Source organism: Thunnus maccoyii, chromosome 8, assembly GCF_910596095.1.
Source record: "Thunnus maccoyii chromosome 8, fThuMac1.1, whole genome shotgun sequence".
Taxonomy (NCBI): Eukaryota; Metazoa; Chordata; class Actinopteri; order Scombriformes; family Scombridae; genus Thunnus; species Thunnus maccoyii.
The window spans coordinates 2,862,474-2,934,562 of NC_056540.1; the positions used below are offsets into that span (position 1 = coordinate 2,862,474).

The following is a 72,089-nucleotide window of genomic DNA, read 5'->3' on the forward strand; positions in this document are numbered from 1 at the left end:
ACTTTGTAATCCACTGCTTTAAAGAGACAAAATAAGTCTGAGGCTACATGTGGGGAAAGTGGCCCATTATTGTATTATTGCATAATACTCCCAAAGTTGCTTCCCTTTATAGGTTCCACCTCACACTATTGTCGCCCGAGGCCTTTACAATCACTATAACAGTTCTCATATAACTGCATTTATATTTAGCCTATATTACTATGATATTCCTTTGGGAATTTATAATATTTCTCTGCACTCACTGAAAAAATGGGGGAAGCATCTGTTGAATAAACTAAACTAAATCACATCTGCTCAATAATTAATTATTACAGCTTAGAACATTATGTTTCAAGATAAAGTGAAACAGGCCAAAAGTGCTTTGATTGTGTTGTGATCAAGCCCTGACTACCACAGCTTGAGGCTGAAGCCTGTGTGGAAGTACCTTAAAGTGCAATATAGTGGAAACCACTCATAGTGTTCACGGTTACAGTGATCAACTGCTTATATGGATCTAAAAGCTCAGGACAGAATCATTCCTGTACAAATGCTGTTTAGATAACTAAGTTATAGTAATCACGTAGTTTGCTTACAGTGTTCATTTTGGGTCTTTTCATAAATAACAACATATGGAAAAAAATGTACTTTACTCCCATGATACATGATACATGATACTATGACAAACTGCCAAAAATGAGCCAATGAGATGCAGCAGCAAAACAAGTGTTTTAAACAGCTGTTCTGTATTTTGAAACAGTCAATAAAATTCAGTAAATAGCAAAGTTGCCAATTTTATTACTTTATATTCATGTGATAAATATACAAATAGATGGTAATCTGCATGAGAGATAAAGAAAAAGAAAAAAATCATCTGCTTATAGTGATCAATTTGATCCAGACAGACGTGATCAATATAAGTGGTCTCCAGTGTACCACAGATGACCACGAGATGCTCCAACTGACTCCCATTCAAAAAGCCTCAACTTCTCTCTAGAAATACTAAATCAGTCATTATTTTCAATAAGTCATTATGGTCCCAATCTCTAAATTCAGGTCCTCTAATAAGTGTGCTGGTGGTAATTTTGGAAATTATTGCTCTAAGATGAAGCTGTGGTGATTACACTTCAACTTACTGTACCTTACCGTACTGTGACAAAATCATCTCAACTCAAAAGTCCACTGACTTCCTGACTCTTTCAGAAGAAAAATAACCTACCTGACCATCAGATGCAGTCAGTAATGTTATTCAATCTGTAATCTAGCTATAATAAAAATCCGATATATTATCTATGTATTAAGAAAAACAAAATTTAACATGGACCGATCTGTTCGTTTAAATATATTTATATGTGCTCATTTATATTTAAATGTGATGATATTTGTACATATAAGGAGCCCAAAGTCTACAGAGGGAGCGCTGTTGTTCTGTCCAATTAAAACATGAAGCTTCACTTTATCTTCAGACAAACTCATGTAGCAGCAACAAGTATTAGATTTAATCTCTGAGACCAAAATGTATCTTTCAAAGGAATTATATCATATATCAGTATGGAGACAACAGGGCCAAGCGATAAATTACCAAAGAGATCAGACTGTTCTCCACAGGATGTTGACAGAGGTTGACTGGCCAGTCATGCCAGGGGCGAGCGGCTCTTCCCATCTCTGGAAATGTCAGAGTGAATTTCCAAACAGGCATTATTTGGGTAAACTTACATAATGGAAATCTAAATGGTTACTTTCTCACCTCAAAAAATATCAAACTTAATAACGTGACATAATAACAGTCCTACGATGAACATTATAACAGCTTTGAGCCTGCATCAAAATCTCTGCCATTGCTGCCGGTTGGTGTGAAATGCATTCTGGGATACTTTGGATACTTAGAATGCATTTCTGTCAGCTCCCGATGTATCCTGGATGAAATGGGCGGAGCAAGAACACCTCCTGTCATTTGGACTGTACTTGGCTAGATGTGGACTTTGAATAGGAACAGTAGTTGGGCTGTGACTGATGATGTTTCACAAGAACACAAGTGCACACGAGAACACAGACTGAGAAAGACCTTCTTGCTCTTTAGCTGCTAAATGCTCCACTGTGTTCACCAGCTAGTCTCTAACTGTGTGTGTCTGCTGTTTGGTGCTGAGCAGGTAGTGTACAGTGGGTTTATCAGAGCATTTTCTCTGAAAACAGCTGCCTGCTGCTGCTGGAAACCAGGTTGATGAGAGCAGAGAGACTGAAAACCAAAACAATGAGCTGAAAGAGGCTAAAATGCTTGGTGGAGCTGATGGGAACTGCAGAGTTGGTGATGATTCTCTGTGAGTTTGTAACTATGAACACACTTTTTTTTTTTTTTTTACCATACACATACTGTATCCATATAATAGTAATGACTAACAAGTGTTGGTATATTAGATAATAAAAACAATCATAACTGACTTTATTACATTACAATACATTAATATAACACTCATCTATTGAATCAACACAACTGTATAAGTTGCTGTTAAAACATTAGGGAGTGACTAATGACCACAATTTTATTAACACAATATTATTTTAGAGACTTTCTAAAACGTTGCATCAAGTCTACAGATGTCTGTAGGCTGCATAATCTTTCTTTTCAGGAAATTTGAAGACACAAAAGCTCTTCTTCATGGAATTTTAAAAAGATGCATAAAGAACTCTGGTACAGTACTTTTCACTGCATCGCTTATCTGTAAGAGACCTCATTGATTTTTACTGGGAGTTGAAGCATTCTATAAAGTGTTCAAACCATTAAATATGTTATTTCAATAGACTGTAGCCGGGGTGGAAGTCATGCTTGAAGAGAATCAATTTAATCTTTGGGTAACTTATATTAAGTTACAACAAAATACAATTACTATCAATACAAATATTGGATTTAAAAAAAAAAAAAAAATAAACCTGTTGGCATAGGGTGCAGATTTCAAAAGGCTCTTGTAATGACTTCAAATGCTTCAAAGGCAGTGTCTTTTTGGGGTAACAGGAATGTGAATTAACTAAAAATTCAACTTACAATATCTACTCAGTTATAAAGACCTCAATACACAGTCTATTTTCTTCCCTTGGTATACTATCCCTAAAGGTGATGATGATGATGGTGATGATGATGATGATGATGATCTGAGAAGGAGGAGGAGGAAGAGTAGGAGGAGGGATATCACCAGTTAATAACCCCAGCCTCCTCTGCCTGTCAGCATCATGATCGCAGAATGTACCGGGACCCCTTCACCAGCGGAGCCGCGTCGAGATGAGTGTCCGCGGACAGAGCTGCAGCCGGTGACGCTTGACATTTCCTCCATCCAGTAGTTGATTTCTCCAAGCAGCGCGGTGTGAAGCTGGAGCCTTGGCACAAACACACACACACACACACTCTCACACACACTCACAGAGGTTGCCTCTCCGGCGCGTAATTTGCTCCGACACATTCCTCCGAGGCTTCTCCTTCCTTCCGTCTGGGGATTTGAAACTTGAGGGGGACTTTACCGTCGCAGACAGAGAACAAAAGACGGACGGACTGGACGGAGAGTGTCGGTGCGGTGAATGTAGCGGCAGGCTGGGTGTCAGTCTGCGGGGCGCACAGCGGTGCTGCTGGACCAGTCGAGAACGCACCAAGTCCCGTCCCACATCCCGGTTTCCCCCCTCTGTCCTGAACACGGCAAACATGATTTTCCTCTGGATTGTGCTTGTTCTTTTCTTCTCAGGTAGGTCCAATTATTTGATTTTTTAGAATAAAACTGAAAGGTTGAATCTTTTGTGAAACTGTTATACCACACTCTTTGTCTGGATGCTCTTTGGCTCGCAACTTAAATGGAGATGAGGATGGAGAGCGGGAGGTGCTTCATTTGTAGCCACACATTTCACCCCCAAAGTAAAGCGAGATATTTCTGCCTTCTTTTATTATTACCTCCATTACTCTGAGGTGCAGGTCTTTTGTTCGTTTGGTCAGTTTCACGGTCCTGGAGCCACAGGGATGTGAGGAGGTGTGCATTTTTTCTCTCAACTTTTCAGCAGAGTAAAAAAAAATGTCTCATAAAGCTGCCTTAATCCTCAAGTAGGATTTTTTTGTTTCACAATAATAACAGCTGTTGGTTGTGCTTTTAGTTAAAGCAAAACAATATATATCGTCTAAAACGCCACTAGGCTACGCCCTTCCAGCTCCAAGCCCTGGACTGAAACTTTAAATATGATGATTGAGCTGACGGATATGTGTCAAAAGCTCCATAAAGACACTGGTGCTATTCAGTGCTTTTTTATATATATATTTTTTATATATATATATAGGCTACATATTTTATTGTTTGAGTCCCAGCAGAACAGCAAGAATTCTTTATTTATTTGTGAGGTTGTGGCTCTATATGGAGTAATGAAGCTTAAAGAATCTAATGATTTGTTATAATAAAATACAGTTTCATACATAAGATGTTTTAAAGTAAGTCTGTTTTAAAATCAGTGTTCTTTTTTCATATTGTGATTTCTAAATGCCATATTTTGACACATTTGCACATAAAAAAATCAGAGAAAGAGAAAGAAAAACCAAAAAAAGTTCATTATTGAGGAGCAAATAAATCATAATAAATGACAAAATGAGTACACATGAATGACAGAATGTCTTCATTGTAAACCTTAAAACCTAAAAATGAAATGTTCCATGTAGATTAAGAGGAATGTGAATGCAGCATATCCTAAAAAAAAACTATCAAACAAAAAATGTGATCCGCCGTCATCCAAAATGAAACCCTGAATGTTGCTCCTCCATCTGCTCTGATAATGATTGTGCTGAACCACTTTATTTCAGGTGTATTTGTTCCCCTGTCTCTTGCAGACCAAGGGAAGATTCAGACATGAAATTCAGCGGACACATCAGGCATGATTTATTAAGAGACAATTAAAGCATTCATGTTTTTAGGGGATATTTGTCCCCTTCATATACCTTCACAGATCTCCAAAGAGACGCCTTTTCTTTTTTTCTGTCTTTACACAACTTTACAGCAGATGTTCTATATGCAGTAAAACCACTCTAGACCTTCTTTTATTTTAAAATGCCTTTTTTTCCTCATTGTATAGATTGTTTTCTAATGATTATCCACCCTGACAAGAGTCGTGACTATCTTTGGATGTTGGGAGAACCCTTAAAGTCCGTCTTTATTGATACAAACAACACTGAATATGATTCTTGATGGTTTGAAACTCCACCTCAATTCTACAAATTATTTCCTGAATTAGTGTGTGATTCACACATAAGACGCTTTGCTTGATTTGGTTGAAATCTTAAACCAAATGAAAAATTGAACCTTTCTTGTTGCATTTGCAGAGCTGTATTTGTGCGCTTGTATTCTCACCAAAGCGGCTTCTTGACGATCATTTTGCAATCAATGAACTTGCTGTTGGATGTATGTTGTCCTGAGGATTAACTTGTCATGTTTATTGTAGGACCTCTCTTTATCTCTTTGCGTGTGTTTTGTATCGAGTTCGGGAGTCTGTGTCTGGCCGCTAAAAGCTTGTAAATGAAAAAACTGAGAGAAAAAAGCCTTTTTTTTTTCCAGCACCATAGATGTACTGTTAGAGAACTTTTTTAAAGGGTTGTTTACAGTACCATTCAGCTATGGTCAAGCCTGCAACAACCATTTTGTGGTTAATAATTGAGGAGGTTAGTAGGCCAAGTTTTTATCACCTACAGTAAAGAGTTTATGCAATCTTCCAGGAATTTAAGATAAAAGCAGTAAATTGGTCAACACAAACTCATTGTAGGTATATACGGAAGTTTAGTAATGACAAAAGAATGTAACTAATTTTTATCTCTCACCAGATTCTGAGCACTTGAGAATGTGAGAGTGCACACACACCAACAATTTATGACTAACGGGACACGCCCATGTCTGGCTATTAGCATGTTTTTCTCAGTTCAAGTCTGATGTGATGCCAAAAAAAAAAAAGCCGAAAGCTCACAGCGCACCTGCAAGTCACCTGACGTTATTTAGGAGGTGGAGTCTAACAAGATGATGCTTCAGTTTTAGTTTTAGTTGATTTGTATGCAGAACCTGTCCTTTACCGCTCAGCTGTGGACTTGACTTAATTGGTTTTTTTTTTTGTAATTGACGTACATCCATAGATACTGTTAAATCATTAAGGTAGGATATGTAAAAAGCATTTGAATCTTTCATTTTCTTGCAATACATTTTTTGTATATGTGTGTTATTAAGAAAAAAAAGAATCACAGTTATTGTGTTGTAATAATTACGTTGGTGGTATCTACTGTAGATTATATCAGTGACTCCCAACCTTTTTGTTTGGTGAACCCTCAGCCCTATCAGATCCTTCTCACAGCTGCCCCCCCCTCCTGTTAAATGGGACAGCTTTATGGAATTGTGTGATAGTGTTACACTACAGTGGCTCAGGTTGATTCTTGGTTTACAGGACACGGTGATCCTGGAATTGCTCATGTTTATGCATGGTCTTTTTTAAAATTTTATTTTATTTTATTTTTTATTTTATTTTTTCCAGTAGATGCGGTCCAGTTTGCGTTAGTTCAGACACTGGACGTCAACCTTTTATCCAGCTTTTTGCTTTTCGTTGGCTTTTTCCTAGTTTTCATGAACTTTCAATGGCAACACTTGTTTTTAAAGTATTATTCAGGTTGGTAGAAGTTTGCGTTGTGCAGTCAGACAACCACAGCATACCATGAGAATAAATATATTTAAGATCAGCATCACCACAATTTGAAATCATATTTGTGTATTTATTTTCTTCCTAAACACACATATGTGGATATACTGTCTATAATAAAATCATTATTTCTATATTTCTTTTCAAGGTATTTGAGCTCTTCCACAGTCTTTCCAGGTACCCCCTGGAAACTGTAGAAGAACCCCCTGGGGTATAAGTACAGTACCCCTGGATAGGAATCATTGAATTATATCAGTGCTGCTGCAGGTCTAATGAAATTCCCCCACAGTGGCTTTATGTGAGCGTGGTCTGCACAGCAGCATGGCCCCGCTGTGTTCATTAGCCGTGTTAATGATTGTCCAGCTTGTAGTGACACTATAATGTTGAGTGACAGGCTCATATATCTCGCTGTCTCTCTGCCTCAGGTTTACCCGGTCCCCTCCCCTCCCCCTCTTTCTCTCCCACAAGGCTTTCAGGTCGTGTCTGATTTTCCTTTTTTTTCAATCTCAATCTAAATTCCCCCTCGGATTCAGCGGCGCGTCAGAATAAATTGTTCAAGTCGTTCAATGAGGAAGTGCAGTCAACCGACGCCGGTGTGCAAACACATTTGGAACGGCGATGGTTGACGTCTTATCGGTGCGGAGGCAGGTGTGCATGTTTGTGTGTATTTTTGGGGGTGGGAGGGTGCGTGACAGGGCTCATTTTGCATAGACGCCACTTGTGGGTTTTTGAAGACCTATACTGATACCGATACTTTGGGAGTGAAGCTGCCCACAGGGAATATTTACCTTCTCTTAGGAACATCTTGTTTCCCCTGAAGTAGCTTTATGGTTATTAAAAAGACCTTATCCCACACTGTCTGACCATATCATATAAATATATTGTATATCAGCTTGTCCAGCTCCTCACTGCAGCTATATGATGCCTATATTGAGTGAAATATTCAAACCATTCCACCAAATGGAAATATGGAAATATAACATTCTTGATGTCTTGTTCATCATGTTATACACATTTGCCCAAAATTCGGCCTGACATACTTGATGTTTCTGGAAACTTTGGGATGCTTCAACTTGACTAATTTCTTGGTGAGAAAAAAAAATGCTATCAGTATTTGTCACAGAATTCTTTGCTTGACAGGGAAGAAAGACCTCAAAAACATTTATACTACAGGACACTACATTTCTCTTTTGAAAACCAGGGAGCTGGTGCACCAAATCTGCAACATGTAAGCTGCAATTGTAACATGAGATATATTCTTGATGCCATATGCAACCCATGCAGGAGCATGCAGAGGCCCTGAAGCACTACAGCAAATTAATGGCAATTTGCAAACAACAATCATTTGTGATACATGTTGGTGTAACCATTTGTGACTTTGCATGTAAGCAGTGCTCTTAAATCACTTTGTGACAATAATAATCATAATATAATCACACTCATAATAGGATACCAGATCCATTTAAAGGTGCTCTCCAGCAATTTAGTGTTACACTTCCATAAAGTTGAGGGACTTGCCAATGGCAGATTAAAAAAGGAATAGTCAAAATTGAAGAAGCAGAAGCTGAGATATCCTGACTTTTAGATACTAGTATGGGCCAGGCTCCAAAAATACTGGATCCTAAATTTCCCACATCATCTTTTCATTAGACTCTCCCTGCCTGGTAAATGCTCACATCTTTCAAACACCGTATAGTACAGTTTATAACGCAAACTTTTTGTTAAAGCAATAATTCAACATTTTGGTCTGAATATGAAGCTTAGCTCAGCACAACAACTGAAAACAGGGAAACAGCTAATCTGGCTAAGTCTGAAGGTAAAAAAAACACACCTACCAACACCTCTAAAGCTAACTAACATGTTATATTTCATTTGTTTAATCTGTTCAAAAAAACAAAGTGAAGAAACAACAATTCACCATTTACCTGGGGTTATGTGCTGGACTATTTCTTGGCTGGGAGCAGTGTCCAGGCAACCAGCGGAGACTCCAGGAAGAAGGCCGTAGCCTTATATTTAATGGACAGACCAGAGCGTGGTGTTTATTCTCTCATCTCACTCTTGGTCAGACAGCGTGTTTCCCAAGATGTTAAACTATTTCTTTAAAAATACTATGTCTACAAATCCTTCATCTTCATCACTCTTGGCTACTTTCTTAGCCTAGACAAAATCTCCTCCAGAGCCACAGAGGACATTATACAACTGTTTTCACAGGTTGAGTTGCACTCCTCATGCTGAGTAAACTGACCTTTAGGTGTAAAATCTGTGGAGTGCCCCTTTAAATAAAATGGAAGCTATAGGCAGATTATATAGTGGTGTGATGCAATGGTCTATCCTTAGACATTACCTCATCTAAACACACAGCCTCCTCTTATAGCATATAAAACACACACACACACACACACACACACACACACACACACACACACACACACACAAACACAAACACACAGGTGTCAGGTGTTTCAAAGTATAGGATGGTTGTGTGCCTGTCTCACCGTGCTAACACACCCATTACTGCTGATTCAACGGCACTGCAGGGGTGTGTGCTTTGAACAACAGGAGTCCTTCCAGTAGGTAGGCAGAGAAAGAGAGAGAGAGAGAGAGAGAGAGAGAGAGAGAGAGAGAGAGAGAGTCTCATCTGTATTGATCTCCAGTGACAGACGATGACGTCTATGAAGAGCAATGAGGCCAGAGAAATGAGCATCATAAACCTGCTTTGATGATAAGTGTAAAAAAGCTGCTTGGAATAGGAGAGGCCATCATCCCGGGTCAGAGAGAGGGAGTGAGAGGGAGAGATGAAGAGGATTAGAAGTGTGTGAGGTGAATGAACTTGGTAAAAGAAGTGAGGAAATCCATCTTCCTTCTTCTGTCATATTTAATGAAAAATGAGAAACTCACCTGGCCTCCATCCACCTGGTTTCATCTGATCTGAATGCAGAGGTGTGTGTGTGTGGCGTGTGCATGCATGTGTTTGTGTGTGTGTGTGTGTGTGATAGCGTTCTTCTCAAAGGGAATGGTGTATCCAACGGGGTAGTTTGGAGGTCTTCTGTGTGTTTTGTTGATAACTGGGATTTGGAACTCAAACACAGGGGCGGCAGATGGTGTGTTGGCTTCTGCTTCCTTGGCTGTGTGTGAGTATGTGTGTTAATGTGTGAACAAGCCTTAGATTGAGTGCTGCGTGTGTGTGTGTATTGGTGTGTCCTCACCCAAACTCAGTGTCGGACACGATTCAGCGGTCCCTGAAGGTACCACTGCTCTCTGTGGTCAGAGCCTGGGTTGATCCCAGGCCTGACCTCAGGCCCATCTGCTATCATGATGACAGATGTGTCAGAAACTGGCTTCAGATCTGTGGCTGGACCCTCAATCCCCAGTTAGTCTTTCCGACAGACCGCCCTCCCTGTTGGCAGGAGGACCCCTGCCAGACATTTAGTTTACTTTAGGTTGGGACAAGACTCTTCAAACATTAAAACGTATAGAAACACATTCTTTACTCTTTATATGGAGAGTTTTGGCATAATCATGAAATTTAATTATAATTTTAAAAAACACATTGCAGCACAAGATCAGTGTCACTAAGTCAGGAAATTAGTGCTAAATAACAGAGCTGTTAATATAAAATAATGAAAAGCTGAGAAAACATAAGTAAAAAATATATATATGCGTCATGAAGATTGCTAAAACTTACAAAAACATTTTTTGAATTAACTAAAATAATTTTACAACACGCTGCGCTCTCTTTCTCTTTCTTTTCAAGAACAATATTTACACACATTTTCATTCTTTTCATGCCAGATGCACATTTTAGGGCTGGGGCCAAAGTGGGGAGTAAACACTTCCAACCCAAATAAAGCTAAAAACCAAATCTAGATTAAAGATGTATTTGTTGTTATGTGGAGAAGACTTAAGGTTTAAAGCTCTGCTTGGGGCTGCAATATTCATTACACCCCATAATTACTGTTAGATGGAATGAACAACACACTGGCATTTTTCTGTTCTTATAGCCATTATAGCGGGGCTATAAAGGTGGTGCAGAGTGAAGGCCATGGGGTCATTCAAATCAAATGCATTTATTCTCTTGATGATCAGCAAATTTCATGACAATCTCTGTCATTAGTTACTGAATATAAAACGTTTTTATTTTGACCTGTAGATGGCATATTTCATGGCAATCTGCTTTAGATGTTTCAGTTATACAAGAGTAAACTTGGGCCTGATAGTGGCATCAGAAGAAAGATCAGGGGGGTCACCAAATCTTTAGGATTCATCCTCTGGAGACTCTGAATATTTGAAGCAAGTATGATGGCACTCTGGCCAGCAGTGTTAGTCTAAGTAGTAGAAGATTAGAGTAGTATAGACTGTCCTCCCAAGATAAACGACACAGTAGATTGTAATGTTAGTTGCCCAAAAAACGACATATAATCATGTTTGAGTGACAGATGGGATCTAGTGGTCAGAGTAATTGTGACTGGGAGCAGATGACGTATGTAAATATATATATGTGCACAGATTTACTCATTCAGAGGAGGAGGGGTGGATGGAGGCATGAACTGATTTTATTCCTGTTTCCAACCGCAAGTCAGGACATATTAACAAATTAAAAAAACCTTAACCTTAACCCCATTGTTATTGTAGCCGTGACGACGAAGGTAACTTTAAGGAAATAGTAACTTTAAGCCACACCATGTTTCTCTAACCTTAATAAAGTGATCATTTTAACCCAAACCATGATCTTTCCCTGAACCTACCAGACCTAAACCACAGCGTTGTCACATCATAAAACATCATTATTGTTTAACAGTGATTTGTAAAACTTTTGGAAATCACAGACAAATGATGCGCACCAGCCAAGGGACATTGTTATAAACCAAACCGCAGGCAAAAATAGCTGCAGATTTCATGTGGAATGGTTCTCCCGGAAAAAATGGCTAACTGCTAGCTTGTCAAAGGAGGCGCTTTTTCGCTTCCCGTGTGTGTCTTCTGAGGAGACGGCACTTGGTCAAGAGCAGGTTTTAAGGATCTCAAGCATCTTTCCAAAAGGATTACCAAACATGAAAGCAGTGAGAGTCTTCTAGACAGTGCAGTAAAGTTGGGCTTGTTCAGCCAAGCAAACGTAGCTAACGTTTCTCAAAGTGACTGCGCATACAAACGCCAGCTACAGGATTTTAACACCAGAGTCATTGAAAAGTTTGTCCAGAGGAAGAACCGCCGTGCCCTCTGTCTCTTCAAGCGAGCTTTGAAGTGGTGAGTGAAAGAATTATAGTTTATCTTGCTGTTAAAGCATGGTATGTATTTGTAATGTGATTCTTACTTCTCTAATGGTCGTGGTTGGATTTTATGGTGAATCAAAGGCTTGGTGCAGAACTCACTGCTGCTGAACTGTTTAATCCTGTGAATAGTGAGATACTTATTTGCCTTTACTCATGTGGGTGTCTACCCCTGCTCCTCCCTTCCTACAGTCATCTTCTGCTCTCCTTCCTGCATTTAATTAAAACGTGTTCCCTAAAAAATGCCACTCCCTTCTCCTCCTATTGCTATCCTTCAGCCTGCAAACAGCTTTTGTATGAACAGTCACATTAGCATATTTTATCTAGTCCTGTAGTGCCCTGTAGTTATGCTGTAGAAGAGTCAAAATATCATTTCAGGGGGGATATGAAGCGATGATTATGTAATTTTTTGGTCATGCCTCTGTCCAAAGTAGTTGTTGCCCCACCATTTTTTTCCACCTAAAAATGCCACATTACAAGAGTACTGCTGCATATGTATTAAGCCTTTTGTGGCTCCAGAGGGAGCTGACATAAAACTCATTGGGTGTTGGGTGTCCCTGATCTTACTGTAGACAGGGCTCCCTTTGGCCAATGATGGGTCTCTACTGTCATCACTGTCAACCAGCTTCTCATTCGTGGTCTGTGTTGTGGATCCTGAAGATGCCAGGTTGTAAATTTCCAACATGCCCTGTCAGATGGTCTAATCTTGCGAGGCATGATATGCAACCAATGCAGCTTGGGAATTTTCATCTGTTTCTTTCGTTAGTGGAAGGCTTAACACTAGTGGCAGTGACTGTCTTAAAGAATGATATCATGACCCCCACCAACAGCTATCCTGCAGTTTGAACTTGCCTCAGCTGGCTGACTGACTGTGCAAGAGCCCTTTTCTTGTCATTATCAAATGTAATTTGTGAAAAACCACAGGCTGATGAGAGTCTTTGCCAAAACACAGGGAATGGAGGCAGAAGCTCCTTTACTGTAATACGCAACGACACAGCAGGAGTTCTTTTGCAAAATGTAAAGAAAAATGGGAGGCATTTATCACTGTCTGAGACCTTCGCAACCATTCAGACAGTATCCATTATTGTGCTCTTTGATCATAATTATACTAATTATGCCTCCACTATTACCTCGGTTTTTCATAAACAAGGAAGCAAGGGAAATGAGAATGTAGAGGCTTAGTGGTTCAGTCTCTGATTGTCTGTGAAATGTGATTAGAAATTTGCAGGTGACACACTGACTTTTGTGTGAATTATTCTGGTTAATTTAGGCGAGGGAAGAGCAGTGGGTTGCGGGCATAAAGTAACAGAGGGGGGAACCAAAGCTCAGCTCATATCGGTCATTTTCTGCAAACTGCTCCACATGCTCTTACTCCCACTGCTTTTTTAAAATGATTGGATTGGTTGACCTACCCTGGTACTGCAGAACTAATTTTACCAATATGAAGTTTTTGCTCTGTTAAAAGGTCAGACTCCCAATTATTGGCTCTCAACCTAAGCTTTTACTAAGGAAGCACAGAACATAGAGCCAAAGTCCATGCTGTGATCCTGAGATGTCCTCTAATCACAGGCTGGCAACACTCTGTTTCAGTTTCCACAAGCTCCAGCCATCAGCCATGATGGGAAACCATCTCTTCACATCAATGAAAGTTACTTTTCCAGATGCATTGCTCTGTCAAACTATCATGTCATTTGTTGAAATTAACAAGTTGCATTTTTAAGTGGCAGCAAAAACCTTTATCCAGGATTTTTGCATCTATGATGTTGAAACCAAAATGCTTTGCACATTCAACAAGATGGTGTCATGACTGTGGCTTGCTAGTTTCCTCCATTTTGCATTAGCAAAGATATAAACAAGACGCCTTAGCATGAAAGTTCATTCTTAAAATGGAGTTGTTACTTTTACTAAACAGTCGTTTAGTTTCAGATTTTGCTCATCATCAACTCCAACTCCTAATGAGGACAGTATGATATGGTCAAAAAATGGTTCATAGCCCCAGAAAATGCTTGTAGCAGCTGTAGGAGGAGGAACTTGAGTTGGGATTGTGTTGTTAAAAAAATGTTCAGTTTATTGATGGGGCAACTGGGCACACAATAGTGTATATGTGATAGTGTATAGTAATGGAGTAGTCTGTAGTTTGAATTGCTAAATATTTTTTAATACGACATTTCTAAAGAACAGAAAATTGTTGGTTTCTACACTAGTTTGTGGATGAATTGTATTTGTTTCAGTTAAGTTTTTCCCAACATTTGTGCACGCAGTGACTTCATAACATAGTAATGTCTAAGACAACTAGAATTGCTGTGCATTCTTGAAGCCATCTGAAGTTTTTTTTTATGAGAAGTGAAACGTCTTCAAGAAATATGCAAGTCCAGTTACATTTGACTTAGCATGTCTATTTCAGCTTCACAGTGAAGTGGAGATGAATAATCAAAGTGGCTTCCTGTTTACTTATTGTTTATCTTATTCCCCAAAATGTAGACCCACCCATCTGACACTGGCACTGAAGTTGAGAATTCTTGAGGTTATATCTTCGTTTTGTCTCTTTGATGCTAAACAGTCATTGCTGTCAGAGACACTGGTCACTCCTGTGGCATCTTTTCCCCGGGTTTTGTTATTGGATGCTCAATTGAAGTTTGTTTTTTTCTGGATGGCTGTCTTTGTCTGTTCATTCAACTGTGGTTGGCATCACTTCTCATTTTAACCAACCACTTATTCCTTTTTTTCTTCCAAACAAACCCGCAATGTGAAACGCATCACTTCCATTTCTCATCACAGTGCTGGGAATACTTTCACCCAGAGAAACACTTTTCACCTGATTCTTCACCACAGCTAGTTCCAAGTCTTTCTGTGCCAAGTATAAGAGGGAGATATTTGTACAGAGAGAGGGATAAGAGCTGATAACTGCACATGATAACAGCCAGTATACAGTATATTCTCACCAGGTATTAACAGAAATGGAATAACATTGTGGATTAGGTGCAGTCATGCTTTGTGCTGTAAATTAATCCTGCAGCTTTCACATTAAAACCAACCCTGTGGCACACAGTGTAAACACTCTGTAAAGGCCAGGAGGAGTTGGTGTGGTTTGTTTATGGTAATTATATTACCACCTCAGAATGAATGCGGTAATGATTTATTGATGTTGAAGTGCATCATTATTAGATGATGAGCTGGTGTTTCAACTGTTGCCTGAAGTGGCCTCAGGTGATGTTGTATTGACCTCCGTATCACACTGATTGATTTGTTTATATGTACAGTTATATTTGTTCAACTGTCCTTCACACACTATAGGCTGTGTCAGAGATCTAATAGAATTATAATGAAACATGGGGAAATTATATTAAACCCTATTTTCAGGATTACACTGACCAAAAGAGGGCACTACAGTTAAAAACAAGATGGTGTATGAATATTACCATGTATTTTAGTGACATTTAGTGACAGAGGTTGAGCTAACACAACCTCTGACTGGTCTTAAAACATGCCAAAAACTTTGCAATTTGCACAGATGTGTCCGAACAGTGTGACTTCATGTCAACTAGTTCCATTTTATTTCTGAACAGCCAACGTACCAACTGTACAGATGTTAGCTGTAAGCTAGCTAGCAAAGCACATACACATACTGTACATACACACGTGTTCATGTGACAGCTCAGCCTCTGATTTTGAAACTCAGCAGGAATGCCAGTTTTCTCTGATATTTTCCTCCAATTTATCTCCCTTCCCCTCTTGTCTCTGTATATGTATTAATTAGTCATAAGTCCCTGCATAAGCCCAGATTTTGATCCAAGCTCAAACATTTGCAACTCATGCCTTTGTTTTGATTGAATAAGGGTCACAGTACAGCTTTTTTACATTGACTTCATGCAGTGGTGCTGCCTCTAAAATGTGCCACAAGTTCAGTCTGAACACATACAGATTTCTGATATTAAAAGTATATTCAATGTTTTGGAAAATACGCTTATTTGCTTTCTAGGGGAGTGTTAGATGAGAAGATTGAGACCACTCTCATGTTTGTAGGGTAAATGTGAAGGTGCAGCCAGCAGACAGGTAGCTTATATTAGTTTAGACTGGAAACAGGGAAGCAGCTAGCCTGGTTCTGATCAAAGGTAACAAAATCCAGCTACCAGCAACTTTAAAGCTCACTAATTAACATGTTATACCTTGTTTGTTTAAGTATAAGAAAGACAAATTGTGGTTTTATAAGGGGTGGGGGGCGTGACTTCCTGGAGTCTTGTCACTGTAAGGGTTGTCAGGCACCTGGCCAAGAAATTGTCAGGCATACATGACGTTTTTGCTGGAACACTTGGCAAGAAACGTGACCCGTGATTGCTGGATTGAGTCACTGTTAAACAAACGTGCTCAGTCTGAATGGATGTCTTCCTCGAAGCAGCGCTCCAGACTCTTCTGTGTATACACCACAGTGCTGGTGTGCAGCAGATGGCATACTGTTCATTGTTTTCAATATAGGAAAACAATGATAAACTCCACCAGCACTGATGGAGAGTGCTGCCTGCCGCCTGCAGACACAGTGTGGCAACAAAAGTTTAATCTTCCCTTCTGCCATCTACTGTAGCTGTGATGACAAACGGGCTTTTTTGGAAATTCTACCTAAACGGAGGCACGTACATTTATTTATCAACATGTACTTCTTGTTCTTTTCTGTGAAGATAAATTAGTGAAAAGCTTTCTCTGAACATTTTGGAGTCTGGGAGGAAAATGGCTTACTGCCAAAGTTAGGTTTAGCTAAACAATTTCACTTTCATGCTTGGCCCTCTTTGTAGTCAGCCTGGCCCTCCTTACTTGGCAACTTGCACACTGTGGCTTGGACTTCCTTTGGGAACACCTCTTGAGAAATAGTCCTCAGGCTCACATCTACAATAGCAAGGCAGCAGAGAACAAGGGCCACCTAATTCATTTCAATGAGACTTATTTCGGTGCGGTGGAGGGGGGTGCCTGTTGAAAAGTGCTTCAGCCAAAAAGACAGAGTAGTGCATCAAAAAAATTGGTTCTGCCACATGTCGGCATAGTTCACTCTGTTGGCCAGTCAAGTACATACAACATTCATAGCAGCTATAATACAAGACAACAGCATTACTCTGTATTGAGATGGAGGAGAAGATTATAGAGTCAAGTGAAACCTGAACTCCTGGGTTCTGTTTCAGAAGAAAAGAAAACCTCATTCAAAATCACATTATGTGCATTTCCATCCACGTGTTTTTATTCACATTTTGTATGTAATGGAAATGGACTTAAGGAATAAATCATGAAGCATGTGACTTAAACATTTGCATCTACTGAAGAGATGAAAACATCAGTGTGACTGGAAAATTAGCTCCACAAGCTGTTTGTCTCAACAACCCAACTGATAATATTTGTGAAACGTCAGTGGGTGGAAAAGCACATTAATTTGAATTTTTATTGGCTGATTTTTACTATTTAGGTGAAAACCTAGCTACTGACTGAAATCCAGCTTTGGAACAAGACCATACTCAACAGTATGTTGTGTGGTTCACTCCATATGTCCAGATAAGGATGGTCATTCTTTTCAAACATTCTAATATTGTTCATTTAAAGTCCCAATCCACTCAAAAATGTGTTTTTCTTCTTGTTCCTTCAGTTGGATGTTTGCTGATGTTTGCATTCATCTGCTGAAGGAGGAAAGTTTCTCTGTGCTCATCTGAAATCTCAGTTGAAGGTGTGTACCTACATTCATGATTTGTGACATCATCACTAGTTTGGAACCAATCATTGGCAAATATGCAACTTACAGTGTGATGTGGAATCTTGAAACCTCCAGTGCACAAACACTGAGAATGACTTTATGACAGACTTTATGGTGAAGTAATGAAATGAATCGTATTTGCATATTTATAGATTCTGGAATTTTTAATGAGGGAAAAGAAGGAGATTTTAAGAATTTCAACATGATAATTGATTTTTTTTGTGGAAAAACTTCATGAGAAATTATTATTCAAAGAAATTTTATATACATCTTAAAAAATGTCTGGAGGGGATCTTTAATATTTCTGTTTCTGGTGGTCTTAAACAAACACCATATCCCACAAACCTGAGACCTTCTCAGATAAAAAAATCACCAGCTTGACATTGTTGCTCTGATGGATTTTCCATAGTTCATCTGGCCACAAATACAAGGACATGAAGTGTTATGTATTGACTTGGCATCGATAAACCTTCAAAGAAGCCTGGCTAAGATTTGATGTTCTTCACCTATACCCTGTAGCAACATGCCTCACACCAACAATGTCTTTACTGTTGTTTTCTATACGTAAGCAAATTAAAAACCAAATTGAAAACAAGATAGGTTTCTACCCTAAGCAGCAAATCTTTTGTAAACAAAAGTGACAATGTATATTGCTTGTAATGGCCTTCCAAAATGACCCATATATGCAATTTTACCTGATCTGACACTTAAAAATCACAATTATAAAAAGAATGTGTACGAATTGTGTACGAAAACAGTGAGAGCTGCATCCAACCAGATATTGTTTTTGCAAATTGTCACACTCATGAGCCAATGGGATTGTTTACAGCGTGACACACACAGCGTGGAATATCTAAACACAGAGCTCTGCTCACCTTTAGCTCATAGTACCGGGTGACAGATTCAACATCAGAATTCCACATGATGGAATAACAACGGTAAGATTCAAGACTATTGTTGTTGAAAGTTCAATCAGTGAAAATGAGTTAGTGATAGTGAAAACATAAACGATGGACGGATAAAAAACGACATCAATCAACACGACACAGTGAGCATCGGCGTTTGTTTCACAGTTTGTGTGACCCTTACAGGCGCTCACCAACACACCTGTAACTCAGTGTCGGTATAAAGTAAGAGGCTCTACCTGGTGGCACAACTGCATCCTACAGCAAATCTGATGAACATTTTCTGACAGTTACACTGCACATCCCTCGTCTTCTGCATTATTGGTTAATATATTTTTACTCAGTTGAATTATTGACAGCAATTAACCCATAAACATCCCTACTTTCTATCATCTGTTTTCTCTGTGCTAGAAGGCCCACTTTTCATAACCTAAACATGGGTGTAGGTGGATGTGTTTGAAGGCACCACAGTTGAATAGAGACAAAATACATTTTGTTCTTCTATCACAATTAAACTTATTAATATAAACCCACATATAATATATTTGTATTATAACCTTTATTTTTATCATGGAATTATGCAAATTAGGCAAACTCATGTAATCAGAACGTATGTACGCATGTAAGTCAGAACAAATATAACTATTTCAGGTGCGTTGTCTTCCCTTAATCTTTTGTGTATAATGATTATTAATTAATATGAAAAATAGAAACATATGTACTGAAAAGTTATGTAGATGGCTGATTATTTAAAAGTAAAAACTGAGAAAAGCTTTGCAAAAAAAAAAGATTGAAATGATAAAAAAGAAAACTGAAAAAAAAAAAAATAGAAAAGTTGCTCAAAAGCATCGACTTCCCTTAAAACACCTCTGCTCCAGAGTACTTGATGGCTGCAGCAATGAGCAGAGTGCTGCTGAAACCTCATAATTGTACATATTGTGTTATTTGTTTAGGATCAAGTAAAATGCCACTTGAAAAAATTTTCATTCAAAAGATTTTTTTTTTGCTTTAATCCCTGCAAACTACTCGGTAAAGATTATGGAAAGATCATGGTGTCATGATCATGTTTACTATTGTTATGAAGTCCAACACCTTCCTCCTCCTCTTCTGACAGACATGAGTCATACTTCACATGGTCTTTGTCAGTTAAATGTAAACATATTGGGGTTTTTTGGCATTTGGCTGTCTAATTTTGGTATATTTTGTTGATTGCAATCAAAGCTGAATTTGATGTGTTATCAGACTGGTGTTGAATAAGAAGCTGTGGACCAACACCAGAACTGTGAAGTGTTTGTTTAATGGCGTCTATGCCAAATAAAGTACTTAAAGACAGAGTTGTAACAAATCTAGTATTGAATGCAAAAATACATAAGCTGCAACTTACCCTGTGGCCTTGTTTATCAATTGTAGCTATGGTGTTTATATATTTATGTATTTATATAACTTTCTTTGGACAAGAGCATCTGCTACATCCTGAAAATGTAGTCACAGCTTCAAAATAATCTATGTGATCCACATTCAACTAATGATCCTCTTGACTGGGCAACACCTTTACTGGTAAGAGGTCACTACTGAGGGTTTTTTTTTTTTGCAGTTTTGCAGTGAAAGTGTAGATGTGTCCTCTTACATTTCTTCTACCTTCCTCTGTTTATTCCAACAGAGGCTCAGTAAAGGCCAGTGGACAGCACAGTGTTTGATGTGGTATTAGGCTGTCTGGAGCACTGACACAGTGCCCAAGTACTCTCCTCTTTTCCTGCTTCTGGTCTGAATTTGCTGGATCCGCTTGTCCGTGTAGCGTGGAATAAAGCTGTTTTGATAGTGTCACAATATAGGAAAATAAATATCAAAGTATTCACGATCTATTGAGGAAAAAGAAGTTTCTCATTTGAAAGCCATGAATGAATGGCAGTGTGATAGATTGCTCTGTAACCCAGTTTCTCTTGTCCTCTCTACTTGAAAACGTGTACTTTTATTTCTATTTTTATTGTTCCAGAAGTTTTCTCATTGAAACCACTGACTGCTGTGTGTTTGTGAGTTTATGAAAATGCTAAACACACCCAGTCAAAATACAACAATTCATTTGACTTGTACTGTGAGGTGAAACACATTTTTGCCAGCTATCTGAACGGTAAAACATCTTCAACCCCAAACAAAAAGTTTCAAAGGTTGAGATGATGATCTCTCACTGAGATGATGCTACACTATGGGTACAACACAAAACCTGTTTGTGTTATTAAATATGAAATGTATTCAGAGTTATAGCAGGAGTCAACTTGCTAAAGTTGGTTAGAGTGTCTAATTTTCAGTGTTAGATTGTATTCTAAAAAACAATTTATGCTCCATTTATATGTATGAGCTTATCTGCTCATTAAACACTAAATATCACATAACTATTTGTGAAAATGTGTGTGAAAATATTCAGAATAACTCAGTGGGTGATATTGTGTGATTTTTGTTTAAAGCGTGGACGTTCTAATGGAAGGAGGCCTAGATGGAAATATATTAAGTGCCTATGATAAAAAATGAGTTTGTGTATTTAATAGGAGAGGTCCTAGATGTAAATACATTTGGTTTGAAGTATTATATATATATATATATATATATATATATATAATCTTTTAGTCTGTATTTGTTTACATTTTGGCAAATCTGCACTAGATTTGACGAGACAGATATAAATAAGAATATATACCGCCTTGAGCTCGGCTCAGGAAATACTGAGGAAAGATACCCGAACTAATGTCTCTCTGCTGCTGCTGCTGTGTGCTGCAAATTTTCCTGGAAGACATTATACTGTATGTGTGACCTGAGCATGACATGACCCCATAGGGAGCCGCTAACATCAGAGGATAGTGGCTTTAAAGGGATATGTAGTGTTTTGTGTGCATTTGTTTTTGTAAGTGTTTGATAATGTGATAAATGGCATCAGAGAGGAGACCCTCTGGCCAGACAGGCGGTCAGAATCAGGCCAGTTTGGGTTGAGCGGTTAGTCTGATGTGCGGACAAAGTGAGTTGTGACGGAGTGTGGGGATGCAGCGCTCCACAAAGGCTGTTTGTTCAACCAACAATGTTTTATGTATGTGGTTAGTCTTTCATCAGCACACTCAGTATTCAATTTACATACTGTCTACTGATCCGGCACTGAATGTTAAGCTGTTTATGCTCTCTCAGCCACTTTATTCTGACACCGCGATGTGTGTGTGTGGAAGTCTATGCGCACGTGTGTGTGTGTGTGTGTATGTGTGTGTCTTAGACAGATTGCTTTGCCCCCTCCGCCCCCTCCCCTGTGGTTGTGCAGTATTGTGTTCTGGTAATAATGATGGGTTCTGTGCCTCCCAGTCTCCCTCCCAGCAGGACACACACATAAAAGGGTCCTTCTCAGGGCAGCCATGCGCGCGTGTCTATGTGTTGTTTTTCACTAGTGTGTGTGTGTGTGTGTGCGTGTGCATATGTGCGCATCTTGGTGTGATTCTAAGAACATCATTTTCAGCGGTGCATGCTGATTGTGCCTCATACTGTGCGCGTGTCCAACCCATCAAGGTTCACATTGGTACGCTCGCTCTCCGTCTCTGCCTCGATCTCTCTCGCTCTCCCACCTCTCCCTTTTTCCATCTATCTTTCTGTTCCCCTATTTCTCCTCAACGTATGACATTTCTGCTGTCCTCACACAACTTCTCTGCACTTCCCCTGTGCGTATCAGCTATTGGATTTTTTTACCAGGGGAGCCTCTCCTTTTGCTACTGCAAATTGAAGCAGCCACACTTCAGAAAACAACAGTTCCTCTTGAAGAAACTTTTGGGTTCCACCATCCAATCGTCCATCTGTAACACATAAATAAATAAATAAATAAAGGAGAACTAGCTCAGCTGGCTGTGTGTGTCTTTGGCTGAAGATCTACTGTAGGTTGCTACAAAAAGAAAAGAAAGGAGAGTGAGAGTAGGATGTTGCTCATTGAAAGTTAGAAGCAACTTGTCTTTGTGTTTGTTGGCGTGAAGTGTGGTCCCCAGTCATTTCTAACCTGTAGGGGTGCTTTCACACCTTAGTGCGGTTCAAATGAATTTTGGTACATTTGCCTGTTTAGTTCAGTTGGTTTAGGCTGGTGTGAAAGCTGTCACTCAAACTCTGGTGAAAAAAAAACAACAAAAAAAATGGCGGAGAATACTTGAAAAGCTGTCTGTCTGTCTGCTTTGATCAAAACTGTGTGGACGAAGTGTAAAACATGTATAAAACTAAATGTTAACACTCCATCTACTAATCATTTCATCTATGTAAAGCTATAATTCAGCTTTGTCCATCCTGCTTGTGTCTGTTCCTCCTCATTCATGACATATGAGGTCCAGCTGCTGGGCTTGACTTATAATACTCATTATCAATTATATCTTGGTGAGCTCTTTGTGACACCAGAGAATATAAATAAACACATTAGTTTCAGGAAATTGCAGCATGATTCGCTGTCAGTCGCTCAATTCAATTTCCCCCATGTGAGTCCATGCAGCGCCGATGATGCAGATCCTCATGATGTCACCAAAACCGTCCAATGAGCGAGTTACCTGTCAGTCCATATGACTTTATGCTTGTTTTATTTGTAATGAGTCAGTATGAAAACAAAATTTCTGAAATGCTGTTCCCAGTCTTTATGACTCATCATCACAATACAATAGTCACTGATACAGTGACGCTGTAGAAATGAGAGCCTTCCCTTTGAGCTTCAGTATATCAGCTTGAAAACAAGACTCCCTGCACATCAAACTTCTTGTGTGTATGTAAGTTTGGGTTTATTTTTGCACATGTCTCTCAGTGACAAGTGAGTCATTCAGAAGTGACGTCTGTTTTTAAATACTTCGCTTGTTTCTGGGGCAGAATGTTTGTCAGGTGCAAAAACCTTCGAAAATCAGGCCTTCAGTGAAGTTTCATGCATAATGAAACTTACCTGCTGTGTAATCTCACAATGTTCTAACCCTAATAAAATAATTATATTCATTATATAAAATAAAAAATGTAAGATGAAGATATGCTTATATTATCTGGAAAGCAGGGAATTGGAATAAATCATTTCATTAACCAAATACTTCAAGCAAAAATGTAAAAACTCTCTTCTATCAGCACCTGTCAAGAGCTTTTTCAACTACTTTAAGTGACCTTGTTTTCTTTCAGATGACCTCTGTGTGTGCCACACATTCTTTTGATACTAATTGCATAATTTGAATTTGCATTCAATCAGTTAGTGCTCATCACCTCAGAAATAGTAGATATTATGTTAAAGTGAGCGACATAATGAGATTGAACTGTGAATTCAGCTCAGTCAGACACTACATGTTCTTCTATAATTTCACTCTGAAGGTTAAAATGAGAAAATCTGTTTCATCAGCATCACATGCAAGCCTGGAGAGAAAAGTAAGAATAAAATATAAAGTCATGCTGCATAAGCTTATACACACGCACGCACGCGCGCACACACACACACACACACACACACACACACACACACACACACACACGCATACACACACACACACACACACACACACACACACACACGCACGCATACACACAGAAACACACTGGATTCAAAGAGACAAAAAACAGGAGAAAATGACAAATTCTGTATCTCATAATTATGATTTATATTCTCAGAATTTTGAGAAAAGATCTCATAGTTATGTGTCCTGTCCAGACCTGAGCTTCAGATATATTTACTCTGCAGATGTTTTCATCATACTTTATTGCATGCTTTATTTTGATAGCTGTTACCAAACATGGTGCCAGCTGAGATGTATTTCAGATGCATGACTTTGTATCGGTGAAGCATCCGTACTGTTAGCTACTCCTAAACGAACAGAGCACGTCAGAGTGTTTTCCACCTGAACAGACCCAAAGACTTTACATGCCTTCACAGTCTTGACGCACTACTAATAATAGCATCCGCATTACTCAGTAACATTAACAGTGTGTCAAGCAAGGAGGAAATAAAAGCAAACTAAATCACATAGTTCCATCACAGCCACCTGAGCCTTCATAACCATCATTATAACCGCTATCGTAAGCATCTTTCCTTTTCCTAATAATTACAACATCATCACGAGATACTTTTCTTGTAATATGAAATCGTTTGATTCATTTGTTTGGTGGATTCTCTGAAATATGAAGACACCATGATGGTTATTGAAGAAATCAAGTTACCATCCTGATATTTTAGAATAACTTTACCTGATTTATAGTGTCTGAAATCACTCATTCACTACTCTCTGTATATTAGCAGTTGCTCTATCATAAGCAGTAAATCGAGAATTCAGACACTTATGAATCGTTGTCCTGTGTGGAGTTGTGGAGTCACACATCTGTAATGTTTACAAAATGCAGAGTATTGTATTGTGCTATTGTACCATGGACACTACTACACATAAAATGGACAGCTCATACTGTAGACTGTATTGTAGGTAGGGAGTGGTTTCAGATTAGCCATGGTTAGAGTTAGTATATGAAACATGGTGTAAAAGATGGACATCAGCCTGCTCCAGTGTTCCACACCCAGTAACTGTGATTACAATCTGCAGCTGTGTAAAGCTGCTGTCTGCATTGTTTTATGAAATGATAATTGAAATATATTTTGATGAGTATTTTGGTGATATTAAGGTGCCTATAATGTTCCTCTCTTTGACTCAAAATATTACAATTCAATCAAGGCTGTCGTAAAGGAAGAAATAGCACGTTCATTATTTTGAGAATTAAGAAATAAAAAACAATCTTGCTGAATGTAATACTCTAGCCTGGTCCAGTATGACTATTTTTCCTAGAATGGTGAAGTCATGACCTGGCCAACTCTGCTTCTGATTGGCTAGTACTGGTTGCCTTTGTTGGTTGGGTTGGTTAGGTTTAGGCATGAGGAGCGGGATTGGTTAGGGTTAGGGTAAGAATATCAGGGTAAGCCAATCAGATGCGGAGTAGGATGGGTCATGACTTCACCATCCTAGGAAAATAAATATTGTAACCGGTTTATGGTGGCTAATGTTTGCTGATGTTAGCTAACTTTGGATGGATATTGCTGTGTAATAGTGAGTTTGCTTGACTGTGAAGTGAATATGTGCCTCACGGTACTTGCACAAATTTTACATGTTGTGTTTATTTGCTCCAAGTATCCAAACATTAGCTTTACCTAGCTAGCATGCTAGCAGCAACCGTATATGTGTGGAGTGTGTTTTTCCAGTTATTTCTGTTATTATTCGGTATCTCTTCGTCTTTTCTCATCTCTGGATGTTCATGAAGTAGATCCATAAAGCCCTGCCATACGTCACACAGTGGCTGATGTTCAGCAAGTTACGCTGGGTTGCTTAATGATTAAAAAAAGTGAAAAAAAGAAAGGAAGGAAAAAGAAAATGATTATTCCAGATACTGTCATACTATCATAATGAGAGGATTTTGTGTTGCACGTTCTTGACTGTTTGTCTGAAGTATTGCCTGGTTGGTGCCAGTGTTGATATTTATTTACAAGAAACTGTGAGTGAATATTATTATAAATGGGTCTTTTAATAGCATGCAGGTTCTATGTGTGAGCATGATGTTATGAAGAACTGCTGGGTTCCACCAACCTTTTGTTCATACCACAGTAATGTGATGTATCTGATCTTCACACCTCCTCCTGTCCTTCTCCATTCTTCTGTTTTCCCCTTCCAACACATCTCCCTCCTTCTCTTTTGTCCTCTCTTAGGTGCATTGCCATCCTCAGCAACCAACTTCCCCTACCCTCCCTCCCCCACTGACTGCGTTGAAGCTCATCGGGTGTGCTCTGCCGACCCCCAGTGCGAGGCGTTGTACCGGGGCTTGGAGCTATGTGCAGCCGATGCAGCGGTGTCACCGCTGGGGGAGCAGGCGGCGGCAGAGTGCCTGGAGAGACAGGATGCTCTGCTAGCCAAACACCCCTCTCTGTTGGCATGCAAGTGCCAGCGCGGCTTCCGCAAAGAGGAGCAGTGTCTACGCATATACTGGAGGGTTCGCCTGCTGCCAGGTCAGTCACAGCTCTGGGGTTGGTGAACGCAGGTGAATACAAAATGCAGCAGGGAGGCTTAATGTGAACAATGCAAAATAACTGATTTTCACATTGTGATTTAGGTTGATCACATTACTGGTTAGTAGGATACATTAATTGTTAGTTTGGGTCTTTTCATGGGATTTGATGTCAATAAAAATATAGAATGCTGCCAGTCTTGTCCTTTAAAGCTGTTGATGATATTAAAAGTTTGTGGTGCCGCGTTTGCACACCTGACGCACCTTACGGACAAAATAAATAGACAGAGTAGAGCAAATGTAATAAAATAGATGGAGCATTGACAAGACCCTATATGCAGGTGTTTTAAGACACATCTTACGTCGTCGGGGTGGTTGCCCTTTACACATACAGGCATTTACTCATAATCACAATATCTATTTATTTACCAACTTCATCACGTATCACACTGGTTTCAGATAGAAACATTGTGCTGAATCTTTCTTGCTTTCATGCTTAAATAATTCTGCCTTCATTCCCTAAATCCAAAAACATTTTTACCCAAACACCTGTTTCTAATTTCAATTTTAACTTTGAACTTGTTTCCTAACCCTAAACCTGCCTCGTGTAGAAGTGAAGTCCAGTCAAATAGACCTCACCCTGAGATTCACACACACACACACACACACACACACACACACACACACACACACACACACACACACACACACACAGTAACAGAAGCATATCCAGAGTGCTGGTGTGATGTGTGCATCAGTAAGTGAGCTAACACTAGCCAGCGGACTCCTCCTCCCCTGTGGCCTATTAGTCAGCGGAGCATTAGTGTAATTACACACTCTTCAGTTTCTAACGCTGCTAGGCTGCTCTAGCATGTCATTACCATAAATATATAGCCTGGAATAGGATTTACATACATAAACACTTTACATGCCATTACATTCTTGATTGAGTTTGTACTTTGGAGTGTGTTTAAATAATTTGCAGGAACAAACGGCTCGTCCTCTAGTCAATCAAGACTGTGCTAATGGGTTTCAAAACTGGACAAAAGCTGCCTCCAATAACATGAGCTCATGGTGACTCTGGGTGTATTGTAATAGCATTCTCATCCCTCATTTTGTCCATGTTGATGGGATTTACTGTAAATGACAGAGCAATTGTGTTTTTTTTTGTAAATGTGGTTATGTTGCACGGATATAAAAACCTCAGTGCAAATATGTGGGTTATTATATTTATTCAGGTTATAAAAAGGAAAAAAACAACAGAAAATTTTAAGAATAACAAAAATGAAATCAAAAATTGAAGCATCAGGACAGGAAATGACATCAGTCTGAAGGGCTTTCTTCATAACTTCAATAAAGGTGAAATGAATAGTTCAACATATTGTGAAACACACTTATTCACTTTCTCTTCTAGAGGTACATAAAAGACTGAAACCATTCTCATATCTGTGGGTCAAGCACAAAGCTAAAGGCAAGAGGTGATTAGGCAAGATCAGTGGTTCTCAAACCTTTACATGTCAAGGACCCCTAAACTGACACAAAGTAGACCACACACCCCCATTTGATAAGATTTTGTCCCAGGTTCTGTATCTGATAAGATTTTTGCTTTTAGATGTTTTATTACAGAAAGTGTTTGAAAGCCATGACTAAAATAGTCATACATTCTGTCACTATGTTACTTATGGATGGAATTATAGTGAAAATTGAAGAATTGAAGATTGTCCTTTTTGCTGGGGAACCCTCGGAACCCCCTCAAGGAAGCCTAACTTTGAGAACCACTGGCGTAGATTAGCAAAACATTGTTCTAGCACAGAAATGCTTGCTCTAAAGCCAAAAATTGTAGGTTTTACATATTTGTTTGTGTATGGATTAAGTAAACCAGATACAGCATGGTAATAGTCAGCTTCACTGGTGTTGGCAGGTGTATTTTTGAACTTTGGACAGAGCTAGTTAGTTTTTTTCCTGCTTCCAGTCTTGTGTAGTGCAAAATTCAGGGCCCTCTTCTAACCCTGTACTACAGTTATTTTAGACTTGCTGTTGTATGTTGGTGCTGAGCAAGGTTTGAATAATTACCATCCACACACACACATACCAAACAGGCTTCAAAGCTAAAATACAGTGCTTTACTATAATAAAACTGTCCACTATCACTAATGTTACACATATTTAAATTAGTCAGTTTTGGTTAATTCTGCTTTCGTAGGCCGACACCCATTGACTGGTAGCTAACCGGTTAATTTTAAAGAAAAGTTGCGATGTGACTTTTGTTTGTGAGAGCTGTCCAGCAATCAGGGGTCAGAGCTAGTCGTCTGCCCTGGTTAGCTTGACTTTTAGCTCATCCTTCTTCACCTCAAAATGTTTTCAATACATAGTCACAGTAGCTCTCAATGGCATAATGTAGTCGGGCTTGAGGTACCGAACTAGCTCTTTCAATCCCTCACCCTCTACCACACAGATTGGCAGCACATCGGTCATCATGTGGCACACTAACTGGGTGGTGGACTAATAACAAATTAATATCTCTGTTGTTATTACAGATAGACCATAGGATTAGCCTGCTAGGCTAACAGTCCGTCAGCTGTATGACTTTATAGCCACGCTGTGATGTCTTTCAGAGCACACAAGCACTGTAATCATACCTGTCACCTGCCCAGCACGGTGCTGTTAAACCAGAGACACCACAGCCACACCTTATTTTTATACGGTCTATGGGCTACAAACAGCACGGCACAGCTATGCTAATGATGCTAGACATGCTAGCTGCTAGTGTCGGAGCCTCTGTGTGAGACGCTTTGGTTGGTAAATGTGCGTTTCTAAAACTTATTTCGGGGCTGCACTCTCAGTCCTGGAAAGTACTGAAATTTGGCACCGAATGATCTAACGTGAATAACGTGAAGTAACAAGATCAGTACCCAACCCTAGTATGCAAGTTAACCTATAGACCAACATGCGTAACTGGTAAAAAAATATTCTCAGTGGTTAACCGATTAACTGATTAACTACATTAAGATTACTGCTATTAAGATGAATTACATAGCCTACCTGAGCAAGTAGAGTGGCTCTTATCAGATGTGAGGTGCTGCAGGGTGACTGATCTCAGAACTGCTGGAGACTTGGCATGCAGATTACTGGCTGAAAGAGGGAAAAAAAAACTGCACACCCTCTGCTTGCTGTGACTGGTGCTCTACCACAAAGAATGAAAGAACATAAATACGACGATTGCACAGCAGTAGTATTGTATTCGGTAATGAGACAAGATGAACCTTCCCACTGTCACTTGAGATCAGAAAGTGAATAAAAAAATGTAAACACAATTACCGTGGGGAATATAATTAAAGCACAATAAAACCTGATCATGTACGATACATCTGTCTGGTGTTGCTGTGGTGCAATCACAAGGTTAATCTGATGCTGAAGTATAAATCAAAACTTATGCAGAGGCAAGTATGGAAGCTGAAATATTTGAATGTGCAAAGGGGTGGTTTTACTTCAGGGACCTCTCTGCACTGCAGGGGATGCAGGCGGGAGGCCTTTGTTATCCTAATTAGCTTTGTGAAGTAAATATCAATTTGACACAGTGAACTGTCAGAAAATACATGGAACAACTTCATTTCGAGATAGAATAGACTATAACACAGAATCATTTGTTATGCACACAGAGCAACATGCTGGTGAGGATAGTTTAATGATGTTAGATCTGTTATCAAAGAGTTATGATTTGAACATACTGTACATGATAATGCAGATGACTCATGGTCACACTGATCTTCTTTTCACTGGAGTTTCCACCACTGTCATATCTCTTTTCTATATCACTGTCCCTGATTATTTTATTTACTCTCCTGTGTGTCATTGCTTCCTAAGAATTCTTCATCCCTCTGCACCTCTATAAAGTGTTATCTTAACTTGATGCTAGATGCTAGAACCCTTGCAGATTGTTTTACCGAGAATACTGCTTATCTTATATCCTCTTCCTCTGATGACCTAATTACCATCTTCCATAGAAACCCAACAACCCAACAACCAACCAGGATCACCTTGTCATTTTAAAGGAAAATGTTGCAAACTGGGATCAAACTTGGCAGGAATGCTGATCCAAAACAAAAAAAATCATTAAATGTTCTTTTCCTTTTTAAAATTGTATTTTAAATATAATCCATTAAACAGAGAAGACAAAACATTCAGCAGTGTTCACTGCCCATGCAGGTGAATGAGAAAGAAAGAAAGAAAGAAAGAAAGAAAGAAAGAATGTATGATTTAAAGGAAGAATGAAGGAAAAAAAAGAAGAAGCTATTTACATTTTGGTAAGTTTTCAGGGGGCACTGTTAAGATTAGATATTCTGTTTGCACTGCATATGAGTGTAGTAGTATGTTTGAGTGTGTGTGTCTTTGGACAATCATGATTCTGTACACGTTTCTGTGTGTGTATTTGTGTAAGGAAAGATGGAGAAGTTACAGATAAAGAAAAGGTTAAATAAGCCAAAGATATTAATAATAATAACAGTTGAAAATATGTAGAAAACTATTACAAGAATTGAAAGAAAGAAGGGAAACATGTTCTTTTGGGACTAAGGAGTTTTCTAGTAAGGGGTTAAGGTTAGGGGTTTAAGGGTGATGGGTTAGGGGGTTAGAGACCCTGAGCCTGGGGAACTCTGGATCTCCCACCCAGAGTCCTCCAGGGCTGCAAGGGCCCGGTCAAAGGTTACCTGTCCTTTAGAGGGTTATTCTGTAGGTTCTGTGGTTAAAAAAGGGAGGAAGGAATGAAGGTGAAATGGATAATAAAGAGAAAGTAGTAGAAAGAGTAGGAGATAAATACACAGCTGAGCAGATACATATTTAAATGAATAATAAGTAAATAAATTGATAAATAGAAAATATATAAATACACAAGTAGACGGGTTAATGGGTGAGGAGATCAGTTCTGTATAGTTCAGACTGTGCATGTTTAGTGACAAAATATGTACAAAATTATAACAATGGCAATTGCCATTATAATAATTACAATGATAATCTGCAAAGACATTTGTTTTAATGAATTTGGTTAATATTGGTGGAAAATGGTCCATTCTGGTACTTTGTGACCATTGATGTGTTCAATAAAGTTATTGTGGCTTTGGCTCTCTGGCACATTTCTCAACTGTTTTAAACTCTTTCACTGGGCCAAGACTTTGTTGTTTCCCTGAGGAAGTTCTGTACAGAGAAAGTAAATAGTTTTTGTGGTGTGCCCCAAGGTTCAATCCCAGGCCCCACTCTTTTCTATCTGGAGAAGAGATTTAGCTGTTTTGGATTATTTTGCCCAAAGAAATTCTCAAAAAAGACCTGGATGTAGAAGTTTGGACATGGTCTTAATAAACACTGCATCTTCAAATCATTTCTTTCAACTGTAAAAATCTTAATACTTTTAATTCATTTTTCAGATAATTTCACGGCCTCATTCCAGATTATATTGATGAATCCTTATACTGCATTTGAAGGAGGTCACATTTAGTTTCACTGGTATTTTCCAATTTTTGTTTGCTTTCTTTCCCTCATTGTTTGTTCCTTCCAACCCGTTGTTTGTGTGTTCCTTTTCTCTAGGGGAAGATGAGCTGGAAATATCTCCCTATGACGACTCACTAATGGATACTCGTATGGCCTCCTTAGTGGCAGGTAAAACACAATACACATATACCAACACACAGAGTCACTCAAACAGTCTTTGTTATGATTCAGTTGTTGAAATCAGTGTCTATCACCATGAACTATTTAATGGCAGACAGCTTCATAGCTCTGATATACCTGTCATACAAGTACATGCCGCTCAATAAATCACTAAGCCTCAGAAATTTTATGGTGTTTTCAGACCAGGGGTTAAAGTGGGATTTGGCCGGTAGGGGAATCCTAAGATCTGGTGTAGCGGTGCAGCAGGGAAAAACGACTCACCTCAAAATAACTCAAATTGATTTGTACTGTGAGCTCCAGTGGGCTTGTTTTCTTTGTGGACAGGCTAACTGATCAGCTGACCTTCTTTCAAGCACCCATGGCTCTGAGCTGTGCTGCATTTGAATTAACCAGATAACTGCAATAACACATCATGTATATCCACTGTCTGATTAAAAAAAATCTAAAATGAATGACATTACTTATGCAAGCTTTAAATTGTATTATTATCACACATTAACATTAATAAAGTACTTTCTAATTGGGAAGTGCTCATCCCAATTTAAGGGCACTTTATGCTCATCATACTAGCAGTGGGACCAGTATGGTGGAGCTAAAATCACAAGTTGAAACATTTTCCACTCATGCTGGCGCATATTTCTGTCTACTTGCATCTTTACATTGACTTTGTAGGTAATCGTGCCGTGCAAAAAATTTGCTTTGCATTTGGTCTGAACACACCATTAGTCAATATGTATCAGTCAATACAGATTTAGTTATTAGTGACAGAGGCTCTTTTCATTTGTCTTCTCCATAGTCTCTGTAGACCACAGAGCTGCCACGTTTTTGGCCTGCGGTCCTTTGGGGCCAAGGAATTGGGTTGTCAGTCTTTCAGTTGGTTTGTCCATCCATCCAACACTTTGGTTCAGAGTAAATATCGACAACTGCTAGCCAGATTGCAGTAATGTTAAGACCCCAAGGATGATTCCTAAATATTTGTACGACTCCTAGATTTTACCTCCAGAACCATAGCCACACCAATACTTCTATCATGAATAGTCATCTAGACAAACAATGGATTTTCGTTTTATGTATGTATACATATGTATGTATTCAGGGACACCAGAGAGAAATTCTATTTTTTTTTTTTTTGATTTCCTAACCTTTCGTGTAGCAGCCAGTTTTAGTTCTAGTTTTGAATTGACCAATTTTCAGCAACAGACTAAACGTTCTTCTTAACTGAAGAATCTGAATGGTGTGAATGTTGGGGTTGGAACAGTGATGCGTTCACTTACTGATTTACATATTGAGTGTATTTAAATGATCACATGATCGCCTAACAAACTAAAATGAATGCACTCTGTCTATGAACTATATAGTGTGTGCGAATCTTTGTACTGAATTAAACAAAACTGTTTGAATCAGTAAAGTGATTTGTTATTTCCACCTGTACTGTGCACATTCATGCACCCCAGAGGATGCTTTGAGATTTCCTTTACTACCACCCTCAGGACAAAGTGACCTTTTTTTAAACTAAAAGCTATAAGAGGCAATTTTTGAGCAATTATTATATGAAGCTTGGGACTTCCACGTCCCCCTTCACAACTTTCTGCTCACACAGGGGTTTTGCGTTTGTTAATTGAACTTCTCCTCACCCCCTCAGCCTCATCTTTCATGCAACTGGATGGTGAGAACCAATGCCTGAAAGCAGCTCAGGACTGTGGCTTGTATGAGAAGTGTGGCTCCCTGCGATCAGAGTATGTCCTGGCCTGCACCAAGCGGGTGCCTCTAACCAACCGATGCAACCAGCACAAGTGTCACCGAGCCCTGAGGCGCTTCCTGGAGCGGGTGCCTGAGGAGTACAGTTTGGGTGTCCTGTTCTGCCCCTGCACTAACACCCTGTGTGGTGAGAGGAGGAGGAAAACCATTGTGCCCTCCTGCTCCTACCAGGAAATGGACGGCCTGCAACCCAACTGCCTCCACCAGCAGAGCTTCTGCCGCCGGGATGACCTCTGCAGGTTAGACATGACACCCAGACAATATATGGGGCTGATACTGTCTGTTATCATAAAATTTTAAAATGCTACAAAATGGCACCATATATGGGGCCATTTTGTATTGTTTTATTATGGAATTGATAGCAGTATTATGTAACATTGCATTCATATGTGTCTGAAAATATATTTTATAAATAAAAAATTGAGGTACATTATATCAGTGCCCCAAATCAACCAATTTCCTCACAGCTCACCATTGATTTAAACTCAGTGTTTCAACATTTCTGTAAATAAATGAGAGAATTTTAAGATTTTGGTGCTACCAGGGGCTATAAAATGTATATAAGCAAAGATGTGTTAAAATTAGTTACTGTAAATGTAAAGGGTGGTGCTTTGTTTGCTAAATTTTTATTATGGTGAAGCTGTGGTCACATCATAAAGTGCCTCAACAAAATTCATCTGTGTGTCTTCACATAATAGGTGCTGTAAACTTTGTAACGTACTGGCTGTTTGTAGGGCTAGCTGACGTACTGTAGCTGGCAAGCTAACCAGTAACATGATAGTTAGCTGGGAAACTGCTTGCGCTAACTAGCCACAATAGTTCTCCAAGGGAGCTTGCTCACAAGCTAACTAGCTAGGTCACTAACTGTTGAAGCATTAAAGCGATGTAGGCTATTTGTATCATTGGCTCCTATCTCACAACTAGCAGTAAACCATGCTATTTATGAAGCTGTTTACACTCTGCCAGAGGAGAGTTAAATAGAATTGGATGGTGCAATATCTAATCTGATAACTTCTTCTACCTTGGACTCTGTGTCTCCCTGTTCCTTACTGTCGGAACGGTCTTTAAGATGGTGAAAATTATTATGATGAGGTAACAAAAAAGGTAATGATTATTCATTTTAATGTCCCACAATGTTTAACTTCAGGTGATTATACACTAATTAAAACATGCTTATGAATATTATATTCCATTTCTGCCAAGTCTGTTCTGCTAGATGCCACTAAATTCTACACACTGCACCTTTAATATATTAGGAGAGAGAAGCTGTAGGAACAGTGAATCGAAAGCAGATATAACAAAAAGTCATGAAAGGACATAGAAAAAGGCAAAATGTGAAAGTTCTAAAATGTGTCAGTACTTTAAAAAAAACATTGGTGCTCGACTAAAACCCCACATCCTTTGAGCTTAAATTTACAGGCACGCAAACACACCCCAACATACATTTCCACCCAAATTTCCTTCCCACTTCTTGTGTTTGATGTTGAGTTGTTGTTTCTGTTGTTGCCAGGTCCAGACTAGCTGATTTCCTTCAAAACTGCCAGCCATCTCCTCTGACGGCCAGCGGCTGTCTGAGAGACTCAGCAGGCCTCTGTCTCCGAGCCTACGCTGGACTCATAGGTACGAGGGTGGGGTAGTAACTCTAACTATAATATCTGCAGTTTGATAGACATACCTATACCCTACATGTACTTATACCCTACACTATACCCTACTTAAACTGACTTGTAGAAAACTAACTTGGTAGCTTAGTAGCTTATCTTATCAAATATGTTTTTATAATAGCAGATACTCATTCACATGATAGTATATTTGGAAGTGTTATGTAAATTAATTTAGAGCTATCTTTTCTCAGGTAAAAAATCAGGATAATACTTACACATACCAAATATATACTGTGTAAAATGTGGCTGATGGGTGATGCTGACAGTTGAGGTATGGTCCACTGTATACCTGACAGAAATAACTGATACAGATGAAAAGTTCCTATAGATTTCCAAAGGGAATGCATAAGGGTCTTATTTGACACACTTGTTCTAAGTTGAGGGTAATAATACAAAAACTTGATTTCTTAAAAAATAAAAGAGTTAAATAAAATTATTAACTTAGAAGTTATCAAAAACAGGATTTTAAATTGGGGTTTTTCAAAAACAACCTTTTTCATGAGAACTTTTACTTCAATTGTGAAAGAATTGAATACTGTTGGATGGAAAAGTGGTATCAAAATGTCCTGAAACTTTCCAGATGTACTTCTTCACTCTCCATCCATCTGCTCAACATTATAAAAAAATGTTGTTTTCTTAAAGAGGGCAATTGTTGTTGTTGTTTATTTAGATTGATTAATTATCAGATTAGACTGATTAAAGCTGGTTTTGGGCACTTTGTTTTTAATTCACTTTTGTCAGTAATATACTTCCATATATGAGCTGGTCTTCACCGTACTAATCAGCACATTCATGCTGGCTGGCATGAAGAGAGGGACTGATATGAAAAGGAAAGACAAAGAAGTTATGGTTATAGCTTAAATTGTCATCATGAGTAACAACTACATGATAGACCTGGCAGCATGTTAAATATATGTCTTACTCGAAGACTCTCTAAAACAGAACTATAATGTACAAATGTCAAAATAAAAGTGTGGAATACAGTGAATGGATGGGTTTAAGGATAGATGGCTGGAGTGGGAGAGTAATGGGTGGAGAAGTGTATGAACAGGGTGATCAGATGGAGGAGAAGAAGCAGCAAGATAGAAACTGAAGACGCATGACAGCTGACAAGAGATGTGGATCGAGACGCGTTGAGCGGCTATCTGCTCGCTCTGACAATGATAGATGACTTTTCTATAAGTCTTATAGCCTTCTTAAAGGCACAACCCGCATAATCCACATATTTATAACAGAGTAGTCTGCCAGAGATAACCAAACGATGTGAACGCAGTGCCTTGTTTTCCTGAAGAAAACATATTGATAGCAGTTTTTTGTGTTTTGCATTCTTCAGGAGTTCCTCCTCATCATCATTGATCATTAGGAGATGTTGACAGCTCATGTATCTGTATGAGATATAGGCTTTAAAACTGTATTGTATCCTAAACTCAGGGCTGGCCAAGGCTTCTGTAGCCCCTTGCTATTTCCTATTCCAAGAAAGTTCATCAACGTAATGAAGAAACATTGTTAATGAACATATCTGACAACTCTCAAAATGTTTTTGCTACATGTATCAGTAAAGTGTGCACTGACAATGTATTCAGTCAAATATCCAGCCATAGTAACTAAAGCATTATTCGACTTTTTTATGGTTCTGTTTAGACACTTAAAATTTTTTGGAAAGATTGTGTTTTTGGATTATTACAGATTTCCACAGTGATTGAGACATGATGTGTTTACTGTATTAACATGTAACCATAACGACAATCTTTCACTAATCTTAAACCTTAACTTCCTACACTAGAAAATCCTGCCTGTGAACATAATCCAGGCAGCAGTTATGTTTTAAGACACAACTTAATTGGGAAAACAGAATGATATTATATAAATGTAATTTCTAGGAAACTGGGATGGCCTGTAAGGTAGAAAAATACATCCATCAATCAAAAAAGCTATGGTATGCTGTGGTAAATGGACAGTTCTAAGTTAACAAAATCATCATATCTCATTAAAACAACATTTTATTGTTATAACATTATACATTGATATGTTGTTATGATTTTAATAAATTTGTTAAAAGGAGAAAAAGACACAAAGACAGGATGAAGCCCACATCAACTAGGAAGATAAAGTGATATGTTGCAGCGTATTGCTGCCACCATGACAAAAACTGGCGGCAGCAAGCCTCTGTAAACTATTTCCCATTTCTAGCTTCCAACTTAATGCAAAAACAATTTATTTTCTCATCTCACTCGAGGAAAAAAAAAGTGAATCAGTGCATTTCCCAAAATGAACTGTTTTATTTAAAGACTTTTTGGAGGAGAGTGTGTGTTGCACTCAATCATGGTGTTTGCTACCTCATCTTCATCCAGGCTTCAACTTATTGCCGCAATTTGGGCTCTCTGGCTTTAAAAATTGCAAAGATGACACTGAGCAGAAAAAGCTCAACTCCAGTCCCTTCAGCTCCCCTAAGAAGCTCCCCTACATCATTTTTTTCTACAGGCTATGTTTCAGCTTAGTTTGAAGTAAAAGAACAGTACCCTCTTTCTGTTTTGGGCCATAAAGCAATTTATCTGATTTCCTGCCAAACTGCTCAAAGTAAAATGCAGTGTAGAAGCCAGTAGAGAGTTTTGTTGGCCCATGACAGTGTTTGTTTCTGGCAATCATGTTTACGTCTCTGAAATATTGTGATAAATGAAATATGTGGCTCCTTAACTAAACTTTTTGTATATGAATTTTGACCCTCTTGACATGTAGGTACCATCATGACGCCCAACTACATCAGTAATAGCTCTGCAGACGTGTCGCTGTGGTGCAACTGTGAAGGCAGCGGCAACCAGTGGCAGGACTGTCTGAGACTGCAGCGCATGTTCACCCACAACACCTGTCTGCGTGAGTCTACACTCCATACTCATGTTTTATATACTGGTCTCTGCAGAAACACTGAACAAGTCACAAACATATTTATTGTCTATCAAAACTAAATCTGCCTTGATTGCAATATGACATTTTGATCAGATTCCATGCAGAAATGTATTTGTCATTTTTGCTGGTTGGTTTTGATGGAAAACTAACATTTTTCCTACAGTTCAGCTGGAATACAGTGAAATTATGATGGTAACCGTTCTTGCAGAGGCTAATCAAATCCTGATTTCAGTCAATTGTCAAGGCTGGATTACCAACTGGGTAAAGCAGGCAACTGCCCCCAGGACCCCAGACCTCCAGGAACCCCCAAAACCCTCGGTCCACAGTGTTTCAGTTTGATTGTGATCATTTTATTAACTGCACATTTGTTTGGGAATATGCGTCACTATAGCACATGATCAAAAAAAAAAAGGAAAAAAAAAAAGATGTATTTCCCAAATAAATCTGCTTTTAATCAAATTACCACAAAAACATACATGGAAAATCCAGGGCCACGTAGTATAGTAGAAAAGTTTAAATAATGTGCCATGTGTAAATGACTGCACTTGATGGATACTCATGGATACTAATCTACAGAGAAGAAAGACATATCACTGGGGGCTCTAATCTCATCTTTGCCTCAGGGCAACCTAGCAGGTTATTCTGATGCTGCTATTGTCAATGTTCTTTTTATAGTGAGGTTGTTAAAATGTCTGGTGAAAATCAGACAAAAAATCAGCCAAACTAAACTGAGGAGGTGAAACTTGTGTTGGTAGATGAATCTGCCCTTCAAAATGCGGTTAATGCAAAGTAAATAAATTGGAAAGTGTAATCCAGCTTTATACAACACATAGATGGGTTGCTATTGAATCTGCCTTTACAAAATACTTGAGTTCAATAATTTAGAAAATAATCAACTTGCTTTCTTTGAGAGAGTAAAATGAGAAGATCAATAACAATCTCATGCCTGTATGTTGAATAAGGAGCTGGAGTCAGGATGTGGTTAGCCTAGCTTAGCATGAAGACTGGAAGCAGGGGGAAACAGCTAGCCTGACTCTGTTCAATATTACACCTACCAACACCTCTAAAGCACACTGATGCTTTTTTAATCTCTTTTGTTTAATCACACAAACTGAAATGGAAAAAACATCCATTTGGAACTATTTGTTGGTGAACAGCTGGATGCACAACCTTGTTGTCACTGTGAGGTTGCCAGTTTTATAAATTTGACTTCATTTATCCTTTATTTAACCAGGAAGTCTCTTGAGGTATGTTATCTCTTTTGTGAGAGAGACCAGGCCAAAATGGCAGCGTACATGTGTCTGTACAGAGACCAAAACCAAAACCTGTGCTCACTGACTGTTACTACCAGAGACACTGCTGTGTTGGATGAGTAGATGGATAAATAATTATGTCTCAAAAAAAAAAATAGTTTATGCTAATCTAGGCTAACCACGTCTTGACTCCAGCTCAGTACTGAACACACAGACATGAGATTGTAACAAGCTACTTATCTCAGTTTAGAAGGAAAGCAAACAACTGTATTCCTAAAATGTTGAACTATACTTTTGAAATGTTTCCCCCATCTTTGCTGCTGAGGGCATGTGTGCAGTGCCAAGTAGAGTTTAAACGATTCCTTTGTTACCTCACTGCATGTAAGGATCTTATTTATTTAGAGAAATTTCCTAAGGACAAAGCTTAAGTTAATTTTGTGCTTCAAATATTTTGTATACTTATACATATATTTAAGTGTCTTTAATAAATAGTTCTTTGGCATTTTTATGAAACCCTGCACTGTTGTAATGGCATGTGTTACTATCCCACACATTCACATATATTATCATGAGAATTTAGAATTTTTGGGAATTTTGGGAATTATTTCGAAGTCATTCCACTCATTTAAAAGATACTGACTTGTTACAAAAATATTTCTATCCATATTGTTTTTAATAAACCTTGTTTTAAATAAAGCATCATAGGAGCAGAAGTATAAAAACAGAATTAATGTGTCACCATCAAAGGTACTGTGGGGAACAATTCAAAGGGAATAAATGAAAAAAAAATTACTTCGACAGAATGTCTGTTGAATCTGCCTGGGTGGCTGACTCCTGCAGTGATGTTCACAGCATGATCTGAACTCTATCTCTTTATACGTCAGCTACAGTACATCCTACAGCCTTAGCATTCATGAGAGTCTTACAGTTTGTATCTACAGCACGAGGCTTCGGCAGAGCGCGAAAGGTGTGAAGAGAAGAGCCGGAGGGTAAAACCTTTCAGCTGTCACTCAATCACAGCAGCTGTCAATAAGACTGTCGATACACACTGAGCCTGTATGTCCAAACACTAAAGCCTGGATCGACGCGTCAATGCACTTCCCATAAAGCTTGGTGATTTATCAAGCTGCCGACAGCTCAAACAATAAAGCTGCCAAATAGATATGTAGGTTCACACCCACTCAGATGCAGCGTCGCAGCACACAGGCCAGCTGAATGCACACAAACACACACACACACAGAGTCAGTGACGGGGTTGTGTCTTCATGCAGGTAACTCTATCAGTTGGATGGGGAGCCCTGCTTCCCTGCCTGCCGACATAACCCCCCCTCCTGCTCCTAGACCCTCCCCGCTGGTTCAGGAGGATGAGCTGCTGAGCAACAACCACCTGCCTGAACACAACAACATCGTAAGTACACTTCAGCTCATCACGCGTGTCGCCTGCACATTTTAGATTACCTTTCAGAATTTTATCCCAAGACCTTTCCTATGATCTTGGGTTGGAGCTCATCTCGTCACTGTCACTGTGTATTGTTTATTTATTGTATTTGTTTTATCTCTACTGCTGGGGCTTTTTATCTTTTTTACTTTTACTTTTTAAAAAAAAAATTATTTTACTCTTTCCCTTCAGTTTTATTTTTACAAACTCACATCATCTTTCTCTTTGGTTCCTGACAGCACTGAGTTAGTGATTTGATGTAGTCTTTAGATATTTGCCATGATGTCATACTTACCTTTGCCACCAGCACCACACCATCGTCTCTCTGACCAGTGCTTGACCAACTTCACAATGAAAAGGAAAATATTACCTTGTACATGAAGGAAAATGTTCAGAGGGGGGTTTATATGTTTATTCGCATATTAAATCTGATTTTTTTCAAGCCAAGTACAGTAGAAGAATCGTTTCAGATGGAATTATAGTTGAAAGATGAAAGTTTTAAATATTCTTAGAGTATACTTTATATTATAAAATAATATAATATTATATATGGTATTTTCTAATAACAGTGTTACTCTTATTATCCCTGCTGAGCAGCAAAGTATGTTATCATACAATATCTACCTAAAGTTTGCTAACATTAGCTAACATTACCCACAATAAGGTCATTCCAGACCAAGGAAGATTGGAGCAGAAGAAAATTAAAGGCTGTGTTATACTGCTTATGAATTAAACTTTTAATGTGTAAGAGGAAGAATGTGCTATCTGTTCTATGAAAAGTTACACAGTCTCACTGTAAAGCTGCACTAATCAATTTAAATGATATTGATCGTGTCACTGGTAATGACGTGTCAATAGAGAATTACCACCTGACTTCCCTCACTGTGAAGCCTTTTGGTGCCTTTCAGCTCATTGTTTTAGTTAGACAGCCAGTAACTTTACTGTTGAATTTACTGTTGACTTTATTGAACCTGTACTTGTCAGATGGCCAGAAAAATATCTCCAAATGAACACTAATGTTCAGAAGATAGTAACATGTAGATAAATATGAGTATGTTTACATTCACTCAAGAAATGAAGTCACTCAGAGAAACTAGGTTTTGCAGGTAGTCAGAGAACATGTCCACATGACCCGCAGTGACCTGGTTAAATCCACATATATTATTATGGAATCATTATAATCATTATTCAGGAAATTTAGCTTATTCTTTTAACTTTATTAGTACTAGAGGACGCTGCTTCCTGACTTTTATTCTTATTTGTGTGTGTGTGTGTCGGAGGAGACTGACGGCACAGTGACAGAGCACAGCTTTTCCTCACAGCATGAATGTGTCTGAATTTTATAGTCAAAGGTTCAGGGTCGAAACCAACATATTCAGACTTCACCCCTAAACAGAAAGTTGGGTTTACAATCCATTTAACTTGTATCATTTATGCATCCAGTTATGTTTTTGGTTCATCAGAAAGCCTATCAGTGATGGTTGTCATAGAAGGTCATACCTCTCAACAGCTGAACACAATAGAGTCAGCATTTGATTTGAAGATCAAAGGAGTTGCTCTTGGGCAAGAGTTCTCTGAGAACTTTGGCTAGCCCTCAAAAGATTAATAGTGTAATCCAACAAGTCCTGAAGTCACAATGATAGGAGAGACTTCATGAATACAGGTTGAGTTATCTACAACTCAACAACTTATATCTGATTTATTGATCTGATTGAAAAAAATAAAACATTATTTAAAGAGATGATTAGATTTTAATCTCAACGTGTAGCTAAATGGAGCAGAAAAAAGCAGTAAAACTGTTTGCAATGTGATTTATGATTTATATGGCAAGGTTGCCCAACTCCAAGCTGATGTTTCTTCATGGCTGTTTTTGTTCATTGATATGTTTGTTCACTGCTGGTGAAGAGATGTATAATTCAGGCTCACAGCCTAACAAATACTGGATTTTTTAGGCCGAAACAATAATGATATTCACAAATATCTGATAACAATATATTATATGGGATTCTTTCATTTATTTTATATAAACATGTAACGTACACTGACATTTTTGAAGAACTCTTTAAAGTTTGAATCCTTAAAGGGGACATATTATGCTTTTCCTGATTTTCAGTCATATATATAATGTTACAATGTCAGATGTTCATATTAAACGTTCATATTAAAGTGTCAAATAATGAGGTAAGTGTATGTAGAAGTAATCCTATGGGCAAAAAGCACCGGCTTCAGACTGCTCTCAATTTCCAACGGTTTTTTCTACTTTCAGCCCGAGTCGACAAGCGCTCGTGACAGAATTCTTTATATGGTCATCTACTCCACGCAGAGTGTATCAATTCACTGCTCCACTCCGCTAACATTATGGCATTTTTCTATTGTTTTGGGGGTAGTTATACCAAGCTATGACTGGAGTTGAGCTGGCACACTATGAGTGTTTTTCCATAACACAGCAGGGCAAAGTAAAATAAGTAGTTTACCTGGTGGAGGTGTGCTGGTCGTCTGCAGCTCCTCATCAAACATCATCATCACTGTGGCTGTTTCTGCTTGTACTATTCCTCCCTTCATTATTTCTAACGGATCCGTTGAACAAAGAGCTTCAAATATCTACATATGTTGTTGTGTTGACCGGTTTTTATTGTCGATAATTTAGTTCTGCTAATTTGGTGAGGAACAAATTTCATTTCCCGTAAATTCTTCACGGTAAAAGTCTTCAGTTATTCAGTCATTTAAAAGCTTTTAATATGAAGCAGCAGAGCAGGAAATGTTGGGTTTGCATCATAGACTGTAAAAAATATGGATGTAGCCATCGTGACATCACCCATTGGTTTCTGAAGAGCGGTTTTGAAGTTCAAAGTGGGCAGCTCCAGCTGTCGCCATCTTGGCAGTGCCTGACTCCGCCTAACTCCCAGCTAATCCACAATGGGCAAAGAGGTGGAGCTGAGGTGGGCCGAATGAATCCTGGTTGCTGAAACAAGCCACCTAGCGGCTAGCGACCTGTCACTCAAAAGTGGCCACATCCTTAATTATGTATAACTTTATGACTTAATAAAATTTAAATGGGTGAGTTATAAAAAAAATTACCTGCCCTGTACAGTTGTCAGGAAAGGAGAAATGAGCTATAGAGACAAGACTGTTTTTTGTACCAGTCTTATTTCTACTACAAATTTGGGTATTTTAACATGGGGATCTATGGGGATTGACTTGCTTTTGGAGCCAGCCTCAAGGGGCCATTTGGGGAACTGTAGTTTTTGGCACTTCTGCATTGGCTTCTTTTTTCAGCCCCAGAGGTTATTGCTTGGTTTGCATCGGTGGTAACTTGACACAATTCTGATATGGTTGCCCCTTAGCAGGCTTCTGGAAAGCTGGCCAATCAGAAGAGTGGGCGCATTGGGAGGGGGGTCTTAATTAGACAGGAGCTAAGATTGCCTGTTAGAGACAGAGGCTGAACTGAGGGCTGCATAAGGGCCAGTATAAGATAAACTGTGAATCATGCAGAGCTACTCTAGTGGAGTCCTAGAATAAAAATATGGAGCTGGAAATTAGCATAATAGGCCCCCTTTAAGATTTCAATCCTGGTTGATTTGGCAACACTTGTGGTCACTAGCGGTAACTGCAAGTGCAGTTTAATACTACAGCAAACACTCTGAGCAGCTGCTTTGTCAGAAATATAACAGTAGAGCAGCTGTTGTATCTGTTGTACAGTGCTGCCAAACAAATGTGGATGAGGAAAACAGAAATTTTGGAAAATAATCACCTAACTGTGTCTTCAGACAGAACATGAAGCAAATTTTCATGTTGTGTTACACACGCGAGTTTGATTGCTGGACTGTTTGCTTATTTGCCCCAAACAGCCAGAATACAAGTTGTACATTAGCTGTACGCTAGCTAGCAATGGACGGACTAACCGTGTCTGAGGGAGTGTGTCTGGGTGTTTGTGTTCATTTCAGCCTCTGACTGAACTCAGAACTCAGCAGAGACTCAAGTTCTTTCTGTTATGTCCCTTCAGTCTATCTCCTTTCCCCTCTAGTTTTAGTCTAGACAGTAACACACAGACATGCAGAAATGTGCTACAAACACATATGTTTTGAGAACGCCACAGCTCCTGGCTGCCCTTGTCCCACACTGACCATTAAATGTGGTCCAATCCAATCGTGGTCCTGGCTACTGTAACCTTGGCCAGACCACAATCTGCCATGGCTGCGGCTCTCTGGCTCCCAGCATGCCTCACTGCCAGAGATAATCTGGGCCGCCAGACAAGAGGGGATTCCAACTCTCTCTCTTCCTCGGTTGCCCTCCTCCGCCTGCTCGCTCTCTCTCCCTCTCTGTGTCCGTCTGTGTCTCTCTCCCAGTGAGCGGATTAGATGAGGTGTTGGTTGGAAGCAGTGCATCAGTCAGGCTTCATTAGTATGAATTTATTCATGCCCATATGTCTCCCCCCTCTTTCTCCTCTTTCCCCAAATCCCCTCTTTCCCCCCTTTTCTTCCTTCTGTCCTTTCCTTAGTCTCTCCATCCTCCCGTCTCTTCTTTTACTCATTCTTTCTTTCTGTTCTAAGTTCATCCAATCTTGGATCCTCAAGCCTTCACTGTATGCTTCCCCTCCCCCCTCCACCCATACCTTCTCCACATCCTCTCATCCGTCCGTCATTCAGCTGCTTGTCTTGTCTCTACGAGGAGCTTTCACTTGTTTCTCTAAAGTGATTTTTCCAGAATTTGAAAGGTTTCACTTCGAAAAGCTGAGTCTTCGCTCTGGCAACGGGAGAAAAAAAAAAGTCACCTGATGTTCACAGCTCAACATTTAGAAGCACAGATGACTGCTCTTTGTTTCAAATGTTACATTCCCACAAGGAATGCAATCAAATATGTAGTGACCTGAGGTTTTGATGTCATTATGGATACCCGCCTGTTCATTTTGTCATTAACAGGGATATGCATTTTTGTTTTTACATAACTAAAACTTTAAGTGACTTCAAAACAGCCAGCCAAAAAGCATAAGAAAATTACATTATTTTGAGTTTAAAAAAGTAATTAGGATCGTTCAAGTCAAACTGGAAACAACATAGGAACGTTTTGATAATTAATGGACATATGGTATTGTATGTCCTTGCTAGCACTAGTGCCAGCTCTGCTTCAACATGTTGAGTGGATTTCTTTTCTTAAGAATGGGTCATTCACACCTGGCCAGACCGCCTCCAGATGTGGTCTGGCTGATCCGATCACTGTCAGATGCAGTGCATTCTGCATGCAGTTACACCTGAAGTAATATGTGTTTTCTTATCCAGATAAGATATTCGGATACAGATGGCATGTTAATACCAGGTGGAAATTGGATCTAAAGAAGAATACAATACTAAACAACTTTATTTACTCATAAGAACAACAGCATTAAACATGAGTATAGAGTATGTATAACTTCCCTGGACATGTGCTGGTCCTAAAAAGAACCAAAGTCTGTCTGTTTCACTCCAATTATCTTCAAAGAAATATTAACAATGTTCTTCAGGCTCTTTCTGTCCCTCACCAATGAGTTATAAAACCAGCAGATCAAAGGAAAGGTCACAAGACTCTCAATAAAAGATAGTGACTAAGAATAGCTGTGCAGACTGGAGAAAAGTTTAAGCTGAGACAGAAGGTGTTCTCTCCGCTGGTCATGCTTAATATTTTGAATGTTCCACTTTAACTGTTTTTCAAACAAATCCGTAGAATCTGTTTTAACATAAATGACATAATTGTTATCACATCATTTCACAAAAGTGGGAAAAACACAACCATGATACAGTTCTGCACCCTGAAGGGGATACAACAATGCTTTTCTAGCTCAAATTTAACCAATGTAACTGTCTTGTTTACAACCTCTGTAACTGTCAGACTGGGTGATGGAAAGCTACAAATGAGTCAAAAAAACGCCAGTCAAAAAATTAAACTCCTTAAAACAAGCAGGCATCAGGAGCAGTATTTCAGTGAAATGATTGGTGGCATGTTATTATCAGTAGAGAAACAAGCTGCACACAATAACCTAGCATGGGCCTTGGGCTTCTCCAGATGTTGGTGCATATTACTGAGGATGGACAGCTGGGCATACCTAACACTTTTAACACCCATAACATAACATAAGTTTTTAATAGATTCCTCTAGATCAGAGTTTTCACAGATGAACTCAGAAATCATGTTTCATTGCAAAACAGAACACATCCAATTGACATATAAATAGAAAAGTATAATCACTCACTTGTATGTTATAACACACATGATTTGTTCAAGCGGGAACAATTAGTTTAGTTTAGCAATTAGTTTGCATGTCTCTGGCAGATGAAAGTCTGCTAAAAATGTTTATAAAATCTCAATTTGGTTCGAAATTTGCATTTTTAATTATTTAAAAAAATATTTCTTTCTACAGCATTTAAGCATGGCAACTTATGTATGGTTAAGATTAGGAAAAGATTGTGATTATGTTGTTTTTTTTTTGTTTTTTTTAAAAAAAAAAGCATTTATTGGTCTGCAAGGGTTCATGAACTTCATTCTCCCGCAACCCCCACATGCTTACTTATAGGACCTGCTAGAGCATCGTGTTGTTTCAGGCAGAGCGCTAAAGTCACGCTTGCATTAGTTAATGTCATGAGCTGCTTTATTCATGCGTTACCATCAGTGTCTCATTTGCTGAATGTTTGGCTACCAGCTGGTTAAGAATGTCCAATCATTATAACCTAACACCTCTCACTGTTTATCTTCTGATACTCTGCCTGTGCTGTTTGCTGCTGCAGCTCCTTCCACCACCCCAACCTCCTCCTCAGTAGCTGTATTTCTTACTGTTGTTGATTTAACTAAGATTCTAACTGATATTCATGTATATGACCAGTTCTCCCATAACAATCCTCATCACTGTTTGAGAGCTTCCACAAAGAGCAGAACATTATCCACCAAATCTAACTGTCTAACCATTTGCTATAATTGGATCCTTGGTGCTAGTGTCTGTGACTGACCGTCCTGCTCTGGCCATGAATGTTAACAATCAAACCATGTGCTACTCTGATATGGACATAATGCAATATGATAATTCCTCGGGATACTGGCCTGGATGCCTACATTCAGGGACTTGGGAAAAGCACAACTGAGATCATCATCTCATTTTCAGCCAGTCCTAGTCAACTGTAGGAAAATATCAGACCTGACTTGAAGTGCAAGATAACTAAATGTCTGCCCCCAAACAAACAGATTAAAAGTGTGAAGTCATTTGTTGTAATTTAGCCTCTTTAAAATCATTGTTCATGACGCAAGTGATTTTTTTTAATCAGGAGATGGGGCATGTCAGGGGGGCTAATAAATTTTTCTTAGGGCTGTACAAATACTTCTTCCGGCCCTGGAAATTGGCTGTACACCATCCACATCTCTTCTGTGTAGTGTGGATTGGTTGGGTTGAATCAGTTGAATCTGGACTTGTTTGTTTAGTCCCTCGATGCTGTGTCTTTGGAAGTTGAGGTTTAATTTAAAGAAGTGGATTTTAGATTGGTTGCTCCACCTGAGTTTTATTTGATTTCACATCTAAAAATTGAGGTGAGCGTTATCTCCTGCTTGTGTCTGCTCTTTTTTAGCATTGTAAAATGTGAAAATATCCTGAATTAAAAGCTGAGAAATGCCCCGGCTGATTTTGCTCACACTGTCTCCTCCCTGTCAGGTGGAGGAGACCGAGGAAGAGGAGGAAATTACACAAACCGAGGAGGAGGCTGATGAAGGTGGCCAGTTTGACGTCATCCCGCAGTACTCGGAGAGGGCCACCATCTCTAACCTGGGCTCCTCTGTGGCTGGAGGGGCTGCATCCCTCACCACTGGCCCTCCTAAACCCATACTTCTGCTGCTCCTGCTTCTATCTGCCTGCCTCAGCTGGGGGTAGAACAGAGGATACAGAGAAGACACACACACACAGAGATGCACACACACACTGGACCTGCCAACAATCCTGGACTGACTGCTGTAAAATTATAAGAAACATAGTGAAGAAACGGACTTCACCTTTTGTCAGTAGCAACCCCTTGATTACCCACTCCTGCCCTTGCTTCCGTCCTTCCCTCTTTATTTGAAAATGGCACTTTGTTCAACATCTGACTGCAGCTGCAGTGGTGCGTCTCTGTCAGGAGTACAGGAGCGCCAGTCGCATTAGTGTTCACATACTGCCATCGACCAATGAGCATAATGTAGTTGTTCCTGTCATAGGTCAGGAGAAATGTCTTGGTTTGAGTGGTTTGCACGGTTGTTAGCATATAAATATTAGCAGGCCAAGGTGTGTTAGCACAGTAACATACTGGCATGGATTGGAGAAACTGTTCATGTTAGCCTGCTAGTTGTAATTATGAGCAGAATCTTATCAATTTCTGACAGCTACAATATCTCCCTAGAGGCAAACATATGAGTAAAATACCATATAACACTATGAAATGATGATGGAACTATTTAAAAAGGAGTTACAGCTTACACAGTTTGTCTGGTTTATCTTGACAACTAGCTGCCACAAATATGTAGCATAACAATGGTAGCTAATTTAGGCTACATTTCAATTCATCTGGCGTCCTATAAGGCTAGCTGTGGAGGTCTTGGAGAAAGTGCTCGCAAGTCATAACAACAGGACGTTTTCCTGTTCTTCCCATTCTGAGCATGCTGTGAACTAATCACTTTACCATAGCATATGTTATCGTGCTAAAATATTAGCATGCAAACAAACACAAACTACTATGTTGTTTACTGCTGGAATCTTTTATTTCAATTTCAATATATTCATCACTTGACAATTGGCTGCTTTTATGTAACAAATATTTTTCACTTAGAATAATGAACATTCCCATGCTGACTAGCTACCTTTTTTCCCGCTATGCTAGCAATGTAATTAAATTGCTAGCCGTACAGCTTGGCTACATGCTCCAGGCTCTTCATTTGGCTCACTGAAATTTTACAACATAGAAGAAGAAAATCTGAAATGGTTGGTACATTTTATGTTGCCAAAGTGCAACAAATACTTTTAAAGGTAAAGGACCAGAGTGAAAACACTGAAGACATCCCCAAACAGCAAAAATATGTCTGTCCAAAAATGAACAGTACATTTTACCATATAGCTAGCCTACATGTTGTCAAAGCAGCTAATGAGTCAGGAGACACTCAAAGAAAGGATGTGAGTGGGAGTCCTGTGTGAACACCTTATACAGATGTGCTCCACCACCACAGCTGCAGTTGGACCTTCTTGTGTGTCCGTGTTTCTTTTAACTTATTGACGGATGATGATTTGTGCCACTGGTTACGACTTACCTGTCCATGGGTCATCCTAACAATGACTGAAGGGGGAAAGGGTGTTTGATGTATGATACATCAGTCAAACTTTATCACGGTGATGAATGGAGCGATCCGCCTGTCCCTGCCGCCGCCCCTATTCTATAGCCACGCTGAAATGACAAATTACACACTTGTCTCTCATTGTTTAATGAACATCAAGTGCCAAGTGTGTTATGTGTGTGTTTGTGTGCGCACATGCAGGGATCGGGCAGAGAGATTGCAAAGAAAATTGGGTAAAGCTTTTTGTTATAATTTGAGCCTTACATCGTTTCATCGTTCCCACCCGTGTCAGCACAGCCACACATACGGTGCAGATTTCCACACGCACACACATACATTTGCACACATACTGCCTGCCACGTATTGAGCCGATGCAGCTCTTTCTTGCTTTATTGCTCTATCCCTGTCCCTATCGCCCTCCCCGGTGACTCAGGGCCGAGACCCAAGCTGCCACAGGCACCGATATGAATAAAGCCGTCATAATAAAAACAACACACCAGAAACAATATGAGCTCTAAAACGGCAGAACAAATCAAATAGCTCCCCAGCAGGCGAAAAACACACGCTACTTCTGACACCGACACAGAGACAAAATGAAAAGAGTTAGAGAACGAGTGGGAGAGAGAGAGAGCGAGGAAGAGATGTATGGAGGACAAATTAAGAAAAAAAATAAGGCCAAGTCCCTGTGTGGTCTTTGTGCGTTTGATGTTTTACTTGTTTTTAGTTGGAGGCTGATAATCAGTCCCTGACAACATCTCTTTATCATCTGACAGGCTCCTGGGGGAAGGTGTGTGCATGTGTGTGAGTGAGTGTGTGTGTGTGTGTGTGTGTGTGTGTTTGGGGGGGGTATCAGGCAGTGATAGAAATAGTGTGCTATAGCGAGAACAGAAAGGACCCTGGAGCACAAACATAGCAGAGAAAATCGCCGGCTCTTGATTTTCTATGTCTTATAAATCTTTTGCTGACACTAATTTTTTTTTTCCTTGTTCCTTTCCTATTTCTGGAGAACATGTAAAATTAACTTCCATCTGCAGGGGCGCCAGTGATGGTGGAGGGCAAGGAGACAGAGGAGGGAAAGAAAGAAGGAATGAGAAACAGAGAAGGGAGAGAAAGAGACAGAGGGAATGGGAGGACATCAAGCGAGAAGAGACAAGCAGAGAGGAAGAAGGAGGTAAGGAGAGGAGAAAAGAGGAGTGGAGAGAAAGGAGGAGGTGAGAAGAGGAGGAAGGTAAGGAGAGGAGAAGAGAGGAGGAGAGAAGAAAGGGGGAATAGAGCGGGAATTAGATACAGAAAGACAGAAGTTGGGGAAGAAAGAAGGAAATAGACATTGAAAAAGCAGCAAGGATAAGAAGGAGAGGAGGAATGGGGAAGGGTGTAGGAGAGAAAGAAAGAGCAGAAAAAAAGAATAAGAGTAAACATGGAGAAAAAAGAGGAAAGAAAAAGATGGAAGGGAGCAAAGAGGAAGTGGGAAGAATTAAAGGAGCTAAGGAAAGAAAAGACAGCAAGGGTAGATGCAGAAAGAAAGAGGAAAGGAGAGAGGAGGAGGAGCAGAGGAAGGAGAGAAAAGAGGAATGAAAGAGAAAATGAAAAGCTGAGAAAGAGGAGAAAAAGGAGAAAAGGAAATGGAGAGCAAAAAGGAGAAGGAGAAGTAAAGGAGAAAGAGGATGTTTGCTTTGTGAAGCCACTAAGAACACAAACTACAAAGGGAATGAAGGAACGAAGAGAGAGATGGAGGGAGAGGTGACAGGTCTGCGGTGTACTTTAACCTCTCTTTCTTTTTCCTCAGGCACTGCTGTTGCGCACAACTGCTGAGAAATGCACACACACGCACACACACACACACAATCTCAAAGGCCTTTCTGTCTGAACACACCCCTCAGACAAAGCGTCTGTCAATCAGTGAAACAGCGATTAGAGACAGAATGAAGCTCTGTCAGCTCACCTCAGATACTTCTTTAAACATTCAGCAGACTGAACAGTAAACACTGCTGTTCTGTGAGCATGAGTTTGCCAAAGTATTAACTAAGAGCATAAACAGCAATCAAGCACTGTAATCTAACAGATGATACTGATTACAATGAAACATTCATTGAATGTAATAACTACAAATTTCTCCATGAAGTGTTTTCATTAAGTTTTACAGGGAACCAGTTCATGACAGATTTGTAGAGGGTAAATACACACCATGTGCACCTTAAAAACATCCTATTTCAGTAATTGGTGTCAGATTCAAGTTGGTGAAATGTTTAAATGATAAGGTGAAATTCTATATTTTTCATATGTCAACAAATTCCAGAAGAAGATCCACACCACAAATGAATTTATCCTATCAACACGTTTTGTGTGTGTATCAAACCCTGATATATCTTATTCTTCTGTGCCATACAGCTCCATTGTTGTCCAAAAACTATTAAAAACACATTAAAGAGCCACACTGTTGCGTTGGGTGACATGTTCCTTCATTACCATGAACACACACTGTAGTTTATTTTGACTCAATCACACACACACCATCCTGCTGCCAGAAATACTCACCAGAGCACCAAATGTGGATTCCCCGGCAAATCTTTTGTATTTATTTTTGTATTTATTTATTTATTTACTTGACAGGGACAGTGCACCTTAATGAACATTGCTGTAAATACGCCAGAATTAGCCAAAAGGCCTAGCCTAGCCAGATGTTACAATATGCTCCCTAAAAGTAAAAATTAAAAAAACAAACAAATGGAACAAAAAAAAGGTAAAGATAAAAACACAATTATTGAAACAGGGTGCAAGCAGCAACTCATGACAAAACATCAATAAAATTGACATGTTTCATTAGAGAATGTTAACATGGATGTTAATATAGCTAAAATGATGTGACAACATTGAAGCAAGCAGGCAGTAGCCAAAGAAGTACATAGTACATGAATCAAGCAACAGGACAACATTAAGCAGCGCTAAGCAAATATGAGTTGAAGCATGCAGGCAGTACAGAGGCATATAGGACATGAAGCAAGCAACACATACAGTACATGTGAAACAATGAGAGAGATACACAAGAAACACAAACCACAACAAACAACACATGCAAGTACAGTAGTTAGAGAAACAAGAGACAAGTTCACAGACAGACTGACATTAACAAGGTGGCAGCAGCAGAAAGGAAGTGGTTTTTAGTGCTGACAGATTTGACTATCAATGACCCAACATTTTAAATGAGAACAAAATGACCGGTATGTGTTGAGTTCTCTGATGTGTGTTGGAATAGAGTTTCACTCTCTGAGGCTCTGACAGAAAAGGCAGACTGACTAAAAGCACTTCTCCTAAGTGGAATAATGCAGTCCCCTCTTGTAACTCCTCTTGTGATCCAATATGAGTTTGCTCTTGTGCTTACAAAATCTCTGAGTGGAGTGGAGGGCCATACTATCTATGATTTTGTAGATGAGACATACGTTTACATGCTTATTCAGGTTTTCCCAGCTTTTTTTAGAATTGCACAACGGTGGAACTGATTTGTTTTTTTGTCTAGTGTCTGTTTATACAAAGACTGTAGTGGTTTCAATGTAGTGTGGTTAGCCTGTGACCAGCTCGTCAAACAGTAAGTCATTTGAGAGAAAATCACTGAGTGCATGTACATCTTGGCTGCCTCAGTGGACATGTAGTTTCTTATGAATCTGAAATTGGCTAGATTTTTTTACCTGGGGCCTGAACTTGAGGTTGGACTCTATCAGAATTCCAAGGTATTTAAATTATTTTACAACTTGGAACTTTTCTCGCAACACAAAAACATCTGGTTCTACAGTGGAGTAATTTGTCTTGGTGACAACAGCGATTGACCTGTGTTGTTATATTGACCATGGATTTTGTGAGGCAGTAACTTGTGTTTTTGTGCTACCATGTACATACAATACAGTGTCATCAGCATGCATTTGGATTTTTGGTCTTCTCATGGGATTTGTTGACTATGAGATAAATAATAGAATAACACCAGCCTTATCCTTTTACTAGAAAGAATTCTGTAAGGGTTTTTATTTATGATACAATGTGTTTCCAGTGTAGTTTCTCTTGCTTCCTTTTCAACCTTTTTTCAGTAATGTTAAAAGTTTTAAATCAGTGGATGAAAAGCTGTTAATTGTTTAATGAGATCATTAACAATCATAATTAGTAAATTGTTTTACAGAAATAAAAATTATTTTTAGTTTTAGTTTTAGTATAGAAGGTATGATTTGAAGGTAACTTTGAGCGGTTGGTATACTAGTCTCAGGTCAGATATTTAGCCAGATATTTGTGTAGATATTTAGCCAGTAAGTTGAATGAACAGTTTTGCCTCAGGCGGTGTGGCATAAACGGATAAGTTGATTTGAGATACATGGTTAAAGATGGCTCACTTGAGAAAAATTATTCAAAATCGTTTGCTGGGTTTGGAATTGGTGGAGCTTGTTGGAGGCTGTACAGAGCCTGAGTGTAAGCTCCGTCTGATCATTTTATTTGAAGTGGGCTCACACCAGTGAGTCTGAATAGGGTTATTTTAACTTGGAAAAGGCAGAGATTGGTACAAGTTGAAAATATTGCCCTAATTTAACCATTTTTGTGAACATACTGTATGGACAAAACTGCCAGGTCTGCATTGATGCATTTATGCATGAGTTACGTATCTATATCTATCTATAATATATACACAGATAGAATGAAAGCCTGAAGGGACATCAGTTCATTTCAAAAGAATAAAGTCCACCAAATAAATCTGTGCCAATCTTTTGCATCAAGTTAAACTTTGATGAATTTTGACATGGAGACTTGACAGTTCTGACCTTCAAGGGAATGGAGAATGAGACAGTCCAACATATAGGAGGCTAACATACTGTAGCCTATTAGCTGTGTAGCACCATACACTCAAATATAAACTTCTCAATATAGCTAGCTAGCTTGCTAACTTGACAATTTTCCAGTTAACAAGCTAGCTAGCTTGGACACTTACTGTGACTGACCTTGTGCTGGCATGTTCCAGCTAGCTAGCAATTAGCTTGCTAGCTATAGTAGTTCTAGCTGTGTGAGTAGTCACTATGTCAACAAGCTTCAAGTACCACTTATTTTGCATGAATGCCTGGATGAACTTTTCTGTGCCACTTTCTGGTGTGGCCAGGGCTTCAGACATGAAAAGATTCCAGAAAGTGATGGAAACAAGTTGGCTTGTATTTGACACAGTTGAAAAGATAACCAATGCCTGATTTTGTTGGCCTGCTTTTTAGGATTTTAAGACATAACTAGAATAGACAAAATGTGACGAGAAAGTTGCCACCTCAAGTTCCCATACTGGCTTTGAAATCAGGAGTTCACAAGGAGAATGATTAACGCTCCACCTTCCTGAAACAAATGAAGTGAAGCTAGTTCAGGCAGTCAACTTGAGTTTACCCTGACACTCACATGACATACTCCTCCGACTGCAGCATAAATCCAGTGCACCCTTTTGATCACGGTGCTGGACTTAAGCTGTCAGCGCTGTGCTCACTCTTCACTGCATGCCTTCTGCCACACCGTTCACCTGGAAGCTATGCCGCTGCTGTTGATAGCTTTTCAACCTCCCACCTCCACCCAGCCTCCACCTGTAGGGTCTGAGTCTATGTTACCATAGGGGCACTCCCTGCTGTGCTGAGCTTGGTCAGCAGTCAAAGGTTAAGCTGTATATTTTACATTTACATAATAATTCATTCCACATGAACTTCTAACTGAGCTGCTTTTCAGGTTGATATCAATGCCTTGCTAAAGGGCAGTAGCAGTCTGTGATTATACTGGAATGTGTTTACTGGTTACTGAGCTTTTCCAATAACAACACCCTTCTAAATTTTGACAAAAATGAGCATAGTGTTGAATAAATTATCTCAAAAGACGATGAGCAGTTTCCTCTGAACTCAGAATCCTTCCCTTCATTCTCCCCCGCATTACATAGAATTAGATAGCCAGGTCAGAAACCCCCACGCCCCCACCTCCTACCACCCAATAGTGAGGGTTAATTGAGATCAGCAGGGGAAGGCGGACGTCTGATTGACGTGGCCGACGGGGGCTGGAGCAGTGGCCTTTTACTGGGCCCTGTTGTTCATTTTAATTGTTGCCACGGCTATTTGTCGTTGGGGCCGACACCCGGTGGCAGGACGACAAGAGGGATGGACAGAGACAGAAAGAGAGAGAGAGGAGGGAGTGGACACCGGTGATTTACATTAATATGTACTGAAATAAACAAGCGGAGAAGCCATGCGTTAAATCAACTCAGAGAAAGAGAGAGATAGAGAAAGAAAGCCTCCAGGGTGAGAGAGGAAAAGAGAAAGAGGATGTGTGCTTGTGTGTGTGCTTGGAAAGAACCACTCTTTTTTTGTTCTATTACCGTGCAGTAGATTTAGACGCACGTAAGTGCACACACGCACACACTCACACACACCATGTCAGATTTGAGCATCTACTGTGTCTGCTTTCTCTCTCTCTCTCTAGTATTTTAGTATTCTAATCCATCATTGGCCTGACATGGGGATGCTGTCTCTCTCCTTTTCCTCTGCGTCTATGTCTCTCTCTCCATGCTTCTGCACATACACGGCATCCAAACGGAAGATAAAGGCAGAGCAGGGGGGAAAAACAAACTCCACAGCAGGGATAGCTTTATCCAGAGAGATAAAGCAGCGGAATAAAGCAGCGACGGAGAGATATAGAGGAAGTGGGAAAGATGGAAAGAGAGGGGAAAAGGGAGGGAAGAGCAGGAAGGGGATGAAAATGGAAGTGGGAAAAACAGGAAAGGAGAGGAAAATGAAGGTAGAGAGAAGCGAAGAGGAGTGGGGGGATGTGGGGGTGAGAGAGCAAGAGATAGAGACGGAGAGAGATGTGTGTGTGTGTATGTGTGTGTGTGTGTTTTGCAGTGTCGCGGCTGAAGCCTGAACCTCCCTGCTCCATTTCACACTCTGTAGGTCCTGACGCATCGGCGCTCAAAGACACACACATACACACACAGTCACACACATAGAGACACACAGGCTCTATCCTTCTTTTTCGATTTCTAATTCACAAACACACACACACACACACACACACACACACACACACTCTCATTCTGCACCATTTCTCAGTCATGCACGCAGATAAACAAAGATGCACAAACACACAGTCACAGTCACTAAACTGAAATCCCTGCAGCTCTTGCCCTTGACTCTCTCTGCTTCTTGGATCCCTGCTTTCAGTCTATTACACTGGGTTCAAGAAAAATTAAAGGAAAAGTCCCCTCTAAAAAATGTAGATGCTTTTTAGAAATAGTGTGGTGCACTTTCCTTTCAGGCTTCTTCCTGCCATTTTGCACTGATGAACACTTTCATTCAGTGAGAAATCTATCAGAGAAGCACAGAGGCGAGTCATGTCAGGAAGAGCTGATGCAACTAAAAAGTTAATTACAAGACATCACAAAATAACTGAATGTGCTGAACGTCACTGTACACACGATGAAGGAGGCTGTGAGGGGGGACTTCCTGTAAAGCACTTGGCTTCGACTGAGTTCACCTAAATTACAAAAAACCATGTTTTCTCACTTATCACTAGTGGTATCTAGGTTTTGGGATATCTGTCTCTGAGATCTCTGCCTCCACCCTAACCCAATAAATGGAATTTTGTTTGTATCATTGAAAAATGACATTTAACTATAATGCCCTTCTTCAATAGGACTTTTTTTTTTTTTTTTTTTTTACTAATCCCTATGAAAACTGTTACCCTATCTCAAAACCTATGCCAAAATGTCAGCTTTTTCATTATATTATAACTTTTTTCTCAAAATTTTACGACTTTATTCTCCAAATGTCAAATATTTTTTGCTAACAATGGCCCTAACACAATGGTACCATGGTAAGTGAGAAAATGTGTTTTTTTATTTGGGTGAACTGACCCTTTTAAAGAGTTTATCTCTATATTTCTGAGTTAAAGTTGTTTTTATAGTTTAAAATTTGTACTTATACTTGCTTGCCATCTTATCCTGAGACAAATGGCAGGATATCGATATCATGTTTGTGCATCCGTTGTTGTGTGTAGCCTAGCTTAGCACAGAGACACAGAGAGGAAATACTGTACTATATGGGTAAATAGAACAGCTAGCTTGACTATCAAAAGCAGAGGAAAACAACACATTCATACAACTCTGAAATTGTCTAATTTACAGATATCTTGTTGTTTGAAAAACCCACACGCTAGTTTAATGTTCTAAACAATAAAATGCTAAGCTACTAATGCTGTTCTATGCTCACCTAGAATGTAACACCATTGGAGGTGTTGGACCAATTAAAAAGTTGTCACATGAACAAAATATCACACATTAATAAAACAGCTGTGGAGTTTAATGAAGGCTTGAAGTTTCCAGCTCCTTTCAGTGTTTGTGCTAAGCTAGGCTAAACACTCCTGGACATAGACTATCTCTGTTCTCTCCACACAAATTAAACTGATAACAAACTTCTTACATGACAGTGGGTAAGATGTCAGACGAAGGGTTCGCGAATCTGTAAGTGTTTGCTTATATGGGCTTGAATTTGACAATTTTTATGATAAAATTGCAAAGTCATCACACCACATTATAACAATCATTCATTGTTTTTCCCGCTGTGTTTTCTTGTCAAGACATCTCTGAAACAGAATTTACACTATGATAGGGCATCCAAAGACTCCAGAATACAATAGTCAAGACTATGCCACTGTGGCCACAAGAGATATTTATGGGATAATGATAAATGCCAACACATAGTGTAACAGGAAAACAAGTAGAAACATGTCACAAAGTCAGCCAACTGACAATCTAACATTAGTCACAATCAGCTGCTGGTCATACCAGAAAAAACTCTATCGTGTGTTGAATCCAGTAAGGGTGCGTTATACTTCTTCTGAATTCAAGCTTTCATTTTTAAGTGGAAGAATGTTTTAAATCTTCTCTCAAATGTGACGCAGTCTCGCTTGAAATGGTTATCAGCTCATTTAGGCAGGATGAGGCAGGTTTTTGTGGTTCTATTTGGTCAGACATATGGCTTGAAAAGATGAAAACATGCTAAGTAGTTGTGTCAGAGTGGACCTCTAACCAGCGAGTGTACCTCTGATATGATAATGTCCACTTGATACAAGCACAAATCCTCTCATTTCCATTCAAATGCAGTAGTGTTGAGTTTGATGCTGCAGTCTTTTCATGTGTTGAACTGTGTCATAATGTGTGTAGTAAGGGGACTTTGTTAAATGTCTTCTCATTTGACAGTTAATTAGCTTTGTTTTGTATAATTTTACTCAATTCCCAGACCTGTGTGAGGATATTTATGCTGTTGCTTTATGATTCAGTTGTATAACCATTTCGTTCTTGTACATTCTCTGACTGGGATGCATTTCTGTCAAATGTGTAGTGAATGAATTGGTTGGGACCTCCCGGAGTTTCCTTGAGGACCCCCAGCTATCCTCTCACGGACTTTCTGGACTCTCTTTGAGAACCACTTCCCCGCATTGAACATGAATTGATTTTTCTTTAGACAAGCGCTTCTGCAAAGTGTTTTTGTCTTTAGCTGAATGTTTTTCCAGCAGACACACAGATGCACAAGCCCATCACAATCGTTGCCATGGTTACCCAGGTCTCACCCAGGTTTCTGCACCCTGGGTGATCTCAAAAGGTAAATGGAGCTGAATGATCTTTCGGATGTCTGATTCTTTTCAATACACCAACACCTGGCGAGGGCGCGGCGGCCATTTTGATGCTTTTCTTACCTGCTTGACTGACTGACAGACTGAACAAGCCCCCCTCCCCACTTCACCCCCACCCCCAGCTCCTACCCTCCCGCCCTGCTCCTATCCTGGCAGGTGCCTGGCTGAATGGGACATCATCGCCATGGAGATCGAGGCGATGTGACTCGAACATGCGCACACACACACAAACACACACACACACACACACAGTCACGGACTCGAAAATGAGACTGACTTTCATGAGCGAGCGGCTGCACAGTCTGACTCGATGAAAAGTTGTCTCTCCAAAGGGAAGACAGCCGCGCGGATTGAGCTGTCACTTGAAGGGAACTCTGCTCTGCTCTTTCATCCCTCTGTGTGAAAATGGACGCATCTCACCTTCTCTTTCATTCTGTCAAATGTAAACCTTTCCTTTGGGTAATTCCAAACTAAAGCTTGGGGCTGAGAGACAAGCAGGTGGAGATAAATGTACTCCTCCATTTAAAGAACACTGACCGAGGCTGAACCCCCCCCCACCCCCTCCTCCTCCCTACCCCCCACCCCCCTGCTTCCTGTCTAAAGCATGTCAAGTGTACAGTGCGTGCAGAGTGAGGGAGGCACATCACCGCAGGGCTTTCCCTGCTCTCTTCCATTTTAGTGTGTGATCCATCCTAACGCTCCTCCAGTCTCCAGGTTCTGTCCTGTGCTTTTTGCCTGTTGGACTTGGTGAAACTTTGTAACTCCAACCGGGCTTTTCCTGCACACACAAGTGAAAAAATAAATAAATAGAGGTAAGCATTGACTCCAGTCGATAGAGATCGGTCGTTGATTGGTTTTAAACTGTGTTGGTGAAAAACTATGTATCTCCGGGGGGCATATATGTGGCCCCGCATGAAATATTTCTATTTCTGATCATTCGTTGACATTTTGCCCTGCTGAATGTGCCCCCCGAGGGGATATGAAACACTCCATGCCTCTGCTGTGTTCACCTGTGAATAATAAAATAAATGTACAAGCTGACATTTCCTTACCTTGACTTCCAGTGTGTCTGTTCTCTAATGACTTATTATAGATTCAACAGTGCATATTTACTTTTCTGTCTGGCCAAAGAGGTTTTATGGTGAAACAGTGAAATGTTCTTGATGGGCAGTCACCATCAGAAGACCAGACTGAAGGTAAAATAGTGCCTGAGGCAAGTCATGATGACTGCAGTCTGGGAGTGTCCCACCATCTGTGGATCATAGTCATCATTCACTGACTGCAACAATTTCACACCAAAGAAACCCAAAATGATTAACTAAAGTTTATCTTAATTTGTCCAACTACATTATATCAACTAAATTTGGAGGGCTATGTATAAAATGGGCTATAATTCCTACATTTTAAAGTGATGTGGTTGTAAACACCCTCAATTTAAAACTGAGAATCACTACATTAACTTCATGTGCTGGAGTACAGAGCTGAAACAACAGTTTTAGTTTAGTTTGATTTCACTTTAGTTTAGTTTTTCTTTTTTTTTGTATAATAAGTACTTCTTGAATGTTTGGGTGTATGTCTGCTGTAACTGTAGCCATATGTAGCAGTTTCTAAGGCTCATTCTGTTTGTTTATTCAGCTGTAACAATCACACAGGTGCACATAATACAAGATTGTGTCCGGGATTTGTTCATTTGTTGTAAAGGTTTAATTGACCAAACGGAGTCTGGTCACTGATCTTGCATGTAGTTGTCTGGGTAGACAACTTTTTCATACATGGTGTCCACTGTAGTGAATTATTCTTCATAATTCTTATCTTTATATCTCATTTAATGATATATATTTAATTACAGAGGGAGCTGGAGATGCAACCATATCAGGAATATGGGTAATCTTTGTATTACAGATAAAACAGACTTTAAGAAACTTTATTTCTTCAAGTTGTAATCTTTAAGATTTCAGTCCTGTTTGATTTGGCTACACCTGTGGTTACCATGATAACTGCAAATGCAGAATATCGCTATTGTACAGCAAAGACACCTTGAGCAGCTTCTTTATCTGTTCAAGCAAATAAACTCATGTTGTTTTAATTAAGAAGTCAATCAATAATAATTGCAACGGTGATCTGATTTCCCGCTGTGCACAGTGTAAGTAGTTTTTTAAACAAATGCAAGACACATTAACAGTAATTTCTGCTGTTCCCCTCAGCTTTACGGAGTGTTTTAGTGTCTTTCAGCTCAATGTTTTGGCTTTAGGGCAACCTTGTTTTTTGAGAAGCAGCAGCAGCAGGCAGCTGTTTTCAGTGAAAAAGCTCTGAGAAACTCACTGTACACTACCTGGCCAGCACCAACCAGCAGACAGACACAGTTAGAGACTAGCTGGTGAACATAGTGGAGCATTTACCAGCTAAAGGGACAGATATTTCCCTTAAGGAGTTGGTGGAGAGCAAAAACAAAGGTAGGAGAGAGCGAATACTGGAATCCAAAATGAGTACTGATGTTCTGTGTTTGCTGAATGTGTAAATTGCCACCTTACATATTTCAATATATCAAATTTATAAAGTGATAATATGTCAATTTTCTGTTTACAGCTTGTTACTGTGTAGCCAATAAATAAATGAATGCAGGTTTAACTGAACTTTTAGTGAACTCTGGTTTTCATTTTGATTGAGTGTTTTTCACTAATAGTTATTATTCCATATTCACTTTTGTTTACAACAGCATATGTAACACAATGTACTTAATCACTAGTTTCCATGTGAAAAGCTAGTATCTCCAAATTGTGGTGATTTTAATGAGCTGAAGAGTGAGATGTTGGAGAAACCGCTCTGACCTCTCAGTCTCATAAATCAGATAGCACGAACACATAATATGGCTGTTTTTTTTGTTTCCTCAAAAAGCCAACAATTTGGAGATACAAGGTATTCAGAAAAAAAGAGCAATATATAACACCTGTGGGATAATGAGATTGACAGCCACACTGACTGTTGCTTTGAACATGTTAGGCTCCACGTGGTGCATACAGATGGACAACGACTAGTAAATATTTCTATGCATCTGCAAAAGTCTGCATTGATCAAGTCTCCAAACGGCAGAGTGATATTCAGACTCGCAGGGGAGGGCGTTTGCACGAACATATGGCCACAGTAATAAGCATGCACATACATAATGATGCACACGTACTACATGCAGGGATCGCTGTAATTTGAATCGACTTTACAGGCAGATTGATTTTCCTTCAGGCAGTAGTTTTAGGCACTGGACAGATTGCAGCCCACACAAATGGCCTGATACAGCAAGATCCAAGCCTCAGTAACAATACCCTCATTCCTGCATTCAACTCAAAAAAGTCTGCTCCAGACTAAACTAACTAAACTTCTTAGCTGTTCTTGCAGGTTAGATCAAATTCTTTGAATTACTTCTCCTATAGCTCCAATTTACTGGCTAAAAACCTGCATGTTAAAATTGGATTGAAGTAGTAAATATAACAAGCTCAAAGAATATACATTGAAATAGATATGTGTTAACTCCTGTCTGCTCGCCATCTCACCATCCTCCTTGCCATGGGAATTACTCCTGTCAAACTGTGATGAGAATGAGTCCAAGGGTGTTTTTAATGGAGCCTGTCAGTGTGGGACTGATGAAAACACACTGATATCTGAAAACTCATTTGATGTTGGCATAAAGGAAAACAAGCGCACAACCACATGCAAACACTGGCAGAAATGTGGAAATCTCTTGCTGTACTTGCAAGGACCATATTCAGCTGTTTATCCCTAAACTACCTTCAGTCTTTAAAGGGGATACAAAGTTGAAAAAACTCCTCATTTAACTCATACTGACCCTTTACGCAGCCCCTCTGTCTGAAACAGGCCATTTACCTCCTATCTCTTTAAGGACCCCCTTCCCAGTGAGCCCACTCTCTTCTGATTGATTAGCCCCTGGAAGCTCACTTTTGGCAGGTACATAAACAAGCGGTGGTAGTAAGATTTCACTTATTTTTCTCGTTCTTTACTCAAAATGACAACTTCTCAAATACATCTGTATATGTTCAAGCCAAAATGTGATCCAAAATATGAGAGTGGACAACACAAACACCACGTGGAAAAACCTCAGCAACAAAGGCTATGGAATAGATGGCCGTTTATGGGCATGTGTGACAGTAAGGTAGAAAGTTGATATAGCAGGTTGAAGCCCTGGCTTATTACTTGCAGGGAGCATTTTCTACGTACAATAACCTCAAGTTTTGGAACTCTGACCATGTTTAGCATAGATATCCCACATCATAACAGTACATAAATTACAGAAAGCATAATATGTCCCCTTTGAAGCCAGACTATATAACTTTTGAAGGAAGAAATGGTCTTCTGTGTAAAAATGAAAAGCTGAATTTGCATGTGATAAAACACCTTTACACTGATGGGTTTTGTTGCTGCAGCATTACTTGGTCTGGTATGACCACTCTCTACTTATACCACTGTTCTACTCAGCTTTAACACCTACCATTATCCAGTAATTGCCTCTCTCCACAGCAAATGTTACACAGGCTCCCTTAAATCTGATTCTAATTCAAATTTAGAAATTTAGAAGTATCAGTTTGTGTATATGTAACCCAGGTATATACAGCCTCTCATTTAGTTTCTTTTGGTTTTTAAATTATGTTTTTTCCATTGTATTGTATTGTTTGGTTGCTGAACTTGTAATTAATCTCAAATGGCAATTTGTACATATCCACCTTTGTTCTTTTTTGCAGCTGAAACTCATTTTAAAGTGATGTAAAATGTATTGTTGATATTTTTTCAGTAAGTCTTTGGCAACACATCAAAAGAGCTCCTTTGGGCTTCAGGGCTCTTAGTAGGAGCGCACAGGTTTGATCGTTAGTTGAGCAACGAGACAGAAAGTAACTTGCACTTTTAATTGTAGCTTGTAAGCCAAGGACAGACAGCAATTTGCTACCAGTGGTGTTGAGGTATAAGGACCACAACATTCAGCATTGAGACTGACAGATCTTAACATTAGCAGGTACGTTTTAGGCTGTTCAGTGTGCTGCAGCATACTAACACATTAGCTATTTAGCCCTCAAACTTTTAGCCTCACTTTTCCTAGGTGGATGAAGTGGATAGCTTCTCAGCAAGCCGATGCAACACATGAAATTTCTCCATGCTTGCTGATAAAAAAAGGGCACTAGCGAGAACGCTAACACGATTGCTCATAGTTCAAGGCCTCTTTTTGTGTCTCAGGCTGCTGTCTGGCCGTTGGTTAGTGTCACTGTCACCCAGTGGCAGTAGCCTACAGCAGTGCATTTACTCAAGTGCTGCACTATGAAGTATTATTTATTTATCTTATTATATATGAAGCATTGTTATACATTAAACTACCCATGAGTCACAATTAGCACCACCATGACCACTTATAACATGCATCAATTCAATTCAATTCAATTTTATTTATATAGCGCCAAATAACAGAAGTTATCACAGGGCACTTTTCACATAGAGCAGGTCTAGACTGTACTCTTTATTTGACAGAGACACAACATTCCCCCCATGAGCAAGCACTTGGTGACGGCGGAAAGAGGAAACTCCCCTTTAACGAGAAGAAACCCTGAGCAGAACTGGGCTCTAGGTGGGCGGCCATCTGCCTCGACAGGTTGGGTTGAGAGAGAAATAAGAAGGGGGAGAGGGGGAAGAGAGACAAAGAGATGCACAGCAACAACACTAAAAACAATAATAATGATAAATATGACTAATAATAATAATAGCAAGCGTGGGTGTCAAGCAGGACCATGGCAGCACGGGGCCTGTAACCATGACCCACAGAAATTCGCAATCCATAACCAGTTGGTCCATGACCATGATCCATAGGAACCTGTGAGAAGAGAAAGCACAAAATCTCAGTAACATAGTAACATAAATTAGTAACATACATTAATGGTACATGAATGTGTACAGATGGAGAGGAGGAGGAGGAGAGAGGGGCTCAATGCATTATGGGCAGTCCCCCGGCAGTCTAGGCCTATAGCAGTATCACTAGGGGCTGGTCCAAGGCGAGCCTGGTCAGCCCTAACCATAAGCTTTATCAAAAAGGAAAGTTTTAAGCCTACTCTTAAACGTAGAGAGGGTGTCTGCCTCCTGGACTCAAAGTGGAAGATGGATCCACTGGAGAGGAGCCTGATAGCTGAAGGCTCTGCCTCCCATTCTACTTTTGGAGACTCTATGAACCACAAGTAAGCTTAAGGATAATACTTCCTTAAGCAGCCTAGTTGGGATTGGGTCCAAGAGACAGGTTGATGGTTTAGATGAAGCAATTGTTCAGTTCAGGAAGGTTGATTAGAGATAAACTGTCTAAATATATGTATATATATATATATATATATATATATACACACACACACACACACACACACACACACACACACACACACACACACACATATATATATATATATATATACACACACACACATATATATATATATATATATATATACACACATACATATATATATACACACACACACACACACACACACACACACACACACACACACACATATATATATATATATATATATATATATATATATATATACACACATTGAAACACACTCTGCTTGTATATTGAGTACTTTTACTTTTTGATACTTTAAGCACATTTTGCTGATGTGCTTTTACTTTGGTATAATTTTGAATGGAGAACTTTTACTTGTAATGGAGAATTTTCACATTGTGGTATACTTCTATTTGATTAATTATAGCAAAACATTTTTCTATCTACATTACGAACCAATGTAAACTGAACTGGTTAATGCAAACATAAAATATAAACTTCTCTCTTTTGTGTGCTGATTATTTCTCAAAGGAGAGCACAGAATATTTAGTTATAGAGCAAATCTATATATTGTGGTGGAAAAGGTAAAAGAATATGTAATTTAATTTCAGTTGGACTGAGGATCATTCATCGACGTGTGTCAATAGTGTGAATAGTGTTTCATGCACAGAACACCATCATTATATGCCACAATGCATGGAGTCTAGAGATAGTGACCCCATCCTCTATTAATTCTCTTTTGCTACATTTAGAAACAGTTCTCCTACGACTAGAGCAACACAGTAACTAAATGTTCTAACTCATCAAAGGATAATTAATTTAAAGTGCCGTGGCAATTCTGCACATCCTTTTGTACAAGGACACTGGTTTCGAACTTTGTCAGATGGCTCCACTCTGCTCTGATAGGGTTCTGCTTTTAAAGGGAAGGAAGAGAGGTGATATGGTTGGTCATCACTACACCAGCTGTTAATGTATTCTGACTAATCCCATGCTGTTTGCTTACGCTGTGCACCTCAGGCCACAAAAATTACCACAAATCACTTGCCACACCCTGTGCTCTTGTGCTATGCGCCATTGATTCACAACGATAGAGCCCCAGGTGTTTGGTAGAGAAAATATAAAAGCTTTCATAAAGTGGGTTTGTTGCAGCAATTGGTGATGAAGAGCTGGAAAGTGAACATTCATTTATATGTCACGGGTTATTAACTTATGGTATCTTTAAACCTTAAAATCCAAATACCAAACCAGCTTTTGAACGACAGGCTAAGATAGATCTAAAACTTCACACACACACACACACACACACACACACACAGAACCCTGTGAGGTCCATTCTGAGGCCTATTAAATAATCAGACGGGTTTCTTCCCCACCAGCAAAAATCAGAAGCCATCGGCTGCTCCTCAGTAAACTGCTGTGTGTTTGTGACAGAAAGAGAGAGAGCGCGTACATGAGTGCAGGCAAGATTCTTTATATGTCAGTGTGTAGGTGTGCGTGCACAAATCTAGACGTCTATGTTATCTGTCTGTGTGTTTGTGTGTGCTGCGTCTCCTCCAGCGCTGCCATTCAGTCTCTGAGGAGCAGCTCCAGAATTAGCGCTGAGTATTTTCAGCCTCCATGGCTCATCTCTCACCAATGACCCTGTTTGAATTCAGGCCTCAGCTTCTCTTTACCGCCACATCCACCCCCATCCCTTTGATCTCATACCACCATCAACCCCCACCTCCCCTTCACATACACATCTCTTGCTCATTCTCACTGTATACTTTGAAATACACTCTTTCACTCACCTGTTTTGTTTTATTCTTCGTCACCCTTTATATGATTTTACTGAAAAATTTGTATGGTCATTGCGTAGTGATGGAAAGAATGAGATAGTGGATACATGCAGCCAAAGTGAACTTCCTTCACCAGGTGGCTGAGCTCAACTTTCCATCTTAGGGCAGATCCACAGCACACTGCATGGATTACATATCCCATCTGTGCTGAGAGCATCTTGAGGTCCCCCAGGAGGAAATGGTGGACATGGTTGGGGACAAAGGTTGAGCTACCTTTTTTTAGCCACCATGACCCAGACTTGGATCAGTGTGTGAAAATGAATGCATTGATTTAATTTAAAGGTTGACATTGAAATTTAAACATTGAAACTAAAAACAACTTCTATTATATTATGTTGATATATGTAACATTTGACAAAACAAGGTGGTGGCAAGGAACATCCAGCCAGTTGAAAGATCAGAAGGAGTGATATGGATATTGTCTTGGTCATGGAACCACCTTTTCACTCTTGTAAGGATACTGCAGGGGTCATGGGAATTTGCATATTCATTGTGCATGTGTTTCGTGAACTTGGAGAAGGCTGATGACCATGTTTTTTAGGGTGTCTTGTAGGGTTACTACAAGAATATGAAGTTCTCCAAATTATTCAGTCTGAGTTAGAGCTGTGTCCTATCTACTCAAGCACATTCCCAGGGGGTGTTGGTTTACATAAAGGCTGGGCCTTTTCACAAATTCTGTTAATGTTTTCATAGACTGAATCTCTGAGCGCAGCTGAGGAGTGGCAAGAGTCTAACTCTAACTTTTTGCAGATTTAGTCATGTTGGCTTCATTAAAGGGGACCTTTTATGCTTTTCCTTTTTTCAGTAATAGTATCAAATAATGAGGTAAACGTATGTAGAAGTAATCTCTGTGATCCAAAAAGCAACGGCTTCATACTGCTCTGAAGACTTGGTTTCCAACATTTTTTTCTACTTTCAGCCTGAGCTGACGTCAGCTTGTGACAGATTTCTTTATATGGTCATCTGCTCCACACACAGCATGCAAGTTTACTGCTCCGCTCCACATATCATAGCATGTTTCCATTATTTTAGGGGTTGTCACACTGAGCCATGACTGGAGTCCATTACAGAGTAGGGCAAACTAAAATATGTTTACATGTTTGAGGTGTGCTGCTCATCTGCAGCTCTTCATCAAACATCATCATCACTGGAGCTGTTTCTGCTGGTATTATTCTTCCCTACATTACTTCTAACTGATCTGCTGAACAAACAGCTCCAAATATCTCCATATCTTTTTGTGTCAACCAGTTTTTAGCCCTGCTAACAAAGCTCTGTTAATTCAGTGAGGAACATGTTTCATTTCCTGTAAATTCTTCAAAGTAAAAGTCTCCAGATATTCAGTCACTTAAAAGCTTTTAATATGAAACAGTAAAGCAGTAAATGTTGGGTTTTCATCGGAGGTAACTTAACATGACTCTGATACAGCTGCCCCTTGCAGGCTTCTGAAAGCTGGTCAATCTCAACAGATTGGGCTCATCAGGAGGGGGCGGCTTAAAGAGACAGAAGCTAAAACTGCCTGTTAGACACAGAGGCTGAACTGAGGGGCTACATAAAGGGCCAGTATAAGATAAATTGTGAATCATGCAAAGCTACTCTAGTGAAGTCCCAGAATAAAAATATAGAGCTGGAAATGAGCATAAAGTGTGACCTCAAGTGTGGACCAGGATATTTACAATTTCGAGTGATCTTGCTGCAATAAGAGTGAGCAACTCCAAGCCTGATGCCACAGTACTGTGCCTGAAAACAGTGGAAGTCACTTATTGGTTGGGGAGCAAGAGCAAGATTGTTCAACATATTGTTCAACCACAACTTTATATAGACTTTTCTTAGTGTTTATATCTTTTATGATTGGCCACACTGGAAGGTGGAACAAAATGCCTGCTGTCCTAGCCTTCCCCTAATTTCATCACACTGCCTCCTTGAGCTCTTTTCAAGAATTCTGTGGTTTTTACATGTCTTAGTAGTCTCCACATGGTGAATCGTACCAAAAGGGGTAAAGGCGTACACTTCTGGACAATCTCTCCTTGAAGGTATTCATGGTGTTGCACTCTGTTGTATATACTAATAACGACAGACATAACTGAGTGAAGAATGAGAGAGCTTAAAGGTGCAGTGTGTAGAATTTAGTGGCATCTAGTGGAGCAGACTTGGCAGAAATGGAATACAATATTCATAAGTATGTTGTCATTAGTGTATGGTCACCCGAAAATAAGAATTGTTGTGTTTTTGTCACCTTCAAATGAGCCCTTTATAGCCACATAGAGAGTTTTGCAGCCACCGTAGGTTCTCCTACATGCCTGGAAGGGGAGTGGGAGGGAGAGTATTCAGTTTGTTGCAATCTGCAACCTCACTGCTAGATGCCACTAAATCTTACACACTGCACCTTTAAGAGAGATGTTCTGACCTTGCTTACTTTCACACCTTTGCACACCTGGCCAATCACTGCTCAAACAGGGCATGTTTGTCAGATTGTTGGTTTCTAAAGGTTCCAAAGACTGTCTGATGCACTCCCATTTAATGTCAGAAAGGTATGCAGTTAGGACCAGTAGAACCACTGAACCACTTTGACAGGAATGAGTTGAAGTGGTTAGGACATCTGATCAGGATGGCCCCAGGACACATTCCTGTGTAGGCATTCTGGACAAATCCAACTGGAAGGAGACCTCAGGCTATTCATACTTGTCTGGAATTTGTTCAATTTATCATTTACGAATCAGTTAGCAGCCTCCCATCAAACAACAGGTACTGTTGCATTGTATCAGGCATGAATCAATAGATTCAGGTCTGACCTTCAATAAAATAACTACATCAGACTCATGTATGAACAAATCTTTTATTTGTACACTCGTACTTTTCTATTTTTTCCCTCCTTCTCAGCCTCCTCTTCTGTCTAATCCTTTCTTCGTTGCCATCATCTGCCTAAACAAAAATGATTCTCCAGAGCCCCGATGGACAAATGCAGAGAGAGGGATGATGGTGAGCGAGGGGAGGATGAGTAGTAGGTGGAGGAAACAAAGTAAAGCTTTTAATCTGTAAATGGAGAAGGGTAATGGTCATTTAAGCATTAAGATATCCCCTCTGTCCATCTGCTCTGTTTGCGTCTCCTTAATGCTCCTTAAACATTTATGAAGGCTGATAACAAAGAAAGACTGTAGCCACGCAGAGTAATCAAATCACTGCTGGTTATAGGGCTGTACTCGGAAGAGGGAGGGAGGTGGGGAGAGTGAGACAGAGGGGAAGAGGCTGGGAATTAAGGAGAGAACACAGAGTGACAGTGTGAGAAATAGAGACAGAAAGGGAAGAAGACAAAGAAAAATATATTAGCTCTTAAAAAAAGTCATCTTGCAATGTGCAAATAAACTGCTGCGTGTTGCTGTCAAGGAGAATATAACACAGTGTGTATTATGCTCTCCCTAAACACATCTCCCAAAACATCATATATTCATTTTACAGAGTGTGTTCACTGAAATTCATGACTCGTTACTTTAACAGTTGAAAATAGTAGGATTTTACAAGCTAAGGTTTTGAGATAGCTATTAAGTTAGATAATACCCTGTGGTAAGTTTTATACTGTTATATCTTGTGGTAAGGTTCTAATATGATAGTGTCAGAGCAGTGGTGTTCAATCATGTGCCATGATAGACAGAAAGTCTGAAGGCTTCCATTTTTACCCTTCACCAGCTGACTTTGTGGATTGTGA

General features: G+C 39.5%; 1 protein-coding gene across 1 annotated transcript; it reads left to right on the top strand.

Moving 5' to 3' along the window:
- The first annotated feature begins 2,923 nt into the window (after positions 1-2,923).
- gfra3 (GDNF family receptor alpha 3) lies at positions 2,924-51,664 on the top strand. The gene is made up of 8 exons (XM_042419759.1): positions 2,924-3,704; positions 26,269-26,565; positions 32,142-32,213; positions 33,868-34,222; positions 35,494-35,603; positions 38,384-38,518; positions 41,076-41,212; positions 48,909-51,664. Exons 1-8 carry the CDS (start codon positions 3,665-3,667, stop codon positions 49,122-49,124), a joined length of 1,362 nt encoding a protein of 453 aa, XP_042275693.1. The 5' UTR covers positions 2,924-3,664; the 3' UTR covers positions 49,125-51,664.
- The last annotated feature ends 20,425 nt before the right edge of the window (positions 51,665-72,089 follow it).

Coding starts and splice junctions, on each gene's coding strand:
- gfra3 (XM_042419759.1), top strand. CDS start 3,665: ATGATTTTCCTCTGGATTGTGCTTGTTCTTTTCTTCTCAG. Junction 34,223..35,493: donor CGCCGGGATGACCTCTGCAG/GTTAGACATGAC, acceptor TGTTGTTGCCAG/GTCCAGACTAGCTGATTTCC. Junction 35,604..38,383: donor AGCCTACGCTGGACTCATAG/GTACGAGGGTGG, acceptor CTTGACATGTAG/GTACCATCATGACGCCCAAC.